The sequence below is a fragment of the Salvelinus fontinalis genome, chromosome 1 (genome assembly GCF_029448725.1).
Source record: "Salvelinus fontinalis isolate EN_2023a chromosome 1, ASM2944872v1, whole genome shotgun sequence".
In the NCBI taxonomy this organism is placed as follows: Eukaryota; Metazoa; Chordata; class Actinopteri; order Salmoniformes; family Salmonidae; genus Salvelinus; species Salvelinus fontinalis.
The window spans coordinates 43637567-43709655 of NC_074665.1; the positions used below are offsets into that span (position 1 = coordinate 43637567).

Genomic DNA, 72089 nt, shown 5'->3' on the forward strand with positions numbered 1-72089 from the left:
AGGGGGTGGTGTCAATGCAAATAGTCCGGGTGGCCATTTGATTAATTGTTCAGCAGTCTTATGGTTTGAGGTGTGAAGCTGTTAAGGAGCCTTTTGGACCTAGACTTGGCGCTCCGGTACCGCTTGCCGTGCGGTAGTAGAGAGAACAGTCTATGACTTGGGTGACTGGAGTCTTTGACAATTTTTTTAGCCTTCCTCTGACATCACCTAGTATATAAGTCCTGGATAGCAGGAAGCTTGGCCACAGTGATGTATTGGGCAGTACGCACTACCCTCTGTAGTGCCTTACGTTGATGTCTTTGCTCATTTTCAGTTTGAAAGATAGTGGCCAAGGTTCAAAGGTCACTTGCTTTCAGCTCAGTTTTATTGGAGCTTTGGTTATGACTTCCTCACTCGCCCGAGTGTCAGCAAGCAGACCAGTGGACGAGGCTTGGTCCCACACACACACACAAACACACAGCTGTCATCAGTGAGTGGAGCCCCTAAAGAGCAGACGGTGAAATTGTAAAGGACGGCAGAAAAACCGAAAGATACCTGGGAGAAAGACAGGTAGGGTGGCAGTGCTTCATGTCATGTTTTGTGTGCTTGTTAGGTGTAGGGGTTAGACTGTTGACATTGGTCAAACAAACATGTCGTTAAGATTTTATTTGCATAACCCCTCTCAGGTGATGTAAAGATGTTTGACTAAGTATTGACACATTATCAGTATGATGAATTCAACTGCAACATGCGTCAACTAAGTTTAAAGAAAACACGTTAGCAGAGTTAGCCTAGCTAAATGGTTTTAGACTGTTTGAGTATACAGATATGTAGTCCTGAATATGGTTTTGCACAGTTAAAACGGTTAAAAACTGGGTGTACTTTATTGGCTGGTGATGTGGATGGGCTAATCGAGTCTTTGTATTTGCCCCTTTATTTGCATAAACGGCATGTCAGATGGATAGTATTAACCACAATGCACCATTTTGACCATTGATCAGATTAAGAAAAACTGTGGTATCAAGTGATGCATTATGTAATTGTAGTATGCGTAAAAGGACCAAATAGATAGAGAGAGAATAGATGGAAATAGAGTCAAACAAAAATGGCATGCTATGTGAAAACTTATTTTTTACCCCCTATCGAATTAAAATACACTTGTATCATCAGGTAACAGATTCTGAGAACGCATTTTAGATGCGTTTGGCAGATCATGAATATAAATTTGAAGGTCCAAATATCGATCCCTGTGGTACACCCTCTACATTTGATCTCAAGAGGGGGAGTATACTCCTGGAGATATGGTCAGTGGTATTATCAACAGTATCAAATCTTTATGCGTCCAGTGGGTCCGACCTCCCAAGTGCCCTTGAAGTTCTGACTTTGGACTGTAGATGACCATAAAGTCTTATCAATGTCTTTCACTGTTCCCTATGCAGGCGTTTCAGAGGGCATATCTGTTAGCATAAATCGATTAATTATTCCTTAGTTTCTCCTCTTACTGAAATTACAGTTAGTGTTGAATACACACACAAGCGTGCACACAAACACACCCCAAACACACCCACACACTAGACAAATATTGCCATTGAGAATTGTTAGAGGCAAGCATTGAATTTAAGGAGATGGCGGAAATGGGTAAACCTAGGTAAACAGCATTCTACAATATACCGAGTAGACCACTACATTGAGAATTACTCTGACAGTAAATGTACATGGGGCAAAAGTCATTGCAGATAACACTACAGTAATATAAACTGACTTTGACCCCATTTAATGGTAACACACACACATGCAGATCCAGTCAAAAGTGTGGACACACCAAAACTCTGAAATAACACATGGAATCATGTAGTAACCAAAAAGGGTTAAACGAATCAAACTACATTTATATTCTTCAAAGTAACCACCCTTTGCCTTGATGACAGCTTTGTCCACTCTTGTCATTCTCTCAACCAGCTTCATGAGCTAGTCACCTGGAATGCATTTCAATTAACAGGTGTGCCTTATTAAAAGTTAATTTGTTTAATTTCTTTCCTTCTTAATGCGTTTGAGCCAATCAGTTGTGTTGTGACAAGGTAGGGGTGGTATACAGAAGATAGCCCTATTTGGTAAAAGTCCATATTATGTCAAGAACAGCTCAAATAATCAAAAAGAAACAGGCCATTATTACTTTAAGACATGAAGGTCAGTCAATGCGGAAATTTCAAGAACTTTTTACGTTTCTTCAAGTGCAATCGGAAAAACCATCAAGCACTATGCTGAAACTGGCTCTCATGAGGACCGCCACAGGAAAGGAAGACCCAGTTACCTCTGCTGCAGAAGATATGTTTATTAGAGTTACCAGCCTCAGAAATTGCATCCAAAATAAATGCTTCACAGAGTTCAAGTAACGGACACATCTCAACATCAACTTTTCAGAGGAGACTGTGTGAATCAGGCCTTCATGGTTCAATTGCTGCAAAGAAACCACTACTAAAGGACACCAATAAGAATAAGATACTTGCTTGGGCCAATAAACATGGGCAATGGACATTAGATTGGTGGAAATCTGTCCTTTGGTCTGATGAGTCCAAATTTGAGATTTTTGGTTCCAACCACCGTGGAACCTCTGTGTCTCTTTGTGAGACACAGAGTAGGTGAACGGATGATCTCCGCATGTGTGGTTCCCACCATGAAGCATGGATGAGGAGCTGTGATGGTGTGAGGGTGCTTTGCTGGTGTTACTGTCTGTGATTTATTTAGAATTCAAGCAATACTTAACCAACATGGCTACCACAGTATTCTGCAGCGATATGCCATCAGATCTGGTTTGCGCTTAGAGGGACTATCATTTGTTTTTCAACAGGACAATGACCCAACACATCTCAAGGCTGTGTAAGGGCTATTTGACCAAGAAGGAGAGTGGCCTCCACAATCATCCGACCTCAACCCAATTGAGATGGTTTGGGATGAGTTGGACCGCAGTGTGAAGGAAAAGCAGCCAACAAGTGCTCAGCATATGTGGGAACTAATCATTCCAGGTGAAGCTGGTTGACAGAATGGCATGAGTGTGCAAAACTGTCATTAAGGCAAAGGGTGGCTACTTTGAATAATCTCAAATATAAAACATATTTTGATTTGTTTAACACTTTGTTGGTTACTACATGATTCCATATGTGTTATTTCATAGTTTTGATGTCTTCACTATTATTCCACAATGTAGAAAATAGCAAAAATAAAGAAAAACCTTTGAATGAGTAGGTGTGTCCAAACTTTTGACTGGTACTGAACATCATACATGATGTAATACATGTACATGTACCCTGCACAAAATAAAATTGTCATATTCCAATGAAATCACTACATATCTCAGCTAGACAATACAATATGTACATTTGAGTCATTTACCAGACATGAGCAATTAGGGTTAAGTGCCTTCCCTTTTTGTATGTGTTTGTATTTATTAAGCATCCCCATTTATTTGGACACATTGACAGATATTTCACCTAGTCGACTCAGGATTTGAACCCACAACATTTCGATTACTGGCCCGACACTCTTAACCGCTAGGCTACCTACCGCCAATATAAGTGTATACAAGTAATAGTGTTAATATTGTGTATTGGTAACAGCACTTCCTCTCTCTCGTCAGATTTGAACATGGACTTCCTCCTCAACTTCCTGTTTAGCCCTCTGCCCACCTCGGCCATCGTCTCCCTGTTTGCCTTGATGGGGGCTGCCCTGGTCTACCTCAACACCAGGCCTAAACCCCTCACTATGCCTGCAGACCTCAACTGCCAGACCGTAGGAGTCAAGGTAAGGACACTCTCCGGCTGAATTCCAAATTGACCCCTAGCCTCTACCTACACCATAGGCACTCCTGTATCTGAGAGGATTGGATCACATGGTTGAGGGTCAATTCCATTTCATTTCAGTCAAATCAGGAAGTCCTAAACAGATTCCAATTGCAATTTTCCTCGTTGCTTTCCAATGCGTCTTCCCTTATATGTCATTGCTCTCCCTCATATCCAGGATGGAGCGAGGAAAAGTGTCCTGCAGGAAGATGACAACCTGATGTCGTATTTTCATGACGACGCCCGAACACTGTATGAAGTTTTCCAGAGGGGACTACAAGTCTCAGGTCACCACCATATCTCCTGTCACATACACTGCTCAAAAAAATAAAGGGAACACTTAAACAACACAATGTAACTCCAAGTCAATCACACTTCTGTGAAATCAAACTGTCCACTTAGGAAGCAACACTGATTGACAATAAATTTCACATGCTGTTGTGCAAATGGAATAGACAAAAGGTGGAAATTATAGGCAATTAGCAAGACACCCCCAAAAAAGGAGTGATTCTGCAGGTGGTGACCACAGACCACTTCTCAGTTCCTATGCTTCCTGGCTGATGTTTTGGTCACTTTTGAATGCTGGCGGTGCTCTCACTTTAGTGGTAGCATGAGACGGAGTCTACAACCCACACAAGTGGCTCAGGTAGTGCAGTTCATCCAGGATGGCACATCAATGCGAGCTGTGGCAAAAAGGTTTGCTGTGTCTGTCAGCGTAGTGTCCAGAGCATGGAGGCGCTACCAGGAGACAGGCCAGTACGTCAGGAGACGTGGAGGAGGCCGTAGGAGGGCAACAGCCCAGCAGCAGGACCACTACCTCCGCCTTTGTGCAAGGAGGTGCACAGCCAGAGCCCTGCAAAATGACCTCCAGCAGGCCACAAATGTGCATGTGTCAGCATATGGTCTCACAAGGGGTCTGAGGATCTCATCTCGGTACCTAATGGCAGTCAGGCTACATCTCGCGAGCACATGGAGGGCTGTGCGGCCCCACAAAGAAATGCCACCCATCACCATGACTGACCCATCGCCAAACCGGTCATGCTGGAGGATGTTGCAGGCAGCAGAACGTTCTCCACGGCGTCTCCAGACTCTGTCACGTCTGTCACATGTGCTCATGTGCTCAGTGTGAACCTGCTTTCATCTGTGAAGAGCACAGGGCGCCAGTGACGAATTTGCCAATCTTGGTGTTCTCTGGCAAATGCCAAACGTCCTGCACGGTGTTGGGCTGTAAGCACAACCCCCACCTATGGACGTCGGGCCCTCATACCACCCTCATGGAGTCTGTTTCTGACCGTTTGAGCAGACACATGCACATTTGTGGCCTGCTGGAGGTCATTTTGCAGGGCGCTGGCAGTGCACCTCCTTGCACAAAGGCGGAGGTAGCGGTCCTGCTGCTGGGTTGTTGCCCTCCTACGGCCTCCTCCACATCTCCTGGTGTACTGGCCTGTCTCCTGGTAGCGCCTCCATGCTCTGGACACTACGCTGACAGACACAGCAAACCTTTTTGCCACAGCTCGCATTGATGCGCCATCCTGGATGAACTGCACTACCTGAGCCACTTGTGTGGGTTGTAGACTCCGTCTCATGCTACCACTAGAGTGAGAGCACTGCCAGCATTCAAAAGTGACCAAAACATCAGCCAGGAAGCATAGGAACTGAGAAGTGGTCTGTGGTCACCACTTGCAGAATCACTCCTTTTTTGGGGGTGTCTTGCTAATTGCCTATAATTTCCACCTTTTGTCTATTCCATTTGCACAACATCATGTGAAATTTATTGTCAATCAGTGTTGCTTCCTAAGTGGACAGTTTGATTTCACAGAAGTGTGATTGACTTGGAGTTGCATTGTGTTGTTTAAGTGTTCCCTTTATTTTTTTGAGCAGTGTATATCTTGTGTCTGCACTAAGAATAAGAGAGAGGTTTTTGGAAATCAACATTAGAATACATAGTAGTATTCATGTCTGACTGAGCGTAGCAAGGTCAAATCCATGTCTCCTTTACAGGTAATGGACCCTGTCTAGGCTACAGGAAACCAGGGCAACCGTACCAGTGGCTGAAATACAAACAGGTATGACACTATCACTGATACTACTTACATTGGCCAGCATTTCTCTGGGTCTGAATTCAGAAAATATTTTCTATACAACATTTTGGAAAAAATATGGAATGAGCCAATGACTTTTCTAAGGGGTTCATGCTTTTACATTCATTTGTGTTTGTATGTGTATTTATGTGGTATCCCAATGTGTTAGGTCCTGTCCTAACACATTAAGGCACGTACATCACACAAAAAACCTTACATCATATAACATTATTACACCACTACATATCTACAATACAACATTTATAATACCACCATATAACAATATTACAATGTACACTACCGTTCAAATGTTTGGGGTTACTTAGAAATGTCCTTGTTTTTGAAAGAAAAGCACATTTTTTTGTCCATTAAAATAACAACAAATTGATCAGAAATACAGTGTAGACATTGTTTTAATGTTGTAAATGACTATTGTAGCTGGAAACGGCAGATTTTTTATGGAATATCTACATAGGCGTACAGAGGCCCATTATCAGCAACCATCACTCCTGTGTTCCAATAGCACATTGTGTTAGCTAATCAAAGTTAATAATTTTAAAAGGCTAGTTGATCATTAGAAAACCCTTTTGCAATTATGTTAGCACAGCACTATTGTGCTGATTAAAGCAGCAATAAAACTGGCCTTCTTTAGACTAGTTGAGTGTCTGGAGCATCAGCATTTGTGGGTTCGATTACAGGCTCAAAATGGCTAGAAATAAAGCACTTTCTTCTGAAACTCGTCAGTCTATTCTTGTTCTGAGAAATCAAGGCTATTCCATGTGAGAAATTGCCAAGAAACTGAAGATCTGGTACAACGCTGTGTACTACTCCCTTCACAGAACAGCGCAAACTGTCTCTAACCAGAATAGAAAGAGGATGGGAGGCCCCAGTGCACAACTGAGCAAGAGGACAAGTACATTAGAGTGTCTAGTTTGAGAAGCAGATGCCTCACAAGTCCTCAACTGGCAGCTTCATTAAATAGTATCCGCAACAGTGAAGAGGTGACTCTGGGATGCGGTGACTCTGGGATGCTGGCCTTCTAGGCAGAGTTGCAAAGAAAAAGCCATATCTCAGACTGGCCAATAAAAATAAAAGATTAAGATGGGCAAAATAACATAGACACTGGACAGAGGAACTCTGCCTAGAAGGCCAGCATCCTGGAGTCGCCTCTTCACTGTTGACATTGAGACTAGAAATTTCTTAGTGACCCCAAACTTTGTAGAGAGCGTGTGCTAGCGTGTTTGCGTATGCGTGTGAACCTGTGAGTGTCTCTTCACAGTCTGCTTTGTTCCATAAAGTGTAGTTGTATCTGTTTTTTTAAACCTGATTTTACTGCATGCATGAGTTACTTGATGTGGAATAGAGTTACACTATATGTAGTCATGGCTCTGTGTTGTACTGTGCGTTTCCCAGAGTCTGTTCTGGACTTGGGGACAGTGAAGAAACCCCTTGTGTCATGTCTTGTGGGGTATGCATGGGTGTCTGAGCTGTGTGCTAGTCATTTGAACAGACAGCTCGGTGCTTTCAACATGTCAATACCTCTCACAAATCAAATCAAATTTTATTTGTCACATGCACCGAGGTGTAGACCTTACATTGAAATGCTTACTTATAAACCCTTAACCAACAACGCAGTTTTAAGAAAAATATCTTTAAAAAGTAACAAATAAAAGTAACAAATAATTAAACAGCAGCAGTAAAATAGCAATAGCGAGGCTACATACAGAGGTTACTGGTACAGAGTCAATGTGTGGGGGCACCGGTTAGTCGAGGTAATTGAGGTGATATGTACATGTAGGTAGAGTTATTAAAGTGACAATGCATAGATAATAACAGACAGTAGTAGCAGCATAAAAGAGGCAAAAAAGACAAGTAGTGATGCAGTCAATCTTTCCTCTACTTTGAGCCAGGAGAGATTGACAAAAAAGGTGACAGATTCAGAAAAGCCTCCATCACAGATCATTAAAACATTCAGTGGTAATAAACATTGACAGTCGACACACCATTGATATTAGCTCTCCGCATACATTTAAGGGCTAGCCTTGCTGCTCTGTTCTGGGCCAACTGTAGTTTACCTATGTCTCTCTTTGTAGCACTTGACCATATGCCTGAGCAGTAGTCCAGGTGCGACAAAACTAGGGCCCGTAGGACTTGTTTTGATGATAGCAATGTCAAGAAAGCAGAGCAGCGCTTTATTGTGGACAGACCTCTCCCCATCTTAGCTACCGTTGCATCAATATGTTTTGAAAATGACAGTTTACAATTCAGGGTGACACCAAGCTGTTTAGTCTCCTCAACTTGCTCAATTTCCACATTATTCATTACAAGATTTAGATGAGGGTTAGAGTTTAATGAATTGTCTGTCCAAAATACAAAACTTTTAGTTTTTTAAATATTTAGTAGTAGCTTGTTACTTGCCACCAAAGACTGCATGTCTTTGTTAAGGAATGCAGGGATTTCACTTGCTGTGGTAGCTGACCTGTATAATGTTGTGTTATCAGCATACATATATACACAGCCTTTACTCAGTGCCCGTGGCCGGTCATTAGTAAAGATTGAAAAAAAGTGAAGGGCCTAGAAAACTTCCTTGGGGAATGCCATACTCTACCTTGATTATGTTGGAAAAGCTTCCATTAAAGAACACCAACTTTTCTGATGGGTCATTCTTGATCCACGATACAGCAGGGGATGTAAAGCCACAATAACACGTTTTTACAGCAGCAGATTATGATTAGGCCCAGCCTTTGGACATTTAAGCCTAGATATGGCTACAATATTATGATCACTACATCCAAAGGATGTGGATACTGCTTTAGAGCAAATTTATGCAGCATTAGTAAAGATGTGATTAATATACGTGGATGATTTCATTACTGTGCTATTTGTAAATACCCTGGTAGATTGATTAATAACCTGAACCAGGTTGGAGGCACTGGTTACAGTTTGAAGCTTTTTCTTGAGTAGACAGCTTGATGAAAGCCAGTCAATATTTGTCACCCAGAAAGTACACGTCTCTGTTGATATCACGTACATTATCAAGCATTTCACAGATTTCACAGATACCGACTGTTAGCACTTGGTGGTCTATAGCAACTTCCCACAAGTATAGGCTTTAGGTGAACCAATCTGTAGCCATATTACTTCAACAGCATTTGACATGAAATCCTCTCTAAGCTTTACAGGAATATGACTGAATATAAACAGCAACACCTTCCCCCATTGACATCCCTGTCTCTTCTGTTGATGTTATAACCCTATATTGCTACCACTGTATCATCAAAATAATTATCTGAGTTTCAGAGATAGCCAGTATATGAATGGATTCTGTTTCTAGCACGTTATCGATTTCATGAACCTTGTTTCTTAGGCTACATATGTTAATGTTAATAATACATACGTTCCGTTTTAGCACTTTTCTGGGTTGTTTGATTGTTGTTATTTGCTTTACTGGGAGGCTTGTTATTGCTTTATCAGAGGTAGACATGACAGTGACTTGTCCGTAATTAGAACTTTTGATGGACAGACGGATGCGTAGTGCATTCTTCGCGCATTTGATCAAGCTCTGTATGTATAGAGACCCTAACACCCTTGACTTGAGACCTTCTATGCAATGCCTTCCACCGCAGGTGTCCAACCGGGCTGAGCACCTTGGGTCAGGGCTGATCCACAGGGGCCTGAAGCCGACCCCTGATACCTTCATTGGTATCTTTGCTCAGAACAGACCAGAGGTGAGACATTTTTTCTAGGTTGAGTATATTTCATCTATCACTGTCATATTGATACATACAGAAGTTGCAGTTATTGAACTGTTTGAAAAATCCGAATTGGTATTGTATTCGAAATGGGCAACACATGAGCTGTGCTGTCCATTGAACGTTGATCCTTTACGGCTTATTATTGCTCCCTGCTTGTTCTTTGGTCCAGTGGATCATCAGTGAGCTCGCCTGCTACACCTATTCCATGGTGGCGGTGCCCCTGTACGACACCCTGGGACATGAGGCACTGGAGTTCATTATTAAGAAAGGTAATTGGGCCTTCTCCACCATGTACTGCACTTCATTAACAGTGTTAATGAGGACAGGTTTAGGCCTGTCATTCCCTAGGGGTTCCACAAGGCTTGTTCCCGAGTCCACTATATTTTACCTTGACTAATCTTCTTCTTATTTTTCCTCTCTAACTTGGTAACTCCACCTCCTCCCCTCTATGCCACGGCTAGTATAGTGCAAGCCTTCATAAACCCTTTATAAAGCTCACTTAGATGCTTTAGAAATAATTTTAAACAAATGTAATGGCATAAAGAATGTGGCAAAAGGGTTGTGCCACATTTGGCAAAATCAAGATGCATGGACCTGTTGCAACCCAGTATGAATACATACATGCACGCATGCGTACAAATTAATAAAAAATAAAAAAGCTGAAATGCCTTGATTCAATAATTATTCAACCCCTTCATTATGGCAAGTCTAAATAAGTAAAAATGTGCTACACAAGTCACATAAGGTTCATGTACTCCCTCTGTAGGCAATAATAGTGTTTAACATGATTTGGGAATGACTACCTCTTCTTTATGCCCCACACATACAATTATCTGCAAGGTCCCTCAGTCGAGCACTGAATTTCTAACACAGATTCAACCACAAAGACCAGGGAGGTTTTCCCAAAGCCTCACAAAGAACGGCACCTATTGGTAGATGGGTAAAAATGAAATAAAAAGCAGACATTAAATATCAAATCAAATTTGATTTGTCACATGCGCCGAATACAACAGGTGTAGTAGACCTTACAGTGACATGCTTACTGTCGTGTATGCTCCCACTCCGGCTTCTAGTTCACCAGCTGCTCATTATAGAGTACACCTGTCACCATCGTTGGCAATAATTGAAACGAAATGGGATTTAGCTAAGCACAGGCAAAATCCTAGAGGAAAACTTGATTCAGTCTGCTTTACACCAGAAACTGGGAGAGGAATTCATCTTTGAGTAGGACAATAACCTATAATTCAAGGCCACATCTACACTGGAGTTGCTTACCAAGAAGACAGTGACTATTCTTGAGTGGCCAAGTTACAGTTTTGACTTAAATCTGCTTGAAAATCTAAGGCAAGACTAACAGAGCTTGAAGAATTTTGAAAAGAATAATGGCAAATATTGCACAATCCAGGTGTGAAGAGCTCTTAGGGACTTATTCCAAAAGACTCACAGCTGTACCAAAGGTGCTACCAAAGGTGTTTCTAACAACAGTATATTAACTCAGGGGATAATTATACTAATCAAGCTATATTAGTGTTTTATTTTTATTATAATTTTTGTCATTACATAGTATTTTGTGTAGGTCAATGTCAAAAAAATTATAATTTCATTAATTTCACTCCCACTTTGTAACGCAACAAAATGTATAAACATCCAAGGGGGGTGAATACCCACTGTACGTACATGTTCCAGCTGCCACATTTTCAACTGATTGTTTGTGATTTCAGCGGACATCTGCACAGTGCTGTGTGACAAACAGAATAAAGCCGAGACACTGCTGGAAAATTGTGAGAAGGGAGAGACGCCTGACCTCAAAACCATTATCCTCATGGATGCCTTTGACACCGAGCTGACCGCACGGGGCGCAAAGTGTGGGGTGGACATTCTGTCCCTGAAGGAAGTGGAGGTACTGTACTGTATGACACCATATAGGGATGTATGAGAAAATAAGCATTTACACACTTTCAATGACTTTGAGCAGGTGCTGGGGAACAAAGTATTTGTTAAGTAAAGAAAGAAAGACTGCACACTTTAATCTATGCTTCCAAGTTGTATTAGAATAGCTTTTCGACCCTTGGGGTCTTCATCAGGTCGAAGCCTGTTGCTCCCGAGGGGTTCCTCAAGGGTCTATGATAAGTCCAGCTGTATTTTACCCATGCTCCGAGAACAAATTGACCTTAATCATAGATAGGATCAGCTTTACATTCCCAACTCCTAACAACCATTTGGGGGATAATACTGCAGGACTTACATTGCCAACTTAAGCTGTCTTATCTCTAATCCTGTATTTTCTTAATGAGGTCCCAACTGTAATGGGTCAAGAAAGTTATAGTGGTAATCGCTACTCTCTAGGGCAGTGTTTTGCAAATCCCTCCTCACATCTTTCTACTCAGTTCCACTTATTTGACCATTTCCATTTAAAGCACACCTCAACTAATGAAGTACATGGTTATTAGTTGACGAGTTTAATCAAGTGTGCTTGTACTGAAATGCCATAGTCTTACACCAGCGCAATGTAAGACAATGCTGAAATGCATACAATTTGTGGAACGGGCTGAGAGTACTCAAGAGGTTTGGTAAACAATGCTATAGGGTAGTTAAGCAAGTACTAGTCCCTAGTATTTCAGTGGCCATGCCCAATGTAGAGCAAATGCTGTCCTCTTTTCAAACATTGCCGAAAAACTGTTTTAGATAAATTAATTTAATCCTAAATATGTTTTAGGCTCTGGGGAAGGACCATCTACACAAGCCAGTTGTAAGTAAATTTCATACAATATGTTACTTGTATATTTATTATCCAGTCTAAAAAAATGTTCTAAGAAATATTTAGCTGTATTTAAGCCACCTGCTTTTGATTTCAAAATAGTTATTTTCTGCCAACATTGTATGTAGAAATACTACAATAAATGTGTGTTTTTGCTTCCTCTACAGCCACCAAAGCCGGAGGACCTCAGCATCATATGTTTTACCAGTGGAACTACAGGTGTGCGTGTGCGTGCGTGCGTGCGTGCGCGTGCGTGCGTGTGTGTGTGTCTGTGTCTGTGTGTGTCTGTCTTGTATATCATGTGAACACCCTCCAAATATTAGTTGTCGGTTTCAGGTGACCCTAAGGGAGCCATGCTGACTCATGAAAATGTGGTCTCGGATGCAGCAGGTGTGATTAAAACCTTTGAGGTATGCATACTCTATCAGGAACTGACATATAAACACTGCCTATGTCTAGGTTTTACCCTGTAGGAAAGTTATCTTGCCCATAGAATGACATCTAGAATCCCATAAAGTAATCCAATAACATATACAGTGAGCTCCAAAAGTATTGGGACAGTGACAGTTGTTATTTTGGCCCTGTACTTCAGCACTGGATTTGAAATTATACATTGACTATGACTTTAAAGTTCAGACTGTCAGCTTTAATTTGAAGGTATTTTCATCCATATCGAGTGAACAGTTTAGAAATAACAGCACTTTTTGCACATATTCCCCCCATTTTAAAGGACCAAAAGTTTTAGTCACCCCCCAAAAAATGCTAACCTTCCCTGTTATTGTAATGGTGAGAGGTTAGCATCTCTTGGGGGTATGATATAAAATGCTAAACTTCCCTGTTATTGTAATGGTGAGAGGTTAGCATCTCTTGGGGGTATGATATTTGTGTGTCTGCAACTTTCTCACTCAAAACAGGGTTGGTTATTAAAATCAGATCTAGCAATAATATCAAGGGGCTACAAATCCAGGGCTTAAAAACAAAGCTGTCATTGTACGCTGATGATTCATTTTTTCTTTTAAATCCACAATTTGGTTCCCTCCACAGCCTCATAGAGGATCTAGATACTTTTTCTAACCTCTCTGGATCAGAACCAAATTATGATAAGTGTACTGTATAACATATTGGATCGCAAAAAAATACAACTTTTACATTAAAATAGTGAAATACTCAGAAAGAGAGGTAAGATCTCAATACATTTTAATAGAACATTTGCAAAAATAGATAGGATCTTACTATAATGGAAAGGAAAATACCTGTCGATTTGTGGAAAAAACACCCTGATTAACTCTTTAGTCACATCCCAGTTTATCTGTTTGCTTATGGCCTTGCCTACACCTAACGGCTTGTTTTTTAAATTATTTGAGCAAAAAAGAGTCAATTTTATTTAGAACGGCAATTCAGATAAACGGGGCCTATTTATATAATGCTATTTTAAAAACAAACCATGGAAAGTTTGTTGCAATTTCAGTTTAATCGATCAGTAAAAAGACAGAACAAGTATTACAACAAATATTGTGGTTAAACTCAAATATACTAATTGCTAAAAGAAGAACGTCAATAAAAAATTAATTGAAAAAAATCGGTATTATCTTTGTAAATTATATCATAAATAGGACTGGTGGAGTTATGTTACACATGCAGCTACCAAAATGTATGGAAATGTCTGCTCTACCCAAAATTACAACCAACTAATTGCAGCATTACCGCAAAAGTTGAAGAGGCAAGTGGAGGGGGGAGAAAGTAAGGAACTTGTCTGTTGGCCCAGCATAAAAACAATTGGTTAAAGAAAATTGTGATAAATAAAAAAAGTATACCAGTTTAATTTAAGGACCTAACATGGACAGCTGTGCCATACAGATTGCAAAATAGTTGGGAAGAGATTTTCGATGTACTGATTCCATGGCACATGGTTTATGAACTGATACACACAACGACGGCGGATTCAAAAATTCTTGCAAACAATAGAATGTTATATATATGGGAGATATAACCATCCCAGCTCTGCAAATTTTGCTGCGAAGAGACAGAATCATTCAAACATTTAAGTTGGTACTGTCCATATGTAGCTTGTTTTTGGTGGCAGATTCAGGAATGGCTGAAGAATTGCAACATTTACCTCAAGCTAACTCTGCAAATAGCACTGCTGGGTGATTTGAAAAGACAATAGGTCAAGAATATAATAATACTCTTAACAAAAAATATATATATATTTACAATCTGTAGAAACTATGAAAATAGAAAGGTTTAGAACTTTTGTGAAACATCACAGCACAGTTGACAAATACATGGCAAATAGAAGTCAAAATTGGATGGTGTTCAGAGATAGATGGGATAGATGGAAGGGGTTGAGGGTAGTTGAAGGATGGGACTAAAAACAAACAAAACATAACTATTGTAAAATATACTGTGTCCGTAAAATATATATAGTATGTATAAACTGGAAGTAGAATCCTAAATGTTGTTGTCAATTAGTTTACTTCAACTACGGGAGGGGTGGTAGGGTTAGGGGAAAGTAATATAGGAAAATATTTTATACTGAACAAAAATATAAACGCAACAATTAACGGTTTTATTGAGTTACAGATCATATAAGGAAATCAGTCAATTGAAATAAATCCACTAGGCCCTAATCTATAAATTTCACATGACTGGGCAGGGGCTCAGCCATGGTTGGGCCTGGAAGGGCATAGGCCCACACACTTGGGAGCAAGGCCCAGCCACTGGGGAGACGGGCCCAGCCAATCAGAATGAGTTTTTACCTACAAAATGGCTTTATTACAGACAGAAATACTCAGCAGTTTTTTCAGCTGTCTCAGCTGTTTCGGCTGATCTCAGACGATCACGAAGTTGAAGAAGCCGGATGTGAAGGTCCTGGTCTGGTATGGTTACACGTGGTCTGTGGTTGTGAGGCCAGTTGGAGGTACTGCCAAATTCTCTAAAATGACATTCAAGGCGGCTTATGGTAGAGAAATGAACATTAAATTATCTGGCAACAGCTCTGGTGGACTTCCTGCAGTCAGCGTGCTAATTGCATGCTCCCTCAAAACGCTCCCTCAAAGGGATTGAAACAAATTTGTGCACCCCAAAAAATTATTCACTGACCCAATACTTTTGGAGCTCAATGTAGTAATTTAATAGGATCACTGTGATCTTATACTCGTGTGTGTGTGTGGGGGGGGGGGGGGGGGGGGGGGGGGGGTTGTGAGTGTGCTTGCGTGTATGCTTGCGTGTGTGTGAGGTTGCATATGTGTGTGGGAGAAAAAGAGAAAGAGAGAGATCTTATAATAATGTAGTTTCTTGTGAATGGCAAAAAGAGAGGCAAGCATTCACACGGGATTTGGTTCTGGATTGCCGAAGTTTGTAGTCATGTAATCTTCTCAACTCGTGTCCCTCACAGATTTCCGTGGTTCCTACTACTCAGGATGTGTCCATCTCCTTCCTGCCTCTGGCACACATGTTTGAGAGGGTTGTACAGGTGAGTTCACAGTCTAACTGCAAACTAGTTTTGAATTTTTTTGCATTAACTCAACCTTATCTTTGAGTACCTTCAGCTTTAGCATGAATACATGACAAATACTTTATGACAAATAGTTACTTTTTACACTGTATATATTTTGTATTTTATCCAGGCAAGTCAATGAGGAACAAGTTATTCTTTCTTGTTACAAAAAAAATATGTTTTCTATTGACAAGGGACATTTATCACCAATGGGAGCAGAGGACATTCAGTTCTCTGAGTTGAGTATTGAGGCTGATGGGTGCTAGTCTAGAAGTGCTTGTGTTCTCTCCCAGACAGTGCTGTACGGTGCTGGGGCCAGGGTCGGATTCTTTCAGGGAGACATTAAACTACTTCCAGACGACATGAAGCACCTGCAGCCCACCGTCTTCCCCGTGGTGCCGCGACTTCTAAACCGCGTGTATGACAAAGTGAGTTATTAGTCTGCGGTCCTTCTCCTGAAGTGTACACTAACCCCACCACTAATCTCAGCGATTTACCTAAACCTTACCCACAACAAATTGTTGCATATCAATAGGGTTACAGAGTTACAGTTACAGAGTTACAGTTGATAGCTGTAATGGACAGTTTGAACATCTATAGACCATTCAAAATTGATGTAGTTCTGTCCTTGAGCTGTTCTTGTCGATTAATGTTCTGTATTAGGTCATGTTTCATGTTTTGTGTGGACCCCAGGAAGATTAGCTGCTGCTTTTGAATAAGCTAATGGGGATCCAAATAAAATACCAAAAGAGAACTATCTATATAATATGAGACCAAATGAGTATCCTTTCTCTTTCCACTGTAGGTCCAAAATGAAGCCCAAACCCCCTTCAAAAAATGGCTCCTGAATTTTGCCATTGACAGAAAGCTTGCCGAAGTTAAGGAGGGTGTCGTCAGAAAAAACAGTATATGGGACAAGCTCATCTTCCACAAAGTTCAGGTATTGTACCCTCCAAGTAGGAGTGAGTCATCGTGTTCAAGGAAGTCACCAATGCTATTGCCAATGTTGTGCCAACAATCCTTGGAAGCTACATGTAAACCGTTTCCTGTGCCTAAAAAGGCAACAGGGGAGAAAAAGAATGTTACACTGCAGGGGCTGTGAATTGGGAGGTTGTTATGCTCTACAATCTAGAACGTGTCGTGTCGGTTCTCTGTAGGAGTCGTTGGGGGGACGTGTGCGAGTGATGGTGACGGGAGCAGCGCCCATCTCTCCCTCCGTTCTCAACTTCCTCCGGGCATCTCTGGGGTGTCAGGTACTTTAGCACCATCTACCCATCTGTTATCTACCATAGATCTACCGTCTACCCATCCATTTTTGTCTACCACTCAAAAGGGCTTTTCACACTGCATGTTCTTGGCCCATGGCTATCCTTTCCCCTAACGTACGCTCCTTTTACACAAGCATGTGTTAACCCTGGGGCTAACTGAAACGCAACGGGCACTTTTTGGAGTAGAATATTCAAATTAGATGACATTGGAGCTCTGTGATTGAAGTGCATTGTGAACAGGTCTTATGTGTCTCCAAACTCTTTAGTGAGACACCTCCGTCAATTATTATATTACTGTGTTAATAAGGAGAACTTGTCAAAACAGGTCATGACTCATATCAAATGTACCTAGAAAGCAGTTGAATAGATTCTTCAAAGTCACACACATGCCACTGGAAGGTGTTAACACTACCTGAGTTGCAAGTTTGATTCCTACATATATGGGTCATTTCTATTGAATGAACATGCTGAGGTAGGCCACCTTGGATAATGACAAGACCGTATTATAAAGTATAAACGAAAAAAGAACCTACCCTGACCAAACAAGGATCAACTTGTAAAATAAAATCACCGTTGCACACCTTGAAATTTGGAAGCCTTCATCAGGATCCCTGCAAGGAGAGAATAGTGTACGACTTTCATTTTAGTTTCTGTAAAGACCATAAGATGGTCATTATTATATAATGAAACCAATCCTGTGCCATTGTGGATCTTGTAATAGCACTGAGCAACTGAGACCATGTGCTTTTGTTTGGAGAGCAGAGATGACCTCAAATGTATTGCTCTGTCCGTGTTGCTGTGACAACCAGATCACACTGACCCTACTGATCTCTCGGTTCTGATTGGTTCTCCAGATTTTTGAGGCGTACGGCCAAACAGAGTGTACTGCCGCCTGCTCCTTCACTATGCCGGGAGACGCCACTTCTGGTATGTCACTACAAATATTTACAACCTCACAGAGGATGCTAAATTAAAGGGATAGTTCATCTAAATGTCAAGTTTTTGTTTCCTTACACTAAAAACAGTCTATGGACAAGAGAGACTGTAATCCATGCTTTGTGTTTGTTTACCTAGCCACTTGTACCAACCGCAACGTAATTTTGTAATTTGGTTGAACTATCCCTTTAAGTTGAGAACACTTGCATCCTTTCTTCCTTCTCAAAATAGGGACCTTATATAATCACCCAAATTATAAAACAGGTGTTTCTTTCCTCAGGGCACGTTGGAGCTCCTATACCTTGTAACATTGTGAAACTGGTTGATGTTGAAGAGATGAACTACTTTGCTTCCAATGGTGAAGGGGAGGTAAGTGGTTGTCACTACCTAGCCATGCTGCAATGCATGGAAAAACAAAAAAAATGTAAAAGCTTATTTTTCAACTTCCCTTGGGTGTTGTTTTCTTCAAACCATAAAACAAGCTGGTTATTTAGTAATGTCCAGAATATTCTGGCTATCATTTTTGGAGAATATAGCAATGTTAGTGGAAACAGATTGTTTACGTTAGGGGATTTCCCCATACTTAATTTGTAGAAAATTTGCTTAAAGACACAATATGTAGCCGACCAAATTCACATGAGTTATAGATCTGTCATTCTCGTTGAAAGCAAGTCTGAAAAGCGGCAGGTCTGTTCTTTATGCGCTATGTCTTTACTTACTGTCCTTAAGTTAAAATATTGCTTCTTTTTACTTTCAGTTTTGCACACCAGCTTCAAACAACTGCTATATTTTTGGTTATTGAAAATATATTTCAAAGAAGTTCAGATGTTACAATGATTCTCTACACATTGCTTGTTTAGTCACAAACAAATGAAAATATGCACAATTCTTTTTTTAATTGCATCCAGTAAATGGTGGAGTGATTTCTGCATTTTGCAGCTTTAACTTTAAAAAAATAATAATCTTAGTTTAACCTTTTGAATGAATTGGTTGCTATGGCTTGCCTGCCTTAGAACTAGGAGCTGGAGTTTTTCCTGGTCAGGTCACATGGTCCGGAAAAACTCCCCGGTGGTACTTAGAACACTTCACTTAGTGACGCATACTTTCCTATTTTCTCAGGTCTGTATCAAAGGTAAAAACGTGTTCATAGGATATCTGAAAGACCCTGAGAAGACAGCAGAGGCCCTGGACAAAGATGGCTGGCTACACACTGGAGACATTGGCAAATGGCTACCGGTGAGATTCTCATACATACAAACCGAACAGTAGGAACAATAAATTAACCGTCTGAATTTATCAGCATACAATCAATCTGACATCAATTTCCATGACATTAAACCCCATAGAGGAGTTTAATATCAGGACCGAGTAGAATAGCTTTCCGGCTCTCTCCTGTTCATTCAACGCAAAGCCAGACAAGCAATCAGTGGGGTGAAATACTGGGGTTGTGTGTCATCTGCAGCATCATTATACTTTCCAAACCCAACTATTCTATTATTACAAGCAGGACAAAGGGCAGTGCAGATTACCATTATGGGCGGTAATTCATCTGAATTACCTGTTTCAAGATTTCACTATTTCTATACATCATCAGCAGAGCAATTTTATTGTAGTAGTTGTACAAGGTCATACAGTGTCTTGATTTATAAAATGTACACTGTTTTTATACAACATTTCAGTTACAAACATGTCTAAATGCATTTAAAAATACACTAAATCACATTGTCATGTCAAGTTCAATGGTTATGAACCAAATCATGGACATACAGATTGGATCATACAATTGTGTCTAAGAACATTATAAACGAGACCCCAGCAGAACTGGCTTTGCAGGCTGACATAGGTCCCGATCCCAACGAGAGTGAAGCGCGTAAATGGAATGTACTGCAATTTCCCTTTATGCAGTTTTCTATGAGTATTCTAAAAGTGTGCTATTCACCTGCTTTTTGTTTAGGTCCCGATTCCGACTTAGGAAATTCCACCTTTCCTACAGTATGCACTTCTCAGTAGTTCGTATTCAGACTTACCTTATGAAGGTGCGTAAATGAGCTTTGTAGGTATGGATCCCTTGCATGCGCTGAATACATGTAATTAACCACTGACAACACTCCTACTTTCTGGCCAACAGATTTTCAATTTCAGTACATTTATCTTAAGCCATCTTTAAGTAGTGCACCTTTTAGCTGACAGACTCAGAATATTAGAGATGAAAGAAAGCCATCTAAATATATGCATATTCATCACCAATTGGTAGATACATTTGTTTTTTTGAATGCAAATTTTGTACAATAGTAGGCTGTATCCGCATCTTGCGTGCACTAACCATGGAACTGTGTGATGACACAGTTTAGAGTAGCATGCACATGGGTAGTTTGGGGATTACCTTGACGTTGTGACAGGACGGCCCCCACCTCTGAGGCCACGTTACATTATGAAACATTTAAATTGTATGGCCTTTTAACTTGCAAGGAGGGGCACTCGTGAATGTCTTAATTATAAGCTACCACGTTTCCTACTTCTATCATGTTAAATATTAGCCACTATCAGTACTGACCGTCAGTAGGCCTAATAACAACACATATTGCACTGCAAATGTACTGTTTGATCCCTTCAGGTGGTATAGCCTACTGTACATTAACATCATTACATTTTGTTTACCTTCATTTGCTTCCTCTGTAACCGGCCATGTGATTGTTGATGAGGATCATTAGTAACAGTGGATAATATTTTTTTTAAGACATGTAGGCTAATTCAATGGTTATGGAGCGGAGCGCAGACCAAGCCATAACAGTTTGAACCAGCCACTGTGCCATGACAGTGTCATCACACAGTTCCATGGTTAGTGCATGCAATAGGCGAGGGTATAGCCTGCTATTGTACACTATTCTCCCTATTGTAATTCTATGTACACTAATCTTCCAACATTACCATGGGATCATTTTGGAATTAATCAACTCACCGTTATCTTTCTTTTGTGTGTAAAGGCTCCCCAAACCTGTTTTTTATGATTCATAAATACTTTCCTAACCCTAATTATAAACTGAGTGGTTCGAGCCCTGAATGCTGATTGGCTGACAGGCGTGGTATATCAGACCTTATACCGCGGGTATGACTAAACACTTATTTTTAGTGCTCTAATTCCATTGGTAACCAGTTTATAATAGCAATAAGGCACCTCGGGGGTTTGTGATATATGGCCAATATACCACGGCTAAGGGCTGTATCCAGGCACTCTGTGATGCGTCGTGCCTAAGAACAGCCCTTACACGTGGTATATTGGCCATATACCACACCCCCCGTGCCTTATTGCTTAAATAATCTACAAGATCAGAGTATTATTCATTTTTTTAAATGGGGTGGTAGATCAGCTTAAATATTCCAGATAGATTGTGGCTTCCATCAATGTAAATGTCTGCATCATTTCAAATTCCATCCCACATATATATTTTTGTAAATATATAAAATATGTATATATAAAATATATTCAAATATTTTAATATATTTTCCTTTATTATTTTCAGAGTATTTTTAAATATATCAATTGGTGCTGAAACAGACGAATATGCATATATTTAGATGACTTTCTTTCATTGATCCCTAATATTCTGAACCCGTTCTCTCTATATATTCTATTGAGTCTGTCAATAGAATTCAAACTAAGGTACAGCGTATTTAAAGAGACGGTTTAAGATAAATGTACTGAATTGAAAAATCCATGAGAAGAATCTGTTGGCCAGCAAGTAGAAGGGTTTTCAGCGGGTTAATTCAATTTATTCAGTGTGCGCCAGGGAACCACTCCTGCAAAGCCCGTAATGCACCTTCATAAGCTAAGTCTGAATACCAACTACTGAGAAGTGCGTAGGAAAGGTGTGCATAAGAAAGGCGTAATTTCCTAAGTCGGAATCTGGTCTATATAGAACAGTGAATGATGATGCATTCATGTGATACCAAGATTATTGGTAACTCTGAAACTTGGCACTAAAAAACTGATGTAAAGTGCCAAAACGCATCATAACTCAGAGCTTTTGACGTCAAAAACTGGTCTTAATGAGCTTCCAAGTGGAAAACACGAGTAGAAGACTCAGTTTCCCAGTTGGATAGTGAGTTTCCCAATTCTGAGTAGCACATGAATGCTGCATGACTTGACATAGGCCCAGGGTCAGTTTTAAATTAATTCACACAGGCATGCCACTCACCTCTGAGGGCTGTGTCACAGATGTTACAGATGTCAGATGTTGGACCTGTCCTAACCCCCTAAGGCCATTAGCCTAGTTAATGATCTCTCCCTCTGCACTCTGTGGCTTCACCAGCCTCAACATGGGATGTTCATTATCTGAGGAAAGAAGGGCGAGAGAGAGGGGGGGGGGGGTAAGAAAAAGGAAATTGAGTTAATTGATTCGCTCTGTCATAATGTAGGACCTTTTTAATTTCTCCAGGGGACCCTTTCTTTCTCAACACAGACAGATGGCACGTCCATTAGGGACCTGTCTAAGCTTGCTCTTAGGTTTCAGTAATTACACACGCATGTGTGTGTGTGTGTGTGTGTGTGTGTGTGTGTGTGTGTGTGTGTGTGTGTGTGTGTGTGTGTGTGTGTGTGTGTGTGTGTGTGCATATGTATGTCTGATTACCAGAGGAGGCTGGTGGTAGGAGCTATAGGAGAACGGTCTCATTGTAATAACTGTAATGGAATTAATGGAATGGAGTCATGTGGTTTCCATGTTTGATTTGTTTGACTCCATTGCACATATTCCATTGCAGCCATTACAATGAGCCTGTTCTCCTATAGCTCCTCCCACCAGCCCCCTCTGGTAAAAACACATATATATGCACACACACACTTTTACATAACTAAGTAATTATCTTTTCTTGTTCTCTCTCTATACTTATATCCTAGAGGCATATTTTGTTTATAAGGATCCAAATATAATATGAGCAATCATGATGACATACTGTATTACTCAAGATACAATCTAGTTCCTTGGTGATTTCCGATTGACAAATTAGGATAATGTATATCTTGTTGAAAATACTAATAATCAAAATGATGGCAGAGTGGAGTCTTGAAGATCGTTGACCGTAAGAAGAATATCTTCAAGCTGGCTCAGGGAGAGTACATTGCCCCAGAGAAGATAGAGAACGTTTACATCCGCAGTGCACCTGTAGCCCAGGTGTTTGTCCATGGAGACAGTCTTCAGGTACAACACACACGCACAGCATAAAAACGTACACACATTTACGCACATATGCCAAGCACAAACATTTCAGCAGCATACAATACTTAGACAGAATGTGTGTGTGTGTGTGTAGGCCAGCTTGGTAGCCATTGTGGTTCCTGACCCAGAGGTCCTGCTAGGTTTCGCCCAGAAACTAGGAGTCCAGGGTTCTCATGAGGAGCTGTGCAAAAGCCAAGTGAGTGCTCTATCAGAACCTTTCCACTAATAACATTATCAGAATATTTGAACACACCAGCATCATGTTCATTACTTAGCCACCAAACGGAAGAAAATGGACTATCTATAATAATCAATAAGAGTTATTTTCATCTTCTGTTCCAAAATGTTTTAAAACACTGTCCGTTACGTGCCCTAATGAACATGACCTTGGATTCATTCATCAAACAAAAGTGTGATTGTCTATAATACTCATTCATACATTTGCACAGATACAATGGGCATACAAATATTGTATAAATGGTTGTCCATACTTTGGGTACCACGAAACACAAAACTGCTACTACAGTCCAAGTACTTCACAAGACCATGTTTCAAATGCACTCCTGATTGAAGCAAATGTATTTTGTACCACTGAATGATGGCCTGAGTTTGACCTCTCCCTTTTTCCTGCGGCAGACAATCAAAAAGGCCATTATCGCTGACCTGGTCAAGCTGGGCCAGCAAGCGGGGCTGAAGTCATTCGAACAGGTGAGCGTTTCTCTTCAACATGTTTTCACCAATCCCCATTAAGACCTGGGCCCGTATTCATAAAGCTCAGAGTAGGTGTGCTGATCTAAGATCACCCCGTCTATGTCATCTTTTTCATTATGATCTAAAAACAGTGGTTCTCAGACCTCTCCTCTGAGACCCCCTGCCGTTCCGTGCATTTGAGCTATTCCAGAGCTAGCACACCTGAATCAGGTGAGCTAGTTCAGGGCAACAACAAAATTGTGAAACGAGTAGGGGTCCCAGAGGAGAGGTTTGAGAACCACTGATCCTAGATCAGCATTCCTACTCTTAGACACTTTATGAATCTTGCCATTAACTCAGAAGCTCCCTGTCCTTCTTCATTTTCTTTCACTCGACATGCCACTTCAAACATGCTGTATACTCTTTACTGCAGTTAATCCTAAATGTGTTGAGCTGATTTTCTCAGTATTTCAAAAAAATCAACAGTCAATGCTGTGGATTTGCTGTGTGAACTAGCTAAAGATGGTGGTGAACTACTGAGCAAAGACAGACAAATATGGATGATGTCAATGTGAATTGGGTATGAGAATAGCCAAACCATGAAACTTTGTTGCCCATTTTTGTTTGAAGTCTTGGTTACACATTTTTAAGCAAACAGCCACATTGTATGTTGACCAGCTCGGTTGCAGAAGAAGTTATGGCTAGATTAGGGTAAGACTAGAGGAGACTAGGGACAAAGGACAAAAACCCTCATGGCCGGTAGTCTCCATGTAATCAATAAATGCACTTGTTGGAGCAGTAATACTGTACACAGGGATTATTTCAGTTCTTACACAGTGACTAAGCCATTTTTGCCTGGTGGAAATGACCCAACAACATGGGTCATGTTTATTAGGCACCAATTGGAGGAAAAATAATTTGAAACAGGGAGGGACTACCTTAAAGAATCTGTTGCAAAATGTTTTCCATTGTGTCCTAATGCTGTTTCTATTTGTTGTGCAGGTGAAAGACCTGTACATGCACCCAGAACTGTTCACCATAGAGAACGGCCTTCTCACTCCTACGCTGAAGGCCAAGAGAGCCGACCTCAAGAAGCTCTTCCAGCCGCAGATCGACAGTCTCTATGCTAGCATGAAGTGACTGGTCTGAGGGGTAGGAGGATGAAGTAGGGCCCGATGGGCAACAGCTTCACTTCCTGTTGACCTTTCAGTAAATAAATACTGTACATTTTATGGAAGTTAGAATTTACATGGGAAATGTGTAATTACTTTTGTTTCTTTGGGATTCATTAAAACAAGCACCACCACTATCAGAGTACCCATTGTTAGCACATAATTTAATAAATACCAGATAATTACTGTAACAGTGGAAAAAGTTACATCAAAGAATATGCTAGGAATGAAAATTTCTCAATGACATTCACATTGAATCCATGGAATTAAATTATGATTTTTATATTGACTCCAGAATGAAGCAACATTTTTGAACTGTATACACCTCAAGGGCAGCTGGTACTCCCATATAAATATAATTCCTAGAAACAGAATTCTATTTTTATGGGTCCTCAATTTAGGCATTTACCAATAATAAATAGCCCTGCAAATGTAATTGATAACGGATATGCCATTATGGTGACCTGGGCCCGTATTCCTAGTCTGCCGTTCCCTCCAGCACTCCTGCTCTGAGAAACTTTAGGAATACGGACCCAGGTCACCAGTTCAACAATATCTCAACCACTGGCTTGTGGTTAGAGAAGCAGACAAGCAACTGGAGGGTTACGGGTTTGAATCCCAGCTCAGACAGGGAAATCTGGTGCAGAGTAAGCTGGCAACCAAAGGGTTGCTGGCATCATATTAGATACCAACAAGTGCCCTTGAGCAAGACACAACCCCTAAATATATTTATAAAGCCCTTTTTACATCAGCAGATGTCACTAAATGCTTATACAGAAACCCAGCCTAAAACCTCAAACAGCAAGCAATGCAGATTTTCTTCAAGGGCCCTGCAATAAGGCTGGCTCATTGCTTCCAGCCCCTTCGGGTATACGTGTGTCCTAAAGGTTAGGTTGTGAGGCTACAGACACATTTCGATTACCTGTAAATTAATGGACAATAAAGTACATCTTGATCTAGGATCAGTCTTTCAAACTATAATGTATAAGATTATATGGACAGAGGGGTCCTGATACTACATCTGTGCTGAGACGCTTTGTTATTAGGGGCCCTGAAGGTTTGCATCACTTCGGCCCAAGACATTAAGCGACACAGCAGTAAATATACCTAAAAATAACAGTTTCACACAATAAAGTCAAAGGTCATTCGTGATGGAGTGTGAAATACAAAGATAAATGACACTCTGCTGTTATAGGGAAGGACAAGTTTATTTTTTTTAATTCACTTTGAGGGTGACAGTGTTTTACAAAAATAATAAGAACAATTCAAAAAATTGAAATAAAAGTTCGCATTTTCTTTTGGCTGTACAAAGAATACAGAGAAGAAATTGCATGACGAAGCCCTGGGTTAAAGCTGGGCAGAGGAATTTGCATAATTGTATAATCGGGCAAAGGACATCAGGAAAAATGATAAAACAGCGGATTCAAGTAAAAGGCTCAACTCCTAAACAAATGAAATCCCTATTGTTTAAGACTATAGTTGTCTCTTTCTATGGCAGCGGTATCAAACTAAACTCCTGGAGGCCAGGGGCGTATGCAGGTTTGCAGGGAGCCTGGCGGTTCAGAGCGTTGGGCCAGTCTGGTTGCTGGTTGCTGGTTTGAATCACGGAGCTGAATAGGTGAAGACTGTCGGTGCCCTTGAGCAATGCACTTGACCCTAACTGCTCCTGTAAATCGCTCTGGATTATAGTGTCTGCTAAAATGAACATGTTTCCTTGTAACTAGTATCTGACTTTGACCTGGGAAAGCAGGGATGTATTTCAATAAGCTAAAGTGGCTTCCTCTCCTTATCTGCACTGATGTGATTTTGACAGGCGAATGAAACAGTCCAGAAGCATTCACCATATTGCTCTCATTGATCCTACGTTTCCAGATCAGTACAGACAAAGGGTGAAAGTCACTTTGCCAAGTCATTGCCTATTAAAACACATCCCGGGTGTGTGAACTCCTCAGTTGATCAGTGACTGGGGGGTGAGTCTCAATAGTTTTCAAAGCACAGAGCGCAAAAATACAATTAAGATTCACCCATTGAAAGACGCACAAAGACCTCGGCGACTCAGTTGGTAAGGGCATGGCGCTAGCAACACCAGGGTAGTGGGTTCATTTCCCACAGGGATCACATACACATCACACATTACTCACTGTACTTTGCTTGAATTAAAATAATCTGTTTAGTGGCATATAGTATTATATATTACCAAGGAGAAAGACAAAAGACACTGCAGACCTCCAGGAATTGAGCGTCATACCACTCCCTGCTCTGTGGCAAATCTTAATGTCATAACTTATTTAACTTTCTTCTCCTCACTGCTGGTCTCACTGGTCATTGCACTAGTCACTGCTGTGTCGTAATGGCACTTTTCTACGCACCGGCGGGGAAACCAACCCCGCAGGCGAACTCCAGCTGAAGGAAGAACCAAAAAGATCACGTTAGAAATATACAATAAAAGGTAATTATTGTAATTCTGCAGTGTTGGGAGGGCCAGATTCACGTCATTCACTTGCATCTTTGCTCTATTTTTTCTCTCTCTGGAAGATAAATCCAGAAAAGGATAATTTAGAACCACACACATTAAAAAGTGGGAGATAATCAAGATTACTATGTAACAGCTCTGTTGGGAAGTTTCCATTCTCTTCTGCAAAATGGCAGAAAAATGTGCAAAGGTGAGAAAGCTTTGAGTAAAACCTGGCATTCTTCAATGTTCGGAGCCATACCTTTAGTCTGCTCGTCATCCAGCACTTTGTCCCCATACATCCACCATCTGAAGAAACACAGAAAATAATTCATGGTTCTGAAATTCTCTGAAAATTTGGAGAAATCAATTCCTTCTCTGACATTATCCGGCCATTCAGGTACAGTCATTTACCAACTGACAACCTGGCAGGCATGTGGGAAAGCACTCAGCTGAAAAAAGAAGCTCGGAATAGCCCAAACGTAATACCTGGCAGCAAATGGAGACTGTAAGAACCAACTTCAAAAATAACTAAATTATAGGGACAGGCTAATAACCCCCAAAGGCGTAGAATATAGCCATTTCTCTTCTCTATTGAGGCACTCAGGACTTTTCCAAATGGTACTATCGCTATGGCAATGAGTAATACCATGACTACAGTAACTATCAGACTGTTTTTTCCCAATCAGAAGAGACGTGTGTATCACCATGGAGGTCATGGAGTTCACTTTAGTGGTTCGCCTCAATTGGAACCACCAAAGCCTGAAAATACATTCCCCACAAACAAACTGCAGATTGTTTCCAGCCATAAACTAGCAGATTGGTTGCCCTAAACCTGAAGATTGGTTCCCCCCAAAAGTCTGCAGACTGTTTGCCTCCCAAAAGTCTGCAGACTGATCCCCCCCCCAAAAGCTAGCAGATTAGTTCTCAAAAGAAACTCACTTGGTCCCCCGGGTGGCAAGGATGGTCTCCCCCTTGTGGAGTCCGATGCGGGGCTCCTCGGTACAGGGAGTCCTGAAGAAGGTGTTGAGACCCTTGCTCAGTGGGCAGCAGGCTCCGTTGTAGTCCTCCACTACCCGATACTGAATCTGCTGGCCGAGCCACAGGATATAATATGGTTAATATACTATCATGACCATAACATCAGAACTTCAACATTTAAAAGTGGATTATAGTGACATATTTGTAAAGAAATATGATGCAGACGTGGCTTCAGAAAGGGATGCAAATGTAGTCGGCGTTTGGAAGGTACAGTGCATTCGGAAATTATTCATACCCCTTCCCCTTTTCCACATTTTGCTACGTTACTGCCTTATTCTAAAATGGATTGGGGGCAAAAATCCCTCATCAATCCACACACAATACCACATAATGACAAAGCAAAAAACGTTTTTTAGACATTTTTTACAATTTATATATTTTTTTTTAATCTACAGAAATATTACATTTACAGTTGAAGTTGGAAGTTTACATACACTTAGGTTGAAGTCATTAAAACTCGTTTTTCAACCACTCCACAAATGCCTTGTTAACAAACTATAGTTTTGGCAAGTCGGTCAGGACATCTACTTTGTGCATGACAAGTAATTTTTCCAACAATTGTTTACAGACAGATTATTTCACTTATTCACTGTATCAAAATTCCAGTGGGTCATAAGTTTACATACATTAAGTTGACTGTGCCTTTAAACAGCTTGGAAAATTCCAGACAATGACGCCATGGCCTTAGAAGCTTCTGATAGGCTAATAGACATAATTTGAGTCAATTGGAGGTGTACCTGTGGATGTATTTCAAGGCCTACCTTCAAACTCAGTGCCTCTTTGCTTAACATCGTAGAAAAATCAAAATAAATCAGCCAAGACCTCAGAAAGGTTGTAGACCTCCACAAGTCTGGTTCATCCTTGGGAGCAATTTCCAAAATGCCTGAAGGTACCACGTTCATCTGTACAAATAATAGTATGCAAGCATAAATACCATGGGACCACGCAGCCGTCATACCACTCAGGAAGGAGACGCGTTCTGTCTCCTAGAGATGAACGTACTTTGGTGCGAAAAGTGCTGGAAAAAGTGCTGAAGATGCTGGAGGAAACAGGCACAAAAGTATCTATATACACAGTAAAACGAGTCCTATACCGACATAACTTGAAAGGCCGTTCAGCAAGGAAGAAGCCACTGCTCCAAAACCGCCATAAAAATGCCAGACTACGGTTTGCAACTGTACATAGGGACAAAGATCGTACTTTTTGGAAATGTCCTCTGGTCTGATGAAACAAAAATAGAACTGTTTGGCCATAATGACCATCATTATGTTTGGAAGAAAATGGGGGAGGCTTGCAAGCCGAAGAACACCATCCCAACCGTGAAGAACGTTGGTGGCAGCATCATGTCGTGGGGGTGCTTTGCTGCAGGAGGGACTGGTGCACTTCACGAAATAGATGGCATCATGAGGGAGGAAAATTACGTGGATATATTGAAGCAACATCTCAAGACATCAGTCAGGAAGTTAAAGCTTGGTCTCAAATGGGTCTTCCAAATGGACAATGACCCCTCCAAATGGACAATGACCCCAAGCATACTTCCAAATCTGTGGCAAAATGGCTTAAGGACAACAAAGTCAAGGTATTGGAGTGGCAATCACAAAGCCCTGACCTCAATCCTATAGAAAATTTGTGGGCAGAAGTGAAAAAGTGTGTGCGAGCAAGGAGGCCTAAAAACCTGACTCAGTTACACCAGCTCTGTCAGGAGGAATGGGCCAAAATTCACCCAACTTATTGTGGGAAGCTTGTGGAAGGCTACCCGAAACGTTTGTCATGTGTCTTTTACTGAGGAGTGGCTTCCGTCTGGCCACTCCACCATAAAGGCCAGATTGGTGGAGTGCTGCAGAGATGGTTGTCCTTCTGAAAGATTCTCTCATCTCCACAGAGGAACTCTGAAGCTCTGTCAGAGTGACCATCGGGTTCTTGGTCACCTACCTGACCAAGGGCCTTCTCCTCCGATTGCTCAGTTTGGCTGGGCGGCCAGCTCTAGGAAGAGTCTTGATGGTTCCAAACTTCTTGGGGACCTTCAATGCTGTAGAAATGTTTTGGTACCCTTCCCCAGATCTGTGCCTCGACACAATCCTGTCTCCGAGCTCTACGGACAATTCCGTCGACCTCATGACTTGGTTTTTGATCTGACATGCACTGTCAACTGTGGGACCTTATATAGACGGGTGTGTGCCTTTCCAAATTATGTCCAATCAATTGAATTTACCACAGGTAGACTCCAATCAAGTTGTAGAACCATCTCAGGGATGATCAATGGAAACAGGATGCACCTGAGCTCAATTTTGAGTCTCATAGCAAAGGGTCTGAATAGTTATGTAAATATGTTTTTTTAATATGTTTTTATACATTTGAAAAATGTTCTAAAAACCTGTTTTCACTTTGTCATTATGGGGTAACGTGTTTAGATTGATGAGGAAAAACATCAATTTAATCCATTTTAGAATAAGGCTGTAACGTAACAAAATGTGGGAAAAGGGAAGGGGTCTGAATACTTTCCGAATGCACTGTACATACACATGTTTTCCCGAATTAATGGGAAAATAGAATAACATATTGTCTGGAATACTGAAGACACTGCAAACAAACATTCACCTAAGTAGATGAGGTTGCAAATATTTCACCATCCATCAATACATACGAGGTGTCTTTGAACCAATGCTACCCATTGCTGTCTGAACAGGAACATGTCAGCTACTTACACTTCTCACCCGCTTGTCAGCTTTTTGTTTCAGTTGCTCAAGCTAGAAAGCAAACAAACACAAGAGAATGGTTTATCATTGAAAATGCCAAACATCTCAAGTCTGTTAAGTGTGACAACCCATGTTCCGATGGTTCAGTTGGGTTGGAGCATGGCGCTAGCCATACCAGAATGGTGGATTTCATTACCAGATGGACCACACATACTTACAACAACAAAATCTATTATATCTATCTATATTTATTTCAGCCACACCCATTGCTGATAGGTGTATAAAATCGAGCACACAACCATGCAATCTCCATAGACAAACATTGGCAGTAGAATGACCTTACTGAAGAGCTCTGTGACTTTCAACATGGCAACATCATAGGATGCCATCTTTCCAACAAGTCAGTGTGCAAAGCTGTCATCAAGGCAAAGGGTGGCTACTATGAAGAGTCTCAAATATAAAATATATTTTGATTTGCTTAACACTTTTTTGGTTACTACATGATTCCATACGTGTTATTTCATAGTTTTGATGTCTTCACTATTATTCTACAATGTAGAAAATAGTACAAATAAAGAAAAACCCTGGAATGAGTCGGTGTGTCCAAACTTTTGACTGGCACTGTATATTTACACACACATGACTGTCAGTCACATTGGATTCCATTTTACATCATCATAACAACATGACAATACAAACCTAGTGTTCGCTTTAAAAATGCATATAATAGCATAACTGAACGTAAGTCAACTTTGGATAAAAATGTCTGCTAATGCTAATTGACAATATTACATCAACATCATTATCGCTTACGGTTAAGGTGTGCTGGTGACACTTGGCGTGGATGGGCCACTGGATGCCGTCGCCCTCTGGGCTCCCTGACCAGGTGAACACCTGTTTGAAGTTCTCCCAGCGCCGGCCCAGGTCGTAGGGGAAGACAAACTCTTCCCCCGTTTGGTAGTACTGAATTCTGTCTTTGGCCTGCGGATGGAGGAGATGGAATGGGAAAAAGAGAAACGAGGCAGGAACGAGAGAAAGCATGAGAGAGAGAAACATTTAGTGAGTGAGTGAGTGAGAATGACAGAGTGAGAGAAAAATACATTAAAAAGTAAGAGAGAAAGAGATGAGAGAAAGGGAGTGAGACAAGAGAGTGAAAAAGAGTGAGGGAGAGCAAAAGAGTAAGATAAATAAAGTAATTGATAATGAGACCCACACACAGAAAGAGAGTGAAAGAGTTCACATGGTTCTTTCTGGCTCCAATGTTTGTCTTAGGGTTTACCTACCATCTTAAAATCCTAGTGTCACAATAGCTAAGTTCTTCTGTACTAAGTCCTTGACAGGCTAAGAGGCCACTAGAATAACACTGATGTCTAGTCTATTAGATTAGCTGAGATCTACTGGATTATCCTGCCCTTTGGACAACAGTGGCACGGCTGTTGAAAAACACACTATCACCAGTGATCATAAAGGTTATGGCCTAGCAGGTGGGGAAAAAAACATATCCAGAAGAAAAAGGAGACGAGGAGTAATGAGGTTGTAATAGTGGTTGTACAAAACCTAATCAAACTGCTTATTCCATGACAAACACTTACCTTTTCCTCGATCCAGGCCTCAATGGAGGTCTTGTTTCGAAGGATGACTTTCATCTTGGGTGGAGAGAAGAAAAAAGGTTTGGTGGGAATTATTTGAGAGAAACATGGGCAACTCTCAGTTCCTACTGTGTAATACCTACCGAAAGTACTACCATCATCTCTTAAAGAGATGTTGTATAGTTTTTAGCCAGCGGCTCTGAAAGTAGAGCTCACGAGCCAAAAGTGGCCACCGAAAAATGCTACTACTTCACATGTGCAGATATGTGCACCACGGCTTCGCTCTCTCCCGATTTCTGCTGTGTATGCATCTTGCTAGCTGTCACTCAAACAGCGAGGGGCTGAAGCTCATTGGCTAGAACTTAAATTTCTAGGGGGCTGGCCCACACGGGGGCAAATGTAGGAGAAATGGCACAGCATAGCTTCCAGAAAAACTGTTCAAACTAGGGATTTCGTGGCTAATTGAGGTAAGACAGTAAAAAAATATATATATATATATATATTTTTTTTTTTACTTAGTAGTCGCCAAAGTTCCGGAGAATGTCTTTAATTAAATACACATTCAAGTATACAGTGTCATCTACTAGAGGTGAATCCACTAGACATTCATATGGGTCTACCCTGCACCTGGAAAAAGCTGAATATGGACAATGGGCACACTATTACCATCAGTATTCTATTACCGCCAATGTGCATGTTACCTGTATGAAGAACAACATGCCAACGGCTATGGTGGTGCCCAGTGCCAGCCCTAAGGCAAAGAGAGTGGCAGCGAAGGCGGGTACGCTGAACGGCATGATGGGTTGAAACCGTCTGACGGCGCTCATGTCGATCTTCACGGTACTCCAGCCAAAGGATATCTATAATAACAATTAATAAGAATGTATTTATATTGAGCTTTTCTAACACTAAAGACTACTTGACGAAAATGCACTATCAATTTAGAATCTCCATTGAGCATGCTTTTCAGTCCAGGAGTAGGCTTAATCTGATACCCTTTTCCCACTACTGAGTCAAGTCAAACTGAGCCAAAGTGTACTGTGCTGGCCTGGTTACATATCCATCATAGTTGCTGGAAGCATAAAAAGTACTGTAATATATCCAAACGAAACAGTATCGTTCGGGTCGGCATGAATGTGAGGTTATGGGTCTGGGAAACCAGCCTACAATGATGAATTGATAAGAGGTCAAATGCAAGTGTGTCACTGACTCCTCACCCTCTCGTAGAGCTGTGTGTACATGGTCATGATGAAGATGAAAGCGGCGTGCGAGCAGCCGAGAGGCGCCAACAGCAGGAAACTGGTGAAGTAGGCGTGGTTCTGGTGACCGCAGCAGTTGTTGATCCACGGGCAGTGGTGATCCATCTTCATCACACACCTGCGGATGAATAAATTAATTAAATGATTTATCAATTTAAAAAAGCATATGCACTTGTCTTAGCCATGTGAATACAACAACACACACATTAAAAGTAATTGAGGATTAAAAACAATAAAGTCAGACGTATTTTCATTGTGGATCTTAAAGAAGGGATGGAGGCGAAAAGGAAGAGGAGAAAGGCAGAGGAAAAAGAGGAAGGGGAGGAATATCAGCATTGTGAATCACAGGCTTGAATGATTGACATGCTGATGGCACTGGCAGGAAGAAATGTGACGTTACAGAGCAGACAATTTCTTTATTATGAATCGTAGCATTGGTAGAAAGTATGAGTAGTAAAAACCAGCATCCATTCTATGTGGTTAATCTCTAACTGCAATCTCCTTTGTTTCACCCAGCTGAGCACACCCCATATTTAAGTGAGTTAGTAGAGCTCAGGCTTAGACATCTACTAAGAGATAAAGAACTAATGGATGGGTGCATACATTTCAGTAAATTGGCTTAAACTATACTGGTGTTTATTCATTAGTGCACACCGTAGCAAACCGTAGCAAAAATGTTTTGCAACTTATTGGCCAAGATCCAGTTAGTCCCTCCCTGTTTAGTCCGGTTTGCTTCCAAGTGAATAAACTCTTTTGCTTTAAAGCCCAACATGTGCTATTCAATCATTTTGGGACCAAATTATAGGTGAGCTAAGTGTGGGCAAATAAAATGTTCAAGTAAATCATTCATTTACGTCAATGGGAGACTTGCCTGAAGAAAAAAAAAAGTTAGCATACACTATAAAGAAGCACAACTAGAGCACATTTGTAGCAGTGGCAAGACAGAGTCAGGGTTGCCAAGTCTACCTGTTGCACTTGCGGCAATGGTGGGATCTCGGGGCCTTGTAGCCTTGGCACATTCTGCAGAACTGAAGGTACTTGGTGTCTTCTTCCTTCTCCTGTTTAAGAGGAAAAAACACACGTCAATGGCCTGATCCATTCAATTTCTACTCTATCGGATATCCGGATAGACAAATTGTATTTCTTTTTCTAAATGCTATTGGCTCTAGACCAATCAGAATGACGCAAATACACATGACAGAGGTAAACGGGATATGCTGCTTTTCTCCGGTAGTTTAGCTAAAATCAACAGCGAAAAATAAGTTAGATTTTCACCATGATAGAACTGTTTGTTACAAAAAGGTTGTCTTTGTCGGGTATAATGGAAAGTCCATTAGGTGAGTGCCTGTAATGCTATTTGAAGTGGGGGAAATATGTCAAGACCGATGTCAAGGCAGCCTGGAGGGATAAATGCGCAGCAGTAGCTCAACGCACCGCTATATAAACTACATTCAAAAGTTTGTCATTTTATTCAACTAAAAATGTCAAAAGTCATGGTATATCCTTGTAGGTAAAAATGTCACAATAATGATTTAATTGAGACAAAGCTTTTCATTGTTAAAATGTTCTCTCCAAAAATTAACAGTCACTCAAATAATATAACACTAATGTCCGTTCGGATATTCAATTAACCGTGCACATCCCTACCTTGGTTCCACAGGATGAGCAGGCTTTTGTTCTAACCCAACACCAACACTCCGGATTGAACCAATCAGGGCCTAGTGCTGGGCTGGAACAAACGCCTGGCTGCACCCAATTGGCTCTCCAGGAGGACCAGGGTATAAGGCTAAGTGACCACTCTGCTTTACAACACAATTTCACACATTGTTGTGTAGCAGCAAAATTATCAGTTTCCCTTGTCTCTGTATAATGGGTTAATAAAGATGTATTTCTCAGCTTAGCTCCTTACTGGTTTCCAGCCAAGGGGGATGTAACCAGGGCCCACGAACATGGCGTTGAAGTAGTTGTAGAGAATGAGCACAGACCAGTTGATGAGCATGATGAAGTTAAAGCTCCCTCCCGTGGTGTCCAATGGCCAGTACCAGATAATGGAGTCTAATATGGCCATGGAGGAGCACACGGCAATGACCGTCAGGGCTATCACTGGGCCCCAGTGACACAACCTCCGGACCTCATGGAGGTTCTCGAACGTCACGAGGGCTGTAAGAAAATTCATCGTTTTTTTGGTTGTTTTTGTGTGTGTTGTGTTTAGGTTTTAAAGGCGTTGTGGTTAGGGAGTTCGTCAAACACAGAGGTTAGATGCACTGCTTCTCTCTACTATCTGGCACAGACAATGAAGACAACGGGCATCTTTTCTCTCGTCTTCTGAACACCCAGCAACCGGCTGGGTTGCAAGTTACAGAGGCAGTCCGTGTCCCAGAGTTCTTTGTGTTCCTGGCGATGAGCGGCATCCTTTGACAGCACTGGAGACTGCACTATCCCTGTGAGAGATGCAAGTTCTCCATCTGAGAGAAGGACATAAATATGACCACATTGTGAGTGACACTGATAGGGAATTGACTGTTTGAAAGATAGACACGGTATACTTAAGTTTATAACAGTTGCTTGGCTGAACAACACTGGACCAAGTCAGCTACTTCAAATTAGTAGCTAGCAAAGTTGTTTAAGGTCTCCCAAATATAATAACCAACTACAAAGCTACTTATTGTCAACAAGGGGGAGTTATGTGTAACACTATTTTGAGTGTGACAAGGTTATAGTTATGCCAACGTATTTTACAATAAAGCACCCTACTATTAAGCTCAATTTAACCAAAGCACCTGTGACCTGCAAAAAGCTCATACTGAACATGGCCTGAGCCTTTTGCTTGTGTTATTACTTTACTGCCATATAGGTAGCTAGCTAGTAAACTTAAAATGAGCAGACCAAGACGATGGCCCCGATTAACTAGCTCGTGGTAATTAGCTAGCTGACTAATTTGGACAGACAGTCGGCTAACGTCGTTAAAGTGCCTCCCTGCTCATAAATCAACATAACTATTTTGAATATGCCAGCTGTCAGTGTCAAGGAAAGACAACAACAGACTGTCAGTTTGACAAACAAGAACCACACGGACAGGTGAATAACTGGGTTCTCAAAGCAAATTCAGGCAAAGCTAGCTAGCGAACATTACTAGCTAGCTAGTATCTACGCTAGCTAACGTTAGTAACGATGTCGTTGCCTGTCCTGACTGTTTTGTTTCCCAGGCCAAGCTAGCTAGCTAGCCAAGCATTAACGTTAGCCCATCCCCGATGTTTCAAATTGTGTGCGATTTAGATGAAATGTAAACTGCAGGCATTTTTTAAAGACCATTAACATATTATTTAATACATAATCGTGATATTAATAACTACCGACATGTCAATGTTCATGAATGAAGTAAACTACCCACCTCGCTACTTCCTTGATTTAAGCCGTGTTCCAGTCTATCGCGAGTTTACCGTGGGACCTGGCGTCAACGGTTTTTTTCTTCATGAATTTCAAAATAAACGTCTTGTCGGAAGCACTTACTTTTTGAACAGAAACTTGTGAAATTGATACAAATGAATACTTTTTTGACACAACAAAGATTATAAGTCAATGAAATACCAATTATTTGAAATAATACAATAAAACCATGTTACAGTGTACATCAAATTGTGACGAAAACGATTAATTAGTTGGACAGTTGGAGAACCTTATGAGAACTAAACTCAGCAAAAAAAGAAACGTCACGTTTTCAGGACCCTGTCTTTCAAAGATAATTCGTAAAAATCCCCAAAACTTCACAGATCTTCATTGTAAATGGTTTAAACACTGTTTCCCATGCTTTTTCAATGAACCATAAACAATTAATGAACATGCACCTGTGGAACGATCGTTAAGACACTAACAGCTTACAGATGGTAGGCAACTAAGGTCACAGTTATGAAAACGTAGGACACTAAAGAGGCCTTTCTACTGACTCTGAAAACACCAAAAGAGAGATGCCCAGGGTCCCTACTCATCTGCATGAACGTGCCTTAGGCATGCTGCAAGGAGACATGAGGCCTGCGATGTGGCCAGGGCAATAAATTGCAATGTCCGTACTGTGAGACGCCTAAGACAGCGCTACAGGGAGACAGGACGAACAACTGATCGTCCTCGCAGTGGCAGACCACGTGTAACAACACCTGCACAGGATCGGTACATCCGAACATCACAACTGCGGGACAGGTACAGGATGGCAACAACAACTGCCCGAGTTACACCAGGAACGCACAATCCCTCCATCAGTGCTCAGACTGTCCGCAATAGGCTGAGAGAGGCTGGACTGAGGGCTTGTAGGCCTGTTGTAAGGCAGGTCATCACCAGACATCACCGGCAACAACATCGCCTATGGGCACAAACCAACCGTCGCTGGACCAGACAGGACTGGCAAAAAGTGCTCTTCACTGACGAGTCGCGGTTTTGTCTCACCAGGGGTGATGGTCGGATTCTCGTTTATCGGAGGAGGAATGAGCGTTACACCAAGGCCTGTACTCTGGAGCGGGATCAATTTGGAGGTGGAGGGTCCGTCATGGTCTGGGGTGGTGTGTCACAACATCATCGGACTGAGCTTGTTGTCATTGCAGGCAATCTCAATCCCATTGAGCACGTCTGGGACCTGTTGGATCGGAGGGTGAGGGCTATTCCCCCCCAGAAATGTCCGGGAACTTGCAGGTGCCTTGGTGGAAGAGTGGGGTAACATCTCACAGCAAGAACTGGCACATCTGGTGCAGTCCATGAGGAGGAGATGCACTGCAGTACTTAATGCAGCTGGTGGCGACACCAGATACTGACTGTTACTTTTGATTTTGACCCCCCCTTTGTTCAGGGACACATTATTCAATTTCTGTTAGTCACATGTCTGTGGAACTTGTTCAGTTTATGTCTCAGTTGTTGAATCTTGTCATGTTCATACAAATATTTACACATGTTAAGTTTGCTGAAAATAAAAGCAGTTGACAGTGAGAGAACGTTTCTTTTTTTGCTGAGTTTATGACTGTGGTATGTAGAGAAGATTGTAAAACTAGTTCCAACCAAATCCCCCAGAAAAAGAGAGGTTATTGAAAGTGGTGTGGGGGGTAAAACATATTACATAATTAAATCAATAGGTGCAGCATCAAAATGGGCAAGAAAATAACAGAAATCTTTAACCAGGAGCGGGTCCATCGCTAGGGTTGCAATCTGTCAGCCCTGTGCTCTACAATATTTACATAAACTAATTGGCCACTTTTCTAGAAAAATCCTCAGCCACTGGTGTTAGTCTGCACAATTCAGAGGTTAAATACCTTCTCTTCGCAGATGACCTGTGCCTGCTGTTACCCACAGCACATGGCCTAGAGCAGAGCCTGGACCTTCTAGAGCAGTACTGCCTGACCTTGGCCCTGGTAGTAAACCCAAAAATACCAAAATACTGATTTTCCAGAGAAGATCCAGATCTCAGGGAATTAGACCAAAGTTCTCAACTGGTACCAAACATATAGGTGTGGTTTTGCGTACTGAGTTTAATTTAAAATCAGGGCTAGGCTAATTATACTTCAATTAATCCAGATTTTTAAAAATGGCTTTCTAAAATGTTGCTTAACTTCAGATTAATTAGGTCTAGACTAGGTAGCCCCAGACTAAGGTAAAGTTAATCTTTGTGAATCCTAAATAGATTAACGATGTGCACTAGGTGCTGACCTGAGGATGCTTCAAAAACCAGGGATGGGACACTTAAACATAAGCATTGTGTGGAATTGGAGCAAGTCACCTAAACCAAAAAATGGACAGAGGTAAAGGAAGACATTCAAAGAATTTCTGTGACTTTGAAAAAAACACATGAAATAAAATTGTGTAAAACCACCCAATTATTGAGAAAAACAGCATGATTCATCAACAGAAAACAAGAAAAATAATGCCTGGACTACCATTTGTACCAGACGAGCCTCATGAAAGAATGGCGCCAGAGGGGATGGTTGCCGTTTTACGTGCTTCTAACCTACTGTTCTAGTTTGTTCGTTTTTTCGCGTTGTTTGTAACTTATTTTTTTACTTATTTTGTACATAATGGTACTGCTACTGTCTCTTATGACCGAAAATAACTTCTGGACATCAGAAAAAATATTACTCACTTCAAACTGGACAAAGATTTTTTCTTTAACAAGTCCAACACGAAGGATATACTGTACTGCTTTCTCAGGAACGGGCCCAAACCCCTGTCATTTGCGTAAAGAAACAACAGAGAAAAAGCGGATGGAGGTCGGGCTGCCTTCTGAGAATTTGTAGGCAAGTGAGTAAACCCCCACTGCCATCTGCTCTATTGGTCAACGTGAAATCATTGGAAAACAAAATGGATGATCTACGATCAAGATTATCCTACCAACGGGTCATTAAAAACAGTAATATCTTATGTTTCACCGTGTCGTGGCTGAACGACGAAACAGATAATATAGAGCTGTCAGGATAATCCAATGCAGGATCCAATGCTCTCCCTCTCCCTCGCCCTCCATTTGGCAAATCTGACCATAATTCTTTCCTCCTGATTCCTGCTTACAAGCAGTACCAGTGACTCTCTCAATACGGATGTGGTCAGATGACGCAGAAGCTATGCTACAGGACCCTTTTGCTAGCACAGACTGGAATATGTTCCGGGATTCATCCAATGGCATTGAGGAATATATCACCTCAGTCATCGGCTTCATCAATAAGTGCATCAACGACGTGACCGTACGTACATATCCCAACTAGAAGCCATGGATTACAGGCAACATCCGCATTGAGCTAAAGGCTAAAGCTGCCGCTTTCAAGGAGCGGGACACTAATCCGGACATTTATAAAAAAATCCTGCTATGCCCTCAGACGAACCATTAAACAGGAAAAGCGTCAATACAGGATTAAGATTGAATCATACTACACCAGCTCTGACGCTCCTCGGATGTGGCAGGGCTTAAAAACTACTATGGACTACAAAGGGAAACCCAGCCACGAGCTGCCCAGTGACGCGAGCCTACCAGACAAGCTAAATGCCTTTTATGCTCGCTTCGAGGCAAGCAACACTGAAGCTTGCCTGAGAGCACCAGCTGTTCCGGACGACTGTGTGAAAACGCTCTTGGTAGCCGATGTGAGCAAGACCTTTAAAGAGGTCAACATTCACAAAGCCGCGGGGCCAAACGGATTACCAGGATGTGTACTCAAAGCATGCGCAGACCAACTGGCAAGTGTCTTTACTAACATTTTCAACCTCTCCCTGACCAAGTCTGTAATACCTACATGGTTCAAGCAGACCACCATAGTCCCTGTGCCCAAGAAAGCGAAGGTAACCTGCCTAAATGATTACAGCCCCGTAGCACTCACGTCGGTAGCCATGAAGTGCTTTGAAAGGCTGGTCATGGCTCACATCAACAGCATAATCCCGGATACCCTAGACCCACTCCAATTCGCATACCGCCCCAACAGATCCACAGATGACTCAATTGCAATCACACTCCACACTGCCCTTTCCCACCTGGACAAACAGAACACCTGTGTGAGAATGCTGTTCATTGACTACAGCTCAGCGTTCAACACCATAGTGCCCACAAAGCTCATCACTAAGCTAAGGACCCTGGGACTAAACACCTCCCTCTGCAATTGGATCCTGGACTTCCTGACGGGCCGCCCCAGGTAGTAAGGGTAGGCAACAACGCATCTGCCACGCTGATCCTCAACACTGGGGCCTATCAGGGGTGTGTGCTCAGTCCACTCCTGTACTCCCTGTTCACCCACGACTGCGTGGCCAAACATGACTCCAACACCATCATTAAGTTTGCTGACGACACAACAGTAGTAGGCCTGATCACTGACAACGATGAGACAGCCTAAAGGGAGATGGTCAGAGACCTAGCAGTGTGGTTCCAGGACAACAACCTCTCCCTCAATGTGAGCAAGTCAAAGGAGCTGATCGTTGACTACAGGAAAAGGCGGGCCGACTAGCCCCCCATTCACATCGACGGGGCTGTAGTGGAGCGGGTCGAGAGTTTCAAGTACCTTGGTGTCCACATCACCAACAAACTATCATGGTCCAAACACACCAAGACAGTTGTGAAGAGGGCACGACAATACCTTTTCCCTTCAGGAGACTGAAAAGATTTGGCATTGGTCCCCAGATCCTCAAAAAGTTTTACAGCTGCACCATAGAGAGCATCCTGACCGGTTGCATCACCGCCTGGTATGGCAACTGCTCGGCATCTGACAGTAAGGCGCTACAGGGTAGTGCGTATGGCCCAGTAAACCAATTGGGGCCAAGCTTTCTGCCATCCAGGACCTATATACGAGGCGGTGTCAGAGGAAAGCACAAAAAATTGTCAAAGACTCCAGTCACCCAAGTGATACTGTTCTCTCTGCTACCACAGGGCAAGCGGTACCGGAGCGCCAAGTCCAAGACCAAAAGGCTCCTTAACAGCTTCTACGACCAAGCCATAAGACTGCTGAACAAGACTGGTGGCAGACCCCAGTAAGAACAGAGACAGATGAGCTGGGGGACTTGTTGACCGGGATCATTGATAGCCAGCAACCCCTGGATGGTATCCCCGATGATGACCATGTGGACAGTTATGGTGGAAAATTGCAAGATTATGTTATAATACTTTTATTGCATCAAATGGTTGTTTTATGCAACAGAATAGACTATTCCTATAACTATTGTGTGTGTGTTCTACTGAGGATTTACATTGTCTTTTGGGTGATAAAACCTAAAGAGACCGCATTCCAGAGCATGAGTTAATGTTTCTGTTCTATATGGTACCAGGGAGAGATGACCCCAGGGCCAGACCCTGGTGTGTACACAAAGATGACTGTTTTTACAGCAGATACTGTCTCCTGTGAATTATAGGTATCTTTCATACAGATCTTAACCTTGTGACCCCTTCTATATATCTGTTGTTCGTCATGTAGGTTGAAAGGGGTGTATGTTAGCTATAGAAAAACCTTTGTACTTTTGTCTCTGGGCTCTCAACGAATCATCTGAGGGTGATTCGTCGACCAGCCATCGCTATTGCTAAGCTCTCACTAATAAAGATTTAGTTTAAGTAAAGCTCTGACTTGTGTGATAAGTTTGTCTCTCCTCATTTGATAGTAAAGAAATTAACCACCACACAGTTCAGATTGGGGACTGTTCCAATCCTCATTTAGTAGGACACATTCTGTCAACATGTGCCATCCTCAGACTGCAGGGAATATGCAATATTGTCAGTCATCTGTTGCACTCCCATTACATTTCATGAACTCAAGTCTTGAAGAAATAATATTCTCTAATGAAGCAATGTAATCATTTTCGAAAGGCAAATGATCACCATAGCTTGGAGGGGATAAGACAGGATGAAGGTCCGCCTGCTACATCTGCAGCAGCCAGGAGGGAACATTGTGCGCTAACCCAGGCCGGAGGATAAAGACAAGAGGCTGAGCAATGCATGAGAAACTGGCCATGGAATTTCATGAGCGCAAACTAATGTATTTATAAGAAGAGCATGGATGTAAATCCGTCCTGTTGAGTTGGCTATGAAGGAGGAGGGAAACATGAAGCAGCGGCAGTACCAGTGTTCTTCTCAAACCAGCACCAGTTCGGGGTCACAATATTTCCATTTGTGAATTAAAAACCTCTTTATTACCAATCCATGGCTATTGTTTGCTTCAATCAAACCTCTTTGTTAACAATCCATGGCTATTATTTGCTTCAATCACTTGAGCTATCTTTGTTGTGAGAAGTGCTGCATAGCAATAGCATCTCTGCGGGCTAGTCCATTTCTGTCATTGTCTGCCTCAACCATGGGAACATCTGAGTCATCCTCACTTTCAATGCGAAGATCTGGGCAGCCATGCTGTTTGAGGTAATTGTGAAGCATTGCTGTTGCAATTATGACAATGCAGCATCTTCTTGGTTGAAATGTGTTTCTGAGACACTGGAAACGACTCTTCCATACAATGAACATGCGCTCCACTACACCTCTGGTGTGGAAATGAGCTTGGTTGGACCGTTGTTGCTCAGGTCCTATTGCAGGAAGATAAAGGGTGAACAAGAGGTTGGTCTGTGCATACCCACTGTCACCAAGTATGTTTCCACTACGTTGTCCTCCTTCAAGCTGAGCATACAAAGAGGAGTTTTGGAAAATCCTTGAGTCATGAGTTGCACCTTACCAACGTGCAACAATGTTGGAGAACATTTGGGAGTGCACACCCTTCGTATTTCATTGAGAACCAGTTTTTACGATTCCTGTACTTGATGAAAAGGGATACTTGATGGGAATATGACATCCATCTATACAGCCAATGACTCCAGGGAAGTTCCCATATTCATAGAACTCTACCTTGTAGTTGGCTGGGGCAGTAGCATCAAATAACTTGAAGTAATTGTCTTTCAATTCACATATAGCATTGCAGACTTTGTCGATTATTCTGCATACCATTTCAGTTAGTCCAGTTTTAAAGTGCAATTTAGTCTAGGATTAGGCTTAATCTGTGTCCGCGAAACCGCCCCATCGAGTACTGTACACATTACAATTACTTAGGTTTAATAATAAGCACAACTGGACACCTAGATGAGGCAGTGAATGAACTGAGAGATAAAGCACACTGGGAATTACATGCCATTAAAAAAAAAATGAATTTAAATACCTATTAAAGTTCGACTAAAAGCAATTAAATGTCTCATTAAATCAATTGCACTTTATGGCAGCGAGGCATGAAGTCCAGCACAATATTTCACCCAATGACATAAACACACAAAAAAGATACCAACCACCCAAGCCATAGACTATTCTCTTTGCTTCCGCACGGCAAGCGGTACATAAAGTCTGACACCAACAGGCTCCTAAACCACCTTGATCCCCATCCAAAAAGACTGCTAACTAAATAGCTAACTAAATAGCAAACAAAATGACTACAGACTTTTTTCTTATTGTCTTTATGCAAACTCACAGGGCCCTACACACTTATGCACACTGACACTCCAACACACATACAAACACTTCACTAATTTGCTCACACACAATATGCATACACTGTACAGTACATTCGTACTGACTCTACACACACGCACACCCACACATACAATCAACATATACGCTGCTGCTACTCTGTTTATCATATATCCTGATGCCTAGTCACCTTACCCCTATACATATCTACCTCTATCGATCCAGTATCCCTGCACATTGTAAATAGGGTACTTGTCACGTTCGTCGTAACATTTAAGTGAGGAGGACCAAGGCGCAGCGTGATAACAATACATTCTTCTTTAATGAAGACGAAAACAAAACGAACACTAGACAAACTAATCAAAACAACAAACGTGAAGCTACACAAACAATAAGTGCAGACACTGGCAACTTACACATAGACAATTACCCACCACCTACCTAATGACTATGGCTGCCTAAATATGGCTCCCAATCAGAGACAACGATAGACAGCTGTCTCTAATTGAGAACCAATCCAGGCAACCATAGACTTACATAAACACCTACACTGAACACAACCCCATGAACTCTACAAACACCCCCTAGACAATACAAACACCCTATACGAGACAAAAACACACAAACATCCCCCATGTCACACCCTGACCTAGCTAAAATAATAAAGAAAAACAAAGATAACTAAGGCCAGGGCGTGACAGTACTGGAACTGACCCTGTATATCAGAGGAGGCTGGTAGGAGGACACGCTCATCGTAACATCTGGAATGAAATCTATGGAATGGTACCAACACATCAAACACATGGAAACAACTAGTTTGACTCTGTTCCGTTTAATCCATTTCTGCCTTTACAATGAGCCTGTCCTCCTATAGCGCCTCCCACCAGCTTCCTCTGCTGTATATGGTATGCTTACTTTATCGTGCTCTTATTTCTTGTTTTTATATATTGTACGTTTTTGTTCTACCTTGTTATTTTTAGTATCACATTGTTATTGATTACTGCATTGTTGAGGTTAGAGCTGGCAAGAAATGCAATTCACTGTACTTCACTGTGCGTGTGACATAACCCTGTAATGCCAAGAGCTGAGCAAAGAAGAGTCTCCTCTTCCAGCTGGTCCTGGGCCTGAGTTCACAAACCTGTTCTACTAACACGCTGAAGCCTCAGGACCAGAACATCCAATCAATTAGAATAAAACAAATGACAACCCAGTCAAAACAAAACTATATCACCTATTGGGTAAAAATCACACGCACAAAGCAAAATGCAGCGCTATCTGTCCTTAAATTGACAGTAGATCATGACAAAACTTTGTAAAAACATTTGAGAAAGTACAGACTCAGTGAACACAGCCCCTAGCCATAGAAAAGGGGCAGACACAGAAAAAGCTGGCTGCCAAAAGTAGAAAAGCTGTGTGATCATTGCACCATGAAAGAAACAGAGCTACACTTCCCAATAAAATGCACAAAATACACAACAATTTAAGTCTTACTTCCACAAATTTGAAATTATAATTAAAAGTTTCAAAAACCTCTGATTAAGAAAAGCTACCAATCCTACTAGTAGAGGGCATAGACAGTGGTAGGTTGGCAGCACACAACATCACATTCCTGAAGGACAGGTAGTGACAATAAGTTTTATAAGTTATGGAAGAATGTGTATTTTCTATTGCTATTATCTAGTCCATTATTTACCCCCACAACCTGTTCATGTTATATATCTTTTTGAAATGTAACATTTTGCTTTCAATACGTCATGCCAATAAAGCCAATTGAAACGAGAGAGAGATCTACAGAAATGACCCACTAAAGGCATCACCACCGTAAGAAGAAGTAACGGTTAAGGACAAAAGTGAACGGATGAGAACAAACAGAGATAAAGGCACACAAAATCACATCACCAATGTAATTGTTAGACAGCGCAAACAAGTTTATTTCTAATCTTATCTCATGTACAGAATCGATTTACAGTTTACAAACTGACAGTTTTTTTTTCTCACACAGAATATACAACGTGTTGTGTCCTCTTCTACTCCCAAAGATGTTTTTAATATACAGCTGCTCTTTATACACAAGAGTGACAATAATGTGTTTTTGTGCAATCAGGGTATTGGATGGAAATTAGGTGACCCCAACAGACATTTATTGAATTCACAACCACAAGTAAGATTTGCAGGACATTACTCAGACTTGTGTACAGGTGTACGTTTGTTTTTTGGATTTTGTAATATTGTGATATCACAAAACGTATAAAAAAAACTTAGGGAAAAACTTGAACGCATCTATTTTTGTAATTTTGCTCAATTCAAGGTCTGGTATCAAACTAAACAAATCTAAAATCAAGATGCTGTCATATCCGGCCTAGTAGTAGGTAGGGAGATTCTGAACATTTATTTTGCCTCTTGTAACCAACCAACCAAACACGACATCACATTGTCTTACTGCATTGGAAAAGGTTATGGACAGCTTGTACGAAAAAAATTACATCATTTGGCAAGAATAGACCTGGGAATCCATTAGAATAGGGCTATACAATTTTTCATCCAGAGTCAGGGTAGCCATACTATACATTTAAGTCAACATTATTCAGAACTTTGAAAATAGCAAAAACAAGAAATTCATAAAAGTCTACTGTCAATATAAACGGAACAAATTCCTCCCCATTTATAACAGAGAGAAAAAAATGTACTGCAACAAAATAATGTTGTTTTACCCTCGTATTGTCGCATTTTTAATAACTTTTTGTCTATTTTTACAATCTCTCTCAATGGTATTACATCCATTTATAGATCTACTGCACCAACTCTTTGTGACTGTATTGTACTGTAGCTATGCATTTCTTCATGTACATCTGTAAGAAATATGATTCACAGTTGTTAAGTGTCATAGGCAATTGTGATGCAATCTACAGTGAGAGCATATTGGCCAGTATATTGTACTTGTAAACATTTAAGACCGGAAGTGAATTTTAAGAGTAGAGCGAAATTCATCTAAAGTGTGTGTACATTTGGCAACAGAATTTGATATACTTCATGTGTGCCAGCAACATTCTGGATATTATCAAAAAAAACTTTCCATTAAAAACACCCTACTCTACATATTACATGCACATACAGTACATATACACACAATCTTATATAGTTCTCTGAATTTGTCACTTATCAAACTTGAACAATAAATAGCAATCACTTAGTCTACACGTTTGGTGAGAAAGGATAGACACAAGAAACTATGAACACAAGGACATATTAAACACAAAATGAGTCATTGATCAATTTTGGCATGCATGCTCTTCCCCCGAGGAAGAGATGTGTGTTCTTAACTAAACGCAGTGTGCTTCCATTTTTGTGTCTGTCCATTTGACAAGACTAGCTTAGGTGATGTAAACCTTCTTGGGCTGCATTTTGAAAAGGCCCTCCATGCCAGTCACTTAACCCTATGTAAAAGGCACTTACAGGAGAAAAGTGGTACAGATTTGCATGGCCTTTTTTTGGTGCCTTCTGTTCATTTCATACATGCAACCTTCAACCAAAAGGTAGACTCTCAAAGCTAAATATTATTTACAGCAAGCAAATAACCAAATGGCACAGGAGAAAAGCAGAAATGTCTCACATTTTGGCCAAGTTTATCACTACTACACAAAATGAATGAAGACCCTGGAAGTAAAGGAAAGGTTGTGCATCATGACCGACATTTCAAATTGTTATCGTCATCTTTGATAGCTATATACAATACACCGGTGGCACCCTCGCCCTACAGGAGGTAAATCAATAGATCTGATTAATTTGATTCAATGCAATTTTATCTTTGTGGACTGCAACCGTCACAGAATTGTTCACTCAATAACCCCACCTACAAAGCAGAAATTCATGCTGCTAAAAAGCTATTTGCAACTTCCCGTTTATTTAAAATGTTATGGTTATTTTGCTCACTGCCAATTGCTCAAGAAAAATGTCACTCTTTGTGTGACATATTATATGTGACTCCCCGCCAGAGCCCCGGTTTAATCCCCGGGTTGACCCTTCCAACTTGTCCCCTCGTTACCTCTGTATCCCCTTGTAATTTAATCTGTATAAATAAAAACTAGAAAATATATGTGAAAGTGGAATTCCCCTCTCCTATTTTTTGGGGTACAATACAATGATGGTTGCAAAAGTTACTGGCCTGCCCTACACAATAGAAATATAATTCATATTGTGACGCATAATTGCCATGGTAGCATTGTGATGCATAATTGCCACAGTCATTTGTAATGTTCAGTCAATGGGCATTATAATAATAATACAAAATAAATGTTATTGAAGCACTTCTCACAACACCCAAAGTCACTTTACATACACACGAGGATCAGCAGGATAAAAAGCATTAAAATCACATCATAAAATAATTAAGTATATAAAAGTACACTAAACGTAAGGACAGACTAACCATGGGGAACACTAAACACGATGACAGATTAACCAGGGAAGTGAACTAGACAGAGGATAAAAGCTAAAACAACAGATAATCCGGGTAAGCCTGTTTGAAGAGGTGTGTATTTAGTGAGGACTCCATATGTGTATGGATTGTCCGGTTCTGACATGGAGAGGGAGGGAGATCCAGACTTGAGGAGCTGCACAGCTAAAAACCCAGTCTCACATGGAGTGGAGCCTGGTGCGTGGGATGGTGAGGAGGCCAGTGTCAGGTGGGAGTTTAGGGGTGCAGGAGGTCAGTAACGTATGTGGGCGCCAGTCCATTGAGTGCTTTGTAGGTGAGCATGAGTATTGAACTGGGAGCCAGTGGAGATTGATGAGGTTGGGGGTGATGTGGTCCCAAGGTCTGGTGTGTGTGAGTACCCGTGCAGCTTAATTTCGAAGTTTGCCCAGTGTTTTGTTGGGGAGTCCGTAGAGAATGGCGTTGCAGTAGGCCAGGCATGATAAAACAAAAGCATGGATGAGGGTTGTGGCGTCAGTGAGAGAGGGTCTGAGTCATGAGATGATTTTGAGGTGGAAAATAGGCTGACTTGGTGATGTTAAGGATGTGGGGTTCAAATGTAACACCGTGTATCCTGACTGTGGAGTTGGAGTGGATGGTGCAGCAGTTGATTGTCATGTTGAATTGACCCAGTTTCTTGATGACGGAGTTGGGGCCCATCAGTCGCGATCTCGGTTTTGTCGTCGTTTAGTTTTAAAAGTTATTGCTCATCCAAGTTTTCAGACAGTCAACCACAGAGGGGGGTGGCATAGCGGAGTTGGATTTTGTGTGGATGTAGATTTGTGTGTCGTCTGCATAACAGTGAAATCCAAATTGACGGAGGATCTGACCAAGGAGTAGCATGTAAATACTAAACAGTAATGGACCTAACACTGAGACTTGTGGGACACCTCGTGATACAGGGGCTGGGTAGACCTCCAGTTGCCAAGGGAGACAAAACTGTTGTCTATTAGGAAGTTTCAGTGCTATGCATAGCCCAGAAGTCCGATTGGAGGGGTTTGAAAAGTTCATGAGAGGCCATGTATTGTTGAATTTGTGATGCTACCACCCAGTCAAGCAGTTTGGCGAGGAAGGGTAGGTTTGAGATAGGCCTGTAGTTGGTGAGGATCTCAGGGTCCAGGCCCTGTTTCTTTAGTATGAGAGTTAGACACTGTTTTCAAAGGAGTAAGAACAATGCCAGATGTAAGGGATGCATTTACAACCTTGACCACCAGGGGGCAGAGAACAGGGAGGCATGCCTTAACTAAGACAGTGGGCATTGGGTCAAGAGAGCTTTGGTTTTGGATTTAGACAAGAGTTCAGTAATGGTGGTTTCATTGACAAGAGAGGACATTAAGTCTGTTCACAGGTTGTAAGGCAGGTAGTCGGGGGTGGGTGAGTGGGTGGGGGGGCAGATGAAGGGTGAGACTGCTGCAGCTGTTGGTAGATAGCCTGAAGGCCAGAAAACTGTCACAGAAGTCGGTGGTGATTGTAAGAGAGGGGTTGTCCAATGGACGGAGAAGTTTATTGATGGTTGAGTAGAGCATTATAGGTAATGCAGTTATTCTACAGTTTCGAAATTGGCCTACAAATGCATTGAGACAGCATGATCTCCCATAGCAACCGTGGTATTTCAAACACAAAAACAGATTTTTCTTTGAAATAAAACCAGCGAAATATAAAATGGCCAGTGGCATGTAACAGGACGACAAATCTGTGCAAAATTGTAGGAGATCCCACCTCAGATAAGTGGCTTACAGTATTATAATAAATCATTAAAACACATAAAGAATTGCAAATACATTTCCCTGAAGGAGTAACGCACATTTCACATTAAAAGTACATAATTGTACACACGACAAATGGAGATCAACAGATATTTTACACTAACTATCATTCCATAAAAAATCCTCCAAATAGAAAACCATAAAGAAAGAAACCACAATCTCCACACATTTATGCTTTGGGATAATGTGTGCTAATGTCTTCACAGAGATACAGTATCTCCTTATGGTCCAGGAAGCAGGCTGACCAAAGCGACAGAATTACAACCACTAAAACTCATATCAGGCTTTTGGTCAATTCCATTTTAATTCAGGGCGCAAATGTAAATGACACATTTCGGTTTGCTTCCTGAATTGACTGAACTGAAATGGAATTGACCCTGGCCTTCATAAAATGTGTAGTACACAAGTCCAGGAGAGAAGAGGGTAGTCCTGTCCTTGAAGTAACTTGTCTTTCTCATGTAGAAGTCCATTCACAAAACTGGGCAAATTATTTCAGTCGCAACAAGATACTGTAGGTTAATTCTCTCCAAATATAACCATTGGGTTTTCCATAAGATGGTTATTTCCAAAGTCAGTGGCTCAGAGTTGAATTTACTGAGAGCGATCTCAAAAATGGATTTGTAAAGACAAGGAGAACAATGGTGGGAATTAGGAGTGTGATCGAAAAAATGTGAAACACAAAAACCATAGAAAGAGGCTGTCATTAAAATAGTACCATTTGACGGATTATCAAGCAGGCTTGTGCTTTTCTAGGATCTTCTTTCGGTCAAATGGTACTCCTCCATTGTTTCTTTAGGTGTCTCAAAATGGCTGTATAACTGCCCTGACTACTGGACCAACTTTTATGTTCCATATGAGTGGGGCCTGAGATGTTAGCCTACAACTTTTTAGGGGGAAACACCATGAGAGGCCGGTCTTCAATCTTCTGCCACGGGCTCTTCTTGTTCTCGTCCTTGCTGTCCGGGTCGTCCTCTGGGCTAGTCATGGAGTCACGACGGTTCTCACTGTTGCTGCTGCGCGCGCTGTTCATGCGGCTGCGGCCCCTCCGGGGGATGGTGGAGCCCCGCGACGAGGGCCCCTCGTCCAGCAGTGGGGTAAGGGAGTTCTCCTCGGGCGACACCGGGCGGCCCTCGCTGCTGCTGGGCTCGCTGTGCTCCTGGTATGCCAGCTTGGACATGCCCTTACTGCCACCACCCTTCCGTCCACCAGTTCCCCACCGTTCGTCCTTACCCTTACGGATTGCCGCAGCCTTGCGGTCTTGGGTGCCGTCCATGGGTCCTTCGAGGTTGGCTTCTCGGATTGTGCTGCAGCTGGGGCCACCACCTCCCCCTCCAATTCCGCCGCTGCTGAGGTCGTTGCTCACGTCGATGTAAGAATGGCGCACGTGGTTGGCGCGGCCGTCCATTGAGATGAACCAGGCGCGTGGGTGCTGCTTAATGCCCAGCTCCAGGAGCTTCTTCTCAGTCAGCCCCTGCAGCTCGCCATTCATCTGTGCCATGGTGGAGTCGTTAAAGAGCACAGGGATCCGCACAGGGCCCTGGGATGGGTCCGAGTTCCAGTTTTGACCCTCCGAGTCATCCCCTTGGGAGCCGCCCTGCTGCTGGTGCTGGCTCTGTTGCTGGGGATGGTGTGACTGACCGGCACCCATCTGCATTCCCCCTTCCTTATCCTGCTGCTGCTCCTTCCCGGAGAAGTCTGAGGACATACGCATGTAGTGGGCCGGTATGACCAAGGTGGGCACCATGCTTCGGTACATGTTTTCCTTCATCTGGTCCATGGAGTGGCAGAAGATGATCTGGCCCGGTTGCGTGTTGAGCGATGTCGGGCGGGCCAGGTGGTCGGCGGCGGCCGCAGAGTATTCGGGAGGCTTGTCTGACTTGTCCGACAGGAAACGAGGTGGGGAGCCCCCGTCTGAGGTGTAGCCGCGATTGTCGTTGGCGGTGTGGCAGCGTATGTGGTAATCCGAGTCTTTGTCGTCCTCCATGATGGGGCTGTAGTTCCGTGAGTAGTCTTCTTGCAGTAGCAGGGGGTTGTCGAGATTGTTGGTGTCTGTGGCACGGGTCACCTTCAAAGGGAAGCTCTCACCCCTCTGGGGTCCCGAGGCTCCTTTCGCCTTCGAATGTCGCAGCTTGTGGGCGGGGACGTGCTTGGCGAACTCCTCTCGCGAGCTCTGGTAGTCTCGTGAGGGGGAGGGGTCAGATTTGCTGGCGTCATTGGATGGACCGGATTCAACATGGCCGCCACAGATGAGGTTGAGGCGGGAAGTGGACGTGCCCTGGTCGCGCTTGGAGCTGTTCAGAGCCGTGTGTGGCTTGCCCTGTTGTCGCCGTGGTTTTAGACACTTCCGTCTAGAAAAACAACAAATCAAAAAAGTCAGACAACACAAAAAAAAACGCAGACAAAACCCCAGTCAAAAGAAACAAAAATTTGGGACAAAAAATGTGGAACCCCCAGACAAAACAAATAAAAAAATGTATGTTCATAATGTAGAAGCCCATTAGAAGTGAGACCTATGTCTATGTGATCCACACCTGCAGTAGTAGAGCAGCACACAGAGCAGGATGAGCACCAGCAGTGCCAGCGAGCCCAGGATGGAGAGCAGGAACAGAGTGTGGTAGGTGGTGATGTCCCTCAGGCCCGAGTGACCCCCCAGACCCACGCCTGCATGGAAGACAAAGCCCATAGGAGCAGACCTGGGTCAGAAATTGGAGCTGCGCTTGATTTAGTTTGCCTGATGAAATTTAACCAATAGAGTAGTCCCAAAAGTGCAAACTCCACGCTAAATCAAGGGCACCTGAAACCCAGGACTACGCCTGCGTGGAAGATAAAGCGGAGCAGACCTGGGTCAAATACTTTAAAAAAATACTGGAATGGCGCTTGATTTAGTTTGCCTGGTACAATGGAAACAGTGGAGTAGACACAAATGTGCCAATTCAGAGCTAAATCAAGCACACCAGTAATACTATAGTATTTTACATAATGTATTTGAAGCAGAAACCTACTTACAACTTAAGGGATTACAGTGCATTCGGGAAGTATTCAGACCCTTTGACTTTTTCCACCCTCTGTTACGTTACAGCCTTATACTAAAATTGATGAAATTGTTTTTTCCCCGTCATCAATCTACACACAATATCCCATAATGACAAAGCAAAACCAGGTTTTTAGAAATGTTTGCAAATTTCTTATTTTTTTTAACTGAAATATCACATTTACGTACACTACCATTCAAAAGTTTGGGGTCACTTAAAAAAAAAAGAGAAAAAAGGCCAGCATCCCGGAGTCGCCTCTTGACGTTGAGACTGGTGTTTTGCGGGTACTATTTAATGAAGCTGCCAGTTGAGGACTTGAGGTGTCTGTTTCTCAAACTAGACATTCTAATGTACTTGTCCTCTTGCTCCGTTGTGCACTCCCACTCCTCTTTCTATTCTGGTTAGAGACAGTTTGTGCTGTTCTGTGACGGGAGTAGTACACAGCATTGTATGAGATCTTCAGTTTCTTGGCAATTTCTCGCATGGAATAGCCTTCATTTCTCAGAACAAGAATAGACTGACGAGTTTCAGAAGAAAGTGCTTTATTTCTAGCCATTTTGAGCCTGTAATCAAACCCACAAATGCTGATGCTCCAGACACTCAACTAGTCTAAAGAAGGCCAGTTTTATTGCTTCTTTAAATCAGAACAACAGTTTTCAGCTGTGTTAACATAATTGCAAAAGGGTTTTCTAATGATCAATTAGCCTTTTAAAAATTATAAACTTGGATTTGCTAACACAATGTGCCATTGGAACACAGGAGTGATGGTTGCTGATAATGGGCATCTGTACACCTATGTAGATATTACATTTAAAAATATATATATTAAATGGACAAAACATTTGCTTTCTTTCAAAAACAAGGAAATGTGACCCCAAACTTACCGACCCCAAACTTTTGAACGGTAATGTAAGTATTCAGACCCTTTACTCAGTACTTTGTTGAGGTACCTTTATCAGTGATTATAGACTTGAGTCTTCTTGGTACACCTGTATTTGGGGAGTTTCTATCATTCTTCTCTGCAGATCCTCTCAAGCTCTGTCAGGTTGGATAGCCGCTCAGCTATTTTCAGGTCTCTCCAGAGATGTTCGATTGTGTTCAAGTCCGGGCTCTGGCTGGCCCACTCAAGGACATTCAGAGACCTGTCCAAAAACTACTACTGCATTGTCTTGGCTGTGTGCTTAGGGTCGTCGTCCTGTTGGAAGGTGAACCTCCGCCCCAGTCTGAGGTCCTGAGCGCTCTGGAGCAGGATTTCATTAAGAATCTCTGTACTTTGCGCCATTCATCTTTCCCTCGATTCTGATGAGTCTTCCAGTGACTGCCAATGAAAAACTACCCCACAGCATAATGCTGCCACCACCATGGTTCACTGTAGAGATGGTGCCAGGTTTCCTCCAGACGTGATGCTTAGCATTCAGACCAAAGAGTTCAATCTTGGTTTCATCAGACCAGCGAATCTTGTTTCTCATGGTCTGAGAGTCCTTTTATGGGCCCTTTGGCACTCCCCAAGAGGGCTGCATTTTAAATGAGGAGTGGCTTCTGCCTGGCCACTTTGTCATAAAGACCTGATTGGTGGAGTGCATCTCCCCAGAGGAACTCTGGAGCTCTGTCAGAGTGATCATCGGGTTCTTGGTCACCTCCCTGACCAAGGCCCTTCTCCCCCGATTGCTCAGTTTGGCCGGGTGGCCAGCTCTAGGAAGAGTCTTGGTCGTTCCAAACTTCTTCCATTTAACAATGATGGAGGCCACTGTGTTCTTGGGGTCCTTCAATGCTGCAGAATTTTTTTTGTACCCTTCCTCAGATCTGTGCCTCAACACAATCCTGTCTCTGTACTCTACGGACAATTCCTTTGACCTCATGGCTTGGTTGTTGCTCTGACATGCACTGTCAAATGTGGGACCTCATAGATCGGTGTGTGTCTTTCCAAATCATGACCAATCAATTGAATTTACCACAGATGGAATCAAATCAAGTTGGCGATACAATTCAAGGATGATCAATGTAAACAGGATACACCTGAGCTCAATTTCAAGTCTCATAGCAAAGGGTCTGAATACTTATGTAAATAAGGCATTTCTGTTTTTAATTTTTTGTAGATTGATGAGGATTTTTTTTTTTAAATACATTTTTTAATAAGGCTGTAACGTAACAAAATGTGGGAAAAGGGAAGGGGTCTTAATACATTGCAAACGTAAAATATATTTAATTCCAAGAAGCTGTCTCTCTCCCTGTACCTTCGATATGTCCTGTGTGATTTGTTTATGTTTCTTTGAACATCTTGGTACATATGCAGCAACATACATACATGTGATGTCATACAATATAAAACACAAATAAAACACATGATCAACCTTATTACTACATGGACACTGCGTCATCAATAAATCATTAGTCAAACAACAAATTGGCATACCATTAAATCAATAAACATGCATATGAATGTCTTTAGTGATAGAGAGACCATTTGCATGTAGTTTGAGAACTCTTGCCAAGAAAGCTGTCTGGTGTCTTGTGGTGAGGCTTATTAAAATGGAGTATTGCCTTGAACTCCTCAGATCATATTGTCTCTGTGTAGGGGTTAGAAACTTGTACAGTGGACATGTAGGATGTAGTGTTATGTTTTTTTTCCCAATCCTGTGACATCACTGAAGGAGTGTGAATGAAGACAGGGGGAGGAACCTTCTGGAATGAAACAGCTGGGGACTGAGCATCAGCATCAGACCTGGGTTCAAATGCATGGAGTATTTAAATATTTGTACTTGAAGATACACTTGTCTCAAGTACATGCCAATACTTTCCAAGTGTATTTCAAAATACATTCCGATATTCAACCACTTGTATTTACAAAGAAAAAAAATCCAAAACACTTTGAAATGTATGTGAAAGTATTTGAAATACAAGAAATAGTATTTGAACTCAGGTCTGACCAGTATACTGTCTTCCTGGGGGATAGGGGAAAGCACATAACACCTGTGTCATTCCACCAAAGATGTTCAACGGAGAAAGTGCACCACTATACAGGAATAATGGCACATACTGTACAGAGCATTGATGTAGGAGAATATCACCTTCACAGTACTTCAAGTGATTAACGAAGTCCAAATAGTGTTTATGTGCTACATGGGATGTCATATTTTTGGAGCAAAACATTTCCCAACGGGACATGGTACTGGACCTTGTTTCCCAGAGCCTTCATAGCCTGAAGATCATCGTTAGAACCATCTTACGATGCATCTTCAGTAGCCGAGTGCTTTCCCAGAGCCTTCGTTAGTTAGGTGGCTCTTAAAAACCTTTTCACATCTATGAGTGATCCAGACCACTCGTAGAGCAGCCAAAGTGCACCGTTAGGGATGTTTTCCACCTTCCCTCACAAGAAATCATTCTAAAACTATTTATAATTATTTTGTGTGAATGGGAATGATCATACGACGTTTAGGATGTATAGGAACTAATTTCTAAAATGTTGTCAAGCTTAGTTTTATTGAAAGCTGAATCTTATCCAGTACAAATTGGAAACACCTGGAACACTATAAAACGCCAAACCATTGTCAGAGGTCAGCAGAACAACAATAATACAGCATGGCTGCTATTCAGCGGATTGTTGCTCTCCAACATAACCACCGCACCGGCCGCACAGTTGGTTGGTTTATATAAATGTGCATATTTGCAACAACCTGAGCCCATTGCAGACTCACAATGATGGGGCAAACACTCAAAAATACAGGCTCCCACGAGAGGAGATACTCAGACTGTTCGACCTGCACTGACATTTACAGGCAATGGACACAGGGACATTCTATGGGTGAAAGGAGCCAAATCGAGCAGTAAGGATCATACCCTGATAGTGAGGACAGGTTGGAGAGGCAGTGAAATACTAGTTTATGCCCAACTTGTATACAATAATTATTCCTGGAAGAAATAACTATTCCAAACGAAGAATAAAAGGAGACAGACACAGAGACAGGAGAGGACAGAGATACGAGAGAGGACAGAGCAACAGACAGGAGACAAGAACTGGATAGGACAGAGAGACAGATTGCAGAGGACATAGAGCCAAAAGACAGCTAAGACATATAGACAGACAGGAGACAGAAAGACAGGGACAGGAGTGGACAGGGAGAGGACAGAGAGGAGAGGACAAAGTGACAGTTGAGGACAAAGAGATAGACACAGACAAAAGAGGAGGGGAGACAGACATAGATAAAGAGATTCAGATGGGACATATGGAGGGAGAGATAGTGGGGAGGGGAGAGACAATTGTGCTTAATGCACAATATAAATATGTCCTGAACAAATTGTCTTATGAAAAGAGTGCTTGTTTCTACTATATTTTATTTAAAATAAATGGTCTGAAAAGATCAGATTTTCCTTTGAGTTTCAGTACCTTTATGGCAAAGCTTTGCCCTGAGGCAACAAAAATAATTCTGGGTTTAAGGGGTAAAAGTAAAACATTTTTGGGGATACATTAGAAAGCCCAAATCTGCTAAAAAAATAAGATGGAATATTTTTTTTCTATGAAAATCCAAAATATGTGCTCCTAGAGGATTAGTTACTGGTACTGTATATTTGTGGGCTAAAAGGGGAAATATCTGAGCGATATATTGTGGTGCAGTGTGCAAAAGCACTGTGGCGGAAAGAAGACGACCAGGGTTCAATGAACATTACATGACGAAAATGGTTAGTTTATAGATGATGCTGTTACAGATGTAGTATCTTAATTTGATCACTATTTTGTTGCTGTGAATTTTCCTTCATAGCAGGAAATGCAAACATGTAGTGTATTTGAGTGTTAAAAAAGCTTCTAAAGTGTGTCATTTCGACACCAGGCTTGATTTACCATAACGAAAAATGTATCAACCACTACAAAAATGTCCATTAATTATAATCCACCTAATAATTCATATTTCCAGTTGCTGCATGATTAATTTCCTGCTGTAGCAAACTGGCTTAAATTAAGATCCTAACAAAATGTCTAAGACGTAGCACAAGGCAATTAGCCAGTTACAGTACCTGCAGATGAAGGGAAGGCTGCGACCCAATACCCCAACTGAGGAACGACCACGTTCCAGATTAGTTGTGTGCCCTCTTTTTTAATGTAGCCAGTTCCATTCCTGACCCACAGACCTGTAACAAAATCCACACACCCCACATATAAATGTTCTAGTAGGCAACAAGTTAAAAGCATTCAAACATATGCTCCCGAGTGGCGCAGCGGTCTAAGACACTGCATCTCAGTGTTAGAAGTGTTACTATAGACAACCTGGTTCGACTCCAGGCTGTATGACAACTGGCCGGTGTGGAAGTCTGAAATGGGTCTCTAAAACCAAATAATCCAGGGATTTTGTAATACATTACCGAAGCATTCATTAAGCTGTAAGTGCAGACACCTTAAGATTTCTAATGAACTTAAAAACATGCTCAATGCAGTCCAGGAATATGCTTAATATAGGTTAAAGCTGCAATATGTATCTTTTTGGGCGACCTGACCAAATTCACATAGAGATATGAGTTATAGATCTGTCATTCTCATTGAAAGCAAGTCGGTAGATCTGTTCTATGGGCGCTATTTTTATGCTTCTCATTCTTAAGTTTGTTTTTTCTGTCTTTTACTTTCAGTTTTTTACACCAGCTTCAAACAGCTAAAAATACAATATTTTGGGTTATGGATGATATATTTCACAGCAGGTTAGCTGGTACAATGGTTATCTACACTGTACATGTTTGTTTTGTCACAAACTTAAATTAGGCAAACTACCAGAATTTTTGCACCTAGGAAATGGCCGAGCGATTTCTGCAAAGTGCAGCTTTATGGGTTAAGGAGTCAATTTATCCCAGATTACCTATTTATCATGTTTGTGTCTATAAATATAACACAGACTGATGGATGAATATGAGAATTTCAAATGGAACATATGATCCCAGTAGCTTTCACATACCCGTCTTGGGCTGGTACAGCCAGGCGGGAATGCTGGTGGCGATCCTGGTGCGAGTATCTGATGGCAGCGGTACGGAGACGTGAACCGGGTCAGACACCTGGATGACGGTCCCATCGTGGTCAAAGAGCTGAACGCTGACCACCGCCAGTGCTGTTAAGTCTGTCCATCCTGTCTCTGCCCCTGTAGTGTACATGTTATTGTTAAATCATATCAAAGTTTGTCACGTGCGCCAAATACAACAGGTGTAGACTTTACAGTTAAATGCTTACTTACAGGCTCTAACCAATAGTTCAAAAAAGGTATTAGGTGAACAATAGGTAAGTAAAGAAATAAAACAACAGTAAAAAGACAGGCTATATACAGTAGCAAGGCTATAAAAGTAGCGAGGCTACATACAGACACCGGTTAGTCAGGCTGATTTCAGGTAGTATGTACATGTAGATATGGTTAAAGTGACTATGCATATATGATGAACAGAGATATGTTGACCACCCATAGCCTATAACAACAAGCATTCCTAACACTATGCCCTTGATATCAACTACCACCAAACAAGCCGGGCCAATCATGATTTTGTAATGATCGTCATGATACGTAGTTATCTTACCTACTTCATTGAAGGCACTTATTGTGCGTCGCTCTGGATACGAGCATCTGTTAAATAACTAAAATGTAAATGTTCTTTCTCCCAAGCCAACCTGTGCTGTTGGTTTCCAGGCCCAGGAGGTAAGGGAAGCCCCCGATCTCATACTGGCTTCTGGCAGTAGTCAGCACAGCCGACAGTGCTGTGTAGTTGGAATCAGCTGGCAGCTGAAGGGACTTTCTCTGGAGCTGGACCAATGGCTGGTTCCGTGCACCTATAAAGGAAGTAACAGATGCCAATCGTGAGACATATGGGTCATGTTCATTAGGGCATTTAACAGAATAAAAAAATAAATAGTGTTTCTTATTGGACAAATCCTGGTAGTCCCCCCCCCACACACCATTTCAGTCCCTTTTTTTGTCTGGTGCCTAATGAAAAATGACCCAAAGTCTGGTACAACCATAACAGCACTTGCCAGGCAGTGACTTTTTGACATAAAAGCTACAGTATGTAGGGTAAAATACTACATCACTATCAACACTGAAAGGGGCAATCTGCAGTAGCTACATACACATTTTTTTTTTTTTTTACTTTTACATTAATGATATATACTGTACATATATACCCATTGATTCTTGAAGAATAGGACTTATAAATGCCTCATGGGCTTAGTTAAACTGTCGTACCCCATAAGAACCCAAAATATAAGCTTGTTTTATTTCATTGTTTGTAAACATGCTACTCAAAACAAACACTTTAAAGCCTCAAAACATGGTTAAAACTATGATTTTGATCAAATCAAATGTATTTATATAGCCCTTCTTACATCAGCTGATATCTCAAAGTGCTGTACAGAAACCCAACCTGAAACCCCAAACAGCAAGCAATGCAAGTGTAGAAGCACGGTGGCTTGGAAAAAAACTCCCTAGAAAGGCCAACACCTAGGAAGAAACCTAGAGAGGAACCAGGCTATGAGGGGTGGCCAGTCCTCTTTTGACATTTTGATGTCATGGATGGTCAGTCCTTGCACCCATAGCTCTGTTTATGAATTTGAGAGGTAACATTTCTCTAGCCCCAACACTAAGCGGTTTACGAAAAACAGTGGCGGGGTGTCCGCTTTGTTATTGTATCTACGGCAGATTGCCCTTTTAAGGCAATAGTACTGTATGTTTGAGACATGAGACATGCAGTCATGAATTTGGGAAATGGACTTGTACAACACAGCAGCCAAGTACTCCACTGTGGTTGTTGCTATGGAGACAGCAGAAGGAAATAGAGTGTCACGTGAGGTGAGAACCTCTGGAGGCCGTTGAGTGCAAGAACAGAGAGGAGTCAGGTGAAAATTGGACCTTCACACCCCTCTTTGAAGGAGGTGGATTCTGGACAATAAATGTTTGTTATTGGCCTCAAAACTCTGATCAGATTTCAGATAGTGCATCAAACCTGAAACACCACATTGCTTTCATAATTTCTGTAATAGTCTGAGTAAAGACTGCCCCTTTAGGAGGAAAATGTAATGCAGAGAGCAGGACAAAGAAGCAGTGTTTCCCTTACCATTAGCAGTTAAGAGCATTGGGACAGTAACCGAAAGGTTGCTGGTTTGAATCCCAGAGGTGGAAAATCTGTCAATATGCCCTTGAGCAAGGCACTTAATCCTAATTGCTCCTGTAAGTCGCTCTGAATAAGAGCGTCTGCTAAATTACTCAAATGTAAAATCTATAGGCAGGACAGGTCCCCCCACCTAAGAGTTTGGCTTCTATTCATTTCAATTGATCATTTAGATCCTAGTTTCTCTGGATGTTGTTCTAGGGAGAAAGACTGAAAAAGACCAACTAGGCAATACCACTGAGCTCGTTATTGTAGCCTACCTGGGGATCCATGCAGCACCTGGATGACGTCATCATAGAGAATGAGGGTGCCTGGCCTCTGGACTAGGAGGTACAAGCTGACCGATGCATACACTGCAAGACAGGAAAAACACCAATATTAATGCGTGTCTGAGTCTAGCTAGCCAATTTCTTACATCTACCCCTGGATTGCAGATCTACAGGAATGCCTAGGGAGAAGCGGCTAGGGGCCCCAATTTGGAATTCAGCCTATTTTGAGAGACAAAGGATAGGATCACTTTTGCGTGGGTCTGGATGTGGCAGACCAACCAATGTTTGTGTCTTTTTTTGTGTGACTATTGTAAAAACATTTAACCAGTGGATACAGTTACTATTAGAAGTTATAACATTAGAATTATCGACAGCGAAACAATTGAGGCCTGGACCAAATACACTTGACTCTGTAAAGGACAATCTCAGCTAAAGCCCCACACATATAAACCAATTGCAGTGCCTTCAGAAAGTATTCATAACCCTTGACGTATTCCACATTTTGTTGTGTTACACCCTGAATTCAAAATGGATTTAAAAAACGATATATATCTCTCACCTATCTACAGACAATTTGGCCTTGTGTTTTAGGTTATTGTCCTGCTGAAACATGAATTTGTTTCCCAGTGTCTCTTGGAAAGGACACTGAATCAGGTTTTCTAGAATTTTGCCTGTGCTTAGCTCTATTCCGTTTATGTTTATCCTAAAAAACTCCCTAGTCCTTGCCAATGACAAGCATACCCACAACCTAGTGCTCAGTGATGTGTTGTGTTGGATTTGCCCCAAACATTAAGCTTTGTATTCAGGATATAAAGTTAATTTCTTTGCCACATTTTTGTAGTTTTACTTTAATGCCTTATTGCAAACAGGATGCATGTTTTGGAATATTTGTATTCTATACAGGCTTCCTTGTTTTCACTCTGTCATTTAGGTTAGTATTGTGGAGTAATAACTACAATGTTGTTGATCCATCCTCAGTCGTCTCCTATCACAGCCATTAAACTCTATAACTGTTTTAAAATCACCCTTGGCCTCATAGTGAAATCCCTAAACGGTTTCCTTCTTTTCCGGCAACTGAATTAGGCGCCTGTATCTTTGTAGTGACTGGGTGTATTGATACACCAACCAAAGTGTAATTAATAACTTCACCATGCTCAAAGGGATATTCAATGTCTGCTTTTTTTTTACCCATCTACCAATAGGTGCCCTTCTTTGCGAGGCGTTGGAAAACCTTCCTGGTCTTTGTGGTTGAATCTGTGTTTGAAATTGCTCAACTGAGACCTTATAGATAATTGTATGTGAGTTTATGTTATCATTCAACTAAAACTCTGGAAAATATGTCTAGTTTTAGTCACAGCCATTTTAGTCACAGTCTGTGCCTTCAATCTAATAAATAATTAATATTTCGGCTACCTCTAACCTCCATAATGTGCACATTCAGATAGTAGGCCTAATTGGACAATGCTATGTCAAATAAAATGTCTATTAGTCTCACGTGGAATTCTCGTCTCATTTTCGTGAACTGAAATTAAATGTAATTTGTAATAGGCATTTTCACTTACGAGGGATGCGGCTAGCGTGCCAGGGGACGGAGTTGGTGACATAGTCGTGTTTGGACGCTGAGATGATGACCCAGGTCCCCGGGTGGTACAGGAAGGTCACCCTAAGCACGCCATCACTGCCCGCCTGGCTGGACGCTAACACAGACCGGTTCCCATGAACCTCTATGGCGGCGCCGGCCAAAGGTGAGAGGTCACTGTTGTCGAACACCTGAACTCTGATCTGGACCTCTGCAAAGAAATTAAAACAATCAGCGCTTGAGGGGTTCAGTGTGAGCGAGGCGAGGTGCAGAAATTGATCATCTTGATCACATAATTAGTAGTTATTTGGCATGCAGGATGATTTTTAGATCAGTGATTTTGTGCAGTCTGACTGTAGTCGATCTCAAACACGCCCAATGGTGCTGTCATAATTCAGCTTCTATGGCAACCTATTGGGTTCCCGAGTGGCGCAGCGGTCTAAGGCACTGCATCTCAGTGTTAGAAGAAGCGTCACTACAGTCCGATTCGACTCCAGGCAGTATCACATCCGGCCGTGATTGAGAGTCCCATAGGGCGGCGCACAATTGGCCCAGCGCCGTCCGGGTTTGGCCGAGGTAGGCTGTCATTGTAAATAAGAATTTGTTCTTAACTGACTTGCCTAGTTAAATAACAGTTAAATTGCGAGAGCTTGGGATGTATCCTTAAAAAGTTGATTCTGAGAAATTGGCTTAAAGGTTACGAACCTTCATTGGTTTGAATGGTGTCAGCAATTTTTATATGGTATTCTTCTGAACTTAACATGAATTGGTGTATTTAGAGTTCTATATTGGTAGCAGTGGAGACTGGTGGGAGAAGCTATAGGAGGATGGGCTCATTGTAATGGCTGGAATGGAATAAACGGAACAGAGCCAAACCTGGTTTCCATATGTTTGATGTGTTTGATAGCGTTCCATTAATTCCATTCCAGCCATTACAATGAGCCCGTCCTCCTATAGCTCCTCCCACCAGCCTCCTCTGATAGGTAGAGTACATTGCACAGAACTAGGCTAGGGCCAATAACAACATTTTGACAAAAATGCAGATGGAACCCTAATAGTCCCAACTCGCGATTGCTAACTTGCAGACGTAAACGTGTGTGCTGCTGGCGTTATTGTTGTTGACAAAGTACAGTATTTGGTCTTCAGTTGAAAAAGCCAATACCATAAACACGAGCAACAGATAAAATTGATCAATTCATCCTTTCTAAACCAATCCAACACCCAAGTAGACACTTTGGGGACCCCCTACTGATAATTTCCTCTCAGGAACATTTTGTTTCGCATCTTGCTTCTCTAACGCCATAGATATGGGTCCTGCTGTGGAAGTTTCAGTGGATACAGGAGTCTCCACTAGGTGTGTTTCAAAACGGCAAATAGAAATGCTACTGGAATGGGTGTGGGCCTACAGTAAGAGACCTAGGCCGACTGTTAACTAGACATATGTTGTCATTCTTAATTCTGATAGCTCTAGCATTTATGTCCAATAGCAGGCTACATGCATGCAATCCTATGCGTTTCCTTCTGCCATGCATGAATCATTACGGAGCCCTACTGTTTCAACAAATGCATTTGGTGTGTTTGAGGACACAGGCTCCAATAAATAATTGCTGGGGGTGTATTTATACAATGAATATATTCCAGAACCAAATATGAAATATGAAGGGCTGAATAGAATAGATACAGTAGATGTTTTTTTTATTGGGAGTGGGACTATGCTTTACATACTATTTAGGCCTGTATATTTCTTTGCCAAGGCCTACATGAGCAGTTTATGAATGCACGAATGGCCGGGATACATTGTTACTTTTAAATGAATTACTATATTGACCCCTGGCTAGCATAGCTGCTAAAGGGACATCGATTTAGGACCTAACTAACAAGGGAAATATGTGAACACCTAGGCCTGTGATTTATTTTCCTCGACTATGCTGGCTATATGTTTTACAGCGGCACATTTTCCCTTATGACGAGCCCTTCAAATAACCTGACAGGGAGAATTAGGTTGTAACAATTTGATAGGCCTATATTGAGTTTTTGATTTATTTTACATATCTTCAAAAAGCTGATAAGGTAAAGATTATTTTACCAATTGTTATAAAACACATACGCTTCATGGCATGACTAGCTATTTGATTTGATTGGGATGCTCCGACGATCCATTTGATGCAAAATACACATTGATAAACAATACAATTTATGAAAAACGGTGACTCGTATCATTGGCAAGAATCATTTCAAACCAACGGTTGCAATTTCAGTAATATTTGTCAACAAAAGCCATAAAAAAATTGCAACCACTCCCATCCTCCCTCATTGTGCAGCATCCCATATGGCGTGAGCTTACCAAGTGCTCCTTGATCTGGAAGAGATTTGGCTCGCGCCTCCCAGACCGCGGTGATAAAAATAAAGAGGAACAAACGAGAGATGTAGATGGGTGACATCCTTGAAACTACATCTCTATTCCAAATTCGGCGGCCATACATCCATATTTCTCCCGGGCGGGTTACTGGGCTGTTGACAATTAATTCGCAGTCATTTTTCGGTTGCCCACCACCTTAAGAATGCTGTTGAGCCTGAGCTGCCGTCTGTCAGCTATCTCTTGCTTTTATTGTCTGGTGTGGACGCTAGGTTTCACTATACTACCCTCTAGTGGTATCGAAATTAAACTGCGATAAACATCTCGATTATGGTTCCGATTAATAAGTGAAATGTAATGTATTCATTATTCTTAAAGGCCATTTGAACATGAATGGCCGATTAGCTTCTATGTTGTGCTTATTGATTAAAGAAACGTGGGGACTTCCTTACACTTCTTTGTTTGCTGAAATCCATAGCCTACTTTTCAAGAAAACGTTTATCAAGTACAACCATTGACTGCTTTCTCATTGCTGTTGCTCTAAAATGGTAATTCGGCGCGAATGCACATCAAATCTCAAAAAGAAAATAGTCGGTGGTTGTATTTCATTAACATTTATTAAAAAGTATTGATTTCATCAAACAACGAAAGGCAAGCAACGACAGAGGACAAACATATGTACAATGTAAGCGTTTCATAATTGTAAAATGTTGATGTTATTGCGAGTGTATGGACGTGTTCTTATGCTTCTAGTCCCGACAGTGCAGCAATATCTAACATGTATTCTAACAATTCCACAACAACTACCTAATTCACACTAATCTAAGTAAAGGAATGGAATAAGAATATATACATATAAATATATGGATGAGCAGTGACAGAGCAGCATAGGCAAGATGCAATAGATAGTATAAAATACAGTATATACATATGAGATGAGTAATGCAAGTTGCGTGCATGCATGTGTGGAGCGAGCGTCTGTCTGTGTGTCTGTGCGCGCGCATCTGTCTGTTTGTCTGTCTGTGAGCATATTAATATATATTTTTTAAATTCCACATTTTCTCCTGGGATATACTGTATATGTAAAAGAGAAGGTAAAAAAAATATTCTGCAATTATTAGTTTAGGTTACAATACATAAGGTTTAGGTTAGGTTTAGGTTACAATACATAACATGTGCTGGGGGCATCCCCTCCCCATACATGCACAGGTTTAATCATTGTAAATGGATGTTCCTTTTTAGAGGAGAATATCCTAAAGATTGTGGAAACCATAGGCCTAGAGCAGATGACCCAGTGACAGTTTAAACAGTGGTTGATCAGCGATGGAGGGAAAGCTCTTTCACAATTACACTATATATACAAAAAGAATGTGAACATCCCTTCAAAAATGTGTGGATTCAGCTATTTCAGCCACACCCGTTGCTGACAGGTGTATAAAATCGAGCGCACAGCCATGCAATCTCCATACACAAACGTTGGCAGTAGAATGGCTGTACTGAAGAGCTCGGGTACTTTTAATGTGGCCATGTCCATCATAGGATGTTTCTGCCCAGCTAGAGCTGTCCTGGTCAACTGTAAGTGCTGTTATTGTGAAGTGGAAACTTCTAGGAGCAACAATGACTCAGCCGCAAAGTAATAGGCCACACAAGCTTACAGAACGGGACCGCCGAGTCCTCACACGGGTGGAGCGTAAAAATGGTCTGTCCTCGGTTGCAACACTCACTAGTGCCTCTGGAAGCAACATCATCACAATAACTGTTCGTTGGGAGCTTCATGAAATGGGTTTCCATGGCCGGGCGGCCACATACAAGCCTAAGATCACCATGTGCAATGCCAAGCGTCGGCTTTAGTGGTGTAAAGCTATCCGCCATTGTACTCTGGAGCAGTGGAAACACGTTCTCTGGACTGACGAATCACGCTTCTCCATCTGGCAATCCGACGGACGAATCTGGGTTTGGCGAATGCCAGGAGAATGCTACCTGCCCCAATGCATAGTTCCAACTGTAAAGTTTGATGGAGGAGGAATAATGGTCTGGGGCTGTTTTTCATGGTTCGGACTAGGCCCCTTAGTTCCAGTGAAGGAAAATCTTAACGCTACAGCATACAATGACAATTCTGTGCCTCCAACTTTGTGGCAACAGTTTGAAGAAGGCCCTTTCCTGTTTCACCATGGCAATGCCCCTGGGCACAAAGCGAGGTCCATACAGACATGGTTTGTCGAGGTCGGTGTGGAAGAACTTGACTGGCCTACACAGAGTCCTGACCTCAACCCAATCAAATACTTTTGGGATGAATTGGAACGCAGACTGATGAATTGGAACGCCAGGCCCTATCGCCCAACATCAGTGCCCAACCTCTTGTGTTCTTGTGGCTGAATGGAAGCAAGTCCCCGCAGCAACGCTCCAACATCTAGTGGAAAGCATTCCCAGAAGAGTGGAGGCCATTATAGCAGCAAAGGGGGGACCAACTCCATATTAATGCTCATGATTTTGAAATTAGACGTTTGACGAGCAGGTGGCCACATACTTTTGGTCATGTGTATGTGATGCTTTAAAACTCTTAATTCTCATTCTGTAGCCTTGAATATAGCACGTTTGGCTGTTGACTCTTTTATTGATTAAAACTCTTCCAAATCGCATTCATTTTGTTATGTATTCTATGTCCTATATTGAAGGTTTGAGCTATTTTTCAAATGGAGGAATCAGATCTTCTATCGGATCAGGGATGACAAAGATGAGTCTCCTGAAGGAGTCTTTACAAGTGAGGAAGGAAGACATTTTGGACCGGACCAAAGTTGAGACCACCTGCGTGAAGAACCCCAAAAAAGTCGCTCTCTTGTCCCACTCTCTTGCCCATTGAGATGATGTTGAATGGTCCAAAGTCATGCCCACCTACCTGCAGAGCCCTGGACTTAAAGGGGCAACATTTCTGACCAAACCTCCTGTTGTTGAAAAAGTGTCCCACTTTTTTCTCCTCCCTACCGAAATTGTTAAACTGGTCCCAAGTCAAGCCATGCCCACCTGCAGAGCCATATACAGTGCATTCGGAAAGTATTCAGACCCATTCCCTTTTTCCACATTTTGTTATGTTACAGCCTTATTCTAAAATGGATTAAATAAAGAAAGGTCCTCAATCTACAAAAAAGAAAAAACAGAAATATCTTATTTACATAAGTATTCAGACACTTTGCTATGAGACTCAAAATTGAGCACAGATGCATCCTGTTTCCATTTATCATTCTTGAGATGTTTCTACAACTTGATTGGAGTCCACAAGTGGTACATTTCCTTGATTTGACATGATTTGGAAAGGTACACACCTGTCTATATAGGGTCCCACAGTTGACAGAGCATGTCAGAGCAAAAACCAAGCCATGAGGTCGAAGGAATTGTCAGTAGAGCTCTGAGACCGGATTGTGTCGAGGCACAGATCTGGGGCAGGGTACCAAAACATTTCTGTAGCGTTGATGGTACGCAAGAACACAGTGACCTCCATCATTGTTAAATTGAATACGTTTGGAACCACCTAGAGCTGGCCACCCGGCCAAACTGAGCAATCGGGGGAGAAGGGCCTTGATCAGGGAGGTGACCAAGAACCCATGGTCACTCTGACAGAGCTCAAGAGTTCCTCTGTGAAGATGGTTGTCCTTCTGGAAACACTCCACCAATCAGGCCTTTATGGTAGACTGGCCAGACGGAGGCCACTGCTCAGTAAAAGTCTCATGACAGCCCACTTGGAGTTTACCAAAAGGCACCTAAAGGATTCTCAGACCCTGAGAAATAATATTCTCTGGTCTGATGAAACCAAGATTGAACTCTTTGGTCTGAATGCCAAGCATCACATCTGGAGGATCCCTACGGTGAAGCATGGTGGTGGCAGCATCATGTTGTGGGGATGTTTTTCAGTGGCAGGGACTGGAAGACTAGTCAGGATCGAGGGAAAGATTAATAGAGAAAAGTACAGAGCAATCCTTGATGAAAACCTGCTCCAGAGCGCTCAGGATCTCAGACTGAGGCGACCCTAAGCACACAGCGAGGAGTGGTTTCGGGACAAGTCTCTGAATATCCTTGAGTGGCCCAGCCAGAGGCCGGACATGAACCCGATCGAACATCTCTGGAGAGACCATAGAGACCTACAAATAGCTGTGCAGCGACGCCCCCCCATCCAATCTGGACAGAGCTTTAGAGGATCTACAGAGAAGAATGGGAGAAACTCCCCAAATACTGGTGTGCCAAGCTTGTAGCATCATATCCAAGAAGACTCGAGGCTGTAATCGCTTCCAAAGGTGCTTCAACAAAGTACTTAGTTAAGGGTCTGAGTACTTATGTAAATGTGATATTTCAGTTTTCTGTTCTTAATAAATGTGCAAAACTGTCTAAAATCCTGTTTTTGCTTTGTCATCATTGTGTATTGTGTGTGGAATGATGAGGGGGGAAAACTATTTTATCAATTTTAGAAACAGGATGTAACGTAACAAAATGTGAAAAAAAATCAAGAGGTCTGAATATTTTCAGAATGCACTGTACTTACTGAGGACACATCTCTGACCAAATGTCAGATCAATGTTGAGTCCCAAACTAAAATCGTTAACCAGTCCAAAGTGGAGCTCAGCCTCGTGAAGACCCCTGTATTTATTGCAGAGGACACATCTCTGAAAAAACCTAGAGTTGTTAAAAATGACTCTTCTTTCCTCCCCACACCCATCACCACCACCACCATCCTGAAGCAGCTGCTTAAGGACTTGTTCCGCAACACGTGGGGGGTTCGCCTTTAATGAAGAATGAGCTGACCTTGCTCAACAACGACATGGTGAAGCTCATCATCGCCCCGATGAGACGCCATCTGCTCACTTTTCAACAGAGCAGAGTCTGTTTCTACCGGCTCCACTTGCTGTGTGAGAACGAGCATTGTCTGAAGCTCACCAACAATCTGGCCCCGGGACATCCTGAGGAAGTGTGCCCGCCCACGTCTTGCATCTCCAGGAAGGTTTCAGGAGGGACATCCTAGACATGGAGATGAGCCTAGATGTTTGCAGCGTTATCGGCAGACATCTCCTGGACAACTTGAGACCTCCAGACCTGTGGAGCTTATGGGACTATGCCAGAGGATTTGATGGACCCTACCTCATGCCACCGATGGTGGGACTCCAACAGCGCCTGGGAAAAGACACCGAGATACCTTAGTGAAGCTCTGGAATCTGTAAGACCATAGACAACTTATGACACCAGTACCATTGATGCTATAAAGGATCATGTGAATCCGAAATGGCACACTATTCCCTATGTAGCGCACTACATTTGACCACTGCCAATAGGGCTCTAGTGCACCATA

General features: G+C 41.9%; 3 protein-coding genes across 4 annotated transcripts; 1 reads left to right on the top strand and 2 right to left on the bottom strand.

Annotated features, from left to right (window-relative positions):
* Nucleotides 1-378: 378 nt before the first annotated feature.
* acsl5 (acyl-CoA synthetase long chain family member 5) lies at nucleotides 379-25484 on the top strand. Its single transcript, XM_055922223.1, has 21 exons — nucleotides 379-549; nucleotides 3614-3777; nucleotides 3994-4102; nucleotides 5817-5881; nucleotides 9523-9624; nucleotides 9821-9920; nucleotides 11373-11551; nucleotides 12368-12400; nucleotides 12577-12628; nucleotides 12746-12819; nucleotides 15807-15884; nucleotides 16202-16336; nucleotides 16714-16848; nucleotides 17066-17161; nucleotides 18031-18103; nucleotides 18393-18481; nucleotides 19232-19348; nucleotides 23164-23307; nucleotides 23420-23521; nucleotides 23962-24033; nucleotides 25018-25484. The coding sequence occupies exons 2-21, from the start codon at nucleotides 3622-3624 to the stop codon at nucleotides 25153-25155; spliced, it is 2049 nt and encodes a 682-aa protein (XP_055778198.1). The 5' UTR covers nucleotides 379-549; nucleotides 3614-3621; the 3' UTR covers nucleotides 25156-25484.
* An 890-nt stretch (nucleotides 25485-26374) lies between these two features.
* Nucleotides 26375-37701, bottom strand: zdhhc6 (zinc finger DHHC-type palmitoyltransferase 6). Of its 2 annotated transcripts, none has more exons than XM_055922240.1 (11): nucleotides 37616-37701; nucleotides 36134-36689; nucleotides 35191-35282; nucleotides 34183-34342; nucleotides 33667-33825; nucleotides 32969-33022; nucleotides 32190-32357; nucleotides 31386-31427; nucleotides 28582-28727; nucleotides 27902-27948; nucleotides 26375-27590 (listed from the first exon to the last, which is right to left on the bottom strand). In XM_055922240.1, the coding sequence occupies exons 2-11, from the start codon at nucleotides 36398-36400 to the stop codon at nucleotides 27472-27474; spliced, it is 1254 nt and encodes a 417-aa protein (XP_055778215.1). In that variant the 5' UTR covers nucleotides 36401-36689; nucleotides 37616-37701; the 3' UTR covers nucleotides 26375-27471. The 2 variants fall into 2 exon arrangements, with proteins under 2 accessions (XP_055778215.1, XP_055778209.1); XM_055922234.1 differs by having other exon boundaries at nucleotides 28582-28730.
* Nucleotides 37702-47064: 9363 nt separating this feature from the next.
* LOC129855016 (protein FAM171A2) lies at nucleotides 47065-67025 on the bottom strand. Its single transcript, XM_055922254.1, has 8 exons — nucleotides 66746-67025; nucleotides 64385-64612; nucleotides 62814-62906; nucleotides 61061-61219; nucleotides 60363-60542; nucleotides 59437-59550; nucleotides 53926-54055; nucleotides 47065-53742 (listed from the first exon to the last, which is right to left on the bottom strand). Exons 1-8 carry the CDS (start codon nucleotides 66882-66884, stop codon nucleotides 52272-52274), a joined length of 2514 nt encoding a protein of 837 aa, XP_055778229.1. The 5' UTR covers nucleotides 66885-67025; the 3' UTR covers nucleotides 47065-52271.
* Nucleotides 67026-72089: the final 5064 nt, after the last annotated feature.

Bases quoted from the DNA above. Each gene is read 5' to 3' on its own strand.
- zdhhc6 (XM_055922234.1), bottom strand. From the start codon at position 36,400: ATGAATTTTCTTACAGCCCTCGTGACGTTCGAGAACCTCCATGAGGTC. The intron at 34,343-35,190 runs GTAGACTTGGCA...ATTCATCCGCAG, and splicing joins CATTGCCGCAAGTGCAACAG to GTGTGTGATGAAGATGGATC. The intron at 33,023-33,666 runs GTAACATGCACA...TCTCCACCCAAG, and splicing joins GCATGTTGTTCTTCATACAG to ATGAAAGTCATCCTTCGAAA.
- acsl5 (XM_055922223.1), top strand. From the start codon at position 3,622: ATGGACTTCCTCCTCAACTTCCTGTTTAGCCCTCTGCCCACCTCGGCC. The intron at 18,104-18,392 runs GTATGTCACTAC...TTCTTTCCTCAG, and splicing joins GCCGGGAGACGCCACTTCTG to GGCACGTTGGAGCTCCTATA. The intron at 24,034-25,017 runs GTGAGCGTTTCT...TTTGTTGTGCAG, and splicing joins GGCTGAAGTCATTCGAACAG to GTGAAAGACCTGTACATGCA.
- LOC129855016 (XM_055922254.1), bottom strand. From the start codon at position 66,884: ATGTATGGCCGCCGAATTTGGAATAGAGATGTAGTTTCAAGGATGTCA. The intron at 64,613-66,745 runs GTAAGCTCACGC...ATTTCTTTGCAG, and splicing joins TCCAGATCAAGGAGCACTTG to AGGTCCAGATCAGAGTTCAG. The intron at 59,551-60,362 runs GTATGTGAAAGC...ATTTTGTTACAG, and splicing joins GCTGTACCAGCCCAAGACGG to GTCTGTGGGTCAGGAATGGA.